Here is a 72,089-nt window from a genome sequence, read left to right as displayed (position 1 = left end):
CCATTTAGGTGGGGAAAATAAGACCACCTGACAGAAATATTTATTGCTCATTAATATGCAAATCAACCTGTTTAGTTCTCACATTTCTAATGGATAATGTCGGTCTACTCTAGATCTAGTAATATCTAATCACTTTTCTACTGCTTTGCATTAAAAGATATAATTGGAATTTTCCAAAAGGTGGTATTATTTACCCCACTCTCCCCTAATATTTGTCTCTTTTATTGTGTGGAAACATTCATGAAACCCCAGTAGTGTAACAAATTGAATTTATTATAAAATAATGAAGGAATTGACTTAATGATTAATTACTTTTCATGATTATTTGTTGTATCTACATGTATATTTCTGATAAAAAGTAACGCATTAAGTTTGCTGGATAAGCTCAACTCCACTATGTTTTTTCCTTTTTGATCTGTCACTCACAACTTTGTCACCATATAAATGATCGAGTTGAGGAGTTGGGCAGAAATGAAAAATCAGTGAGTTTTTATCAATTTTTATTATCTATATTTCTGATAAAAAGTAACACATTAAAATAAATTCATTAAGTTTGCTGGATAGGCTCAACTCCACTATGATCTCCACTTTTGATCTGTCACTCACAACTTTGTCACCATATAAATGATCGAGTTGAGGAGTTGGGCAGAAAGGAAAAATCAGTGAGTTTTTATCCATTTTTATTATCATTTTTTTCAGTAAAACATGCTCTATCGCAGGGATGCCACTTTTTCGTCTTAATACGGAATTCCGTCTTTTTCCCTGTTGTCTGTCTTATTTCCATATTTCCGACTTTTCCTGTTTTCTGTGTATTAAAAAAAGTCGGAAAGTCCTCCTTTTTCCCCCCTCTCTCTCGATTGCGATGCATGTCGATCGACCGAGTGAGAGATATTTCCCCCAGGATATTTGCTTTTATACAGTACATAATTTATAAACATGCGCACTGCCCACTTCGTTCGATGAGTTATGCTTTTATCAAGGCTTTCCGATTGGAATTCTCGATATCCTGGCCAATAGATGCGAGCAACAAGTTCCGTACGCACACACATAGACAAGCGCTAAGCAGCGGCGATATAATAGCGACTGGTACATACGTCTGTACAGATGATGACGTCGTGAATAAAGATGGCAACTTACCATGACCAACGAAAGGATCGAGGGTGACTAAGTTTTGATCATCATTTGAAAGGAATTAGCGGTAACTGCGGTCTAAGGTACGATGTTTCTGAATTTTATATATTTTCTCGTGAATTTGGATGTAATTATTTTTTTATAATGTGACATTTTTATGTACCAAAAACGATCAGAAAATTGGGTTTCCGCCGAATGTTAGATCTAATGTTACTGCTGCATGCTGATACGTAACCCAGGGAGCTCCAGCCCTCGAAGCGGGCCTCCGGAGGCATGTTTCCGTTTTACACCCTGCTGAAGGCAATCTCCGCAAAAATAGCTACAAAGCGACTAGTGAAGAGTCTACACACGTCGCTGGTTTCTCCCCATAGGTCCCACACCACCAGCACCGCATGCAATCTACACGGCCACGGCACTTACATAGAGTATATAGTCATGAATTAAATTCAAACATGCTTTTGCAGTGGCATTTGTATACACAAGGAGGTGAAAACCTAGAATTCGGGCAATAGCCAAAATCAATATAGTAAGCAGTAATAATAATGATAAGACAACAAAACGAAGGAGAATCTACAGCATGTAGAAGTCCAGTTTCCACTTTAATTGTTTCATAGATTCTAAACGATGGATTAAGATATATACAGTACTAGTTAGTAGTAGTATCGGTGGTAGTAGGAGTAGTAGAACTAGCATATATTTTAATCCCGGATTTTAATTCATCGTTTAGAATCATTGAAACAATTATTACTAAGTGAAAACCCAGAGTGGAAACAACTGGACTTCTAATACATGCTGTAGATTCTCCTTCATTTTGTATTATTGAACTTATTCTTGTCTTATCATTATTATTACTGCTTACTAAATGAATTTTGGCTATTGCCCGAATTCTAGGTTTTTCACATCTTGTGTATACAAACACCACTGCAAAAGCATGTTTGGATTTAATTCATGACTGCTCTCTGTACGTACATGAAGTGGGCCGTTTAGCCACTGAACTCTGTGCTGGAGTTCAGTGTTCAGTGGCTGTGTAGATTGAATGCGGTGGTGTGGGGAAAAACCAGCGACGTGTGTAGACTCTTCACAAATCGATTTGTAGCTATTTTTGCGGAGATTGCCTTTGCCAGGGTGTAAAACGGAAGCGCGCGGGCGGGAGCTCCCTGGGTTAGCTGATGCGTTGTCTTTATGTACGGGCCAACAACTCTATGTATTGGTGAGTAGAGCAAACGCGATTCAGCGGAACAACCAAAATACAGAGACTGAAGCTTTTGGTCTAGCGTTCTATTAGAAACACATAACAACTAAACTACCATCAGTTTTTCAAACCTTGACTTCAAAGTCATCGATCACAAGGTAAGAAGCAACTTGGTCCTTCCCCCCCTAAATTTGAGGTGGGGGGACGCCCCCCCCCCTAATTTTTTTTTTTTGGCTTGCTTGCTTGTCCAGTTTTTTACCTGTGTCTATCCCAAAATTTAAGGTGGACCCCCCTAAATTTGTTTGGCCTCCGCCGCTAATGCCCCAATTCACTGTTCTTGGACACTGTCCCTGCCCGCAATAAGTTTCAGTATTTTTGGAGGACACCTAGTGGCATCCCTGCTATTGGGGAGAGTTCCTTTATGCGACAGACATGTATCTAAACTTTACATGTTACCTGTATTGGGCTTGGCGGAAACAGGGCCATTTTACTCATCAATGTATTAAAAAAATTTATCTTAGACTTTGGCAGGCATGGACCAAGCCGGATTAGACACAATGGAATAGGTTTGAGTCATAAAATAATGACTAAGACTATTACTGCAAATACCAAAAAAAAAAAAAATTATGGCCCCTGAAAGTGAAATGGCAAGGCTCAACATTAACTTTTCTTCTCAGTGTCCTGATGATAGGTTCACCAAAATCATTGATTTCTTAATCTTATTCTTGGTGGCCCTAAAACTATTCAAAAAATTACAATTTATCAAAATTTGTGACTTAGAGCCAGCATCGAGTTCCTCACATGTGATGTATACATAATTCGCTGCCAATTTCAAACCATTACATGCACGAGGGTCGGAGCTGCGACCCTCGCGCATGCAATGTTTTTAAATCTGCAGCAAATTATTTTGTGTGAGGACCTCAATGCTGGCTCTAAATCACCAATTTCGAGGCTAACTGGAGGATGGATATGGAGTGAAATTAGGACGAAAAGTACTAAGAAATAAAGCACAAACCTCACTTGAGAAGTTGAGGAAGTACAGTTAGAACTTAGATTACTTAAATGACCTGTCTCAATGACAATGGCATGCCTGATTGCCTCGTTTTTTCTCATCTGCTCATAAATGTAAATCGGCCTCATTCATGCAGTCAATGCATCTGTGCATGCATATTATCAATATCACTCAGCTCAGTTTGACATTAAACATGTTAAATTTTTTCGTCATTGCCATTGGATTCTAACGTTAAATTAAAGGTAATCTGAAAACTAAATTGAAACTAAACTTATTATCACATTACTCTTATCTCATAATATCATAATCTGTTAATCAGACATGACCACTCTTCAGCGCAGCGACACTGAGTCTACAGTACAGTGCACAAACATTCATTCATTCAATTATTTTCAATCATACCGACCTCCATGCCAACTCGCCAACCTTGCATTGCAGAGGCTCCGTACGAAAGTTCCCCGCAAGTCCCGTCATCTGAGATCTTCTCCACGTATGGTTCTGATAAGTAGGCTCCCATTTTGTTCCTGTAAGTCGCCTGACACCTCCTATGTACCTGGAATATTCACAATTTTGATGGTTTCTCCCCTTATGAAGGTCAAATATTGAGCACACAGAGTGCCCCGTGCGTCTTTTCACGTGGGGTATTTGTCGCGGTCGATTTTGGCCATTCAAAAACAACTTTTGTGTGCATAAATCATAGCACACACACGTAGGATAGCTCCACGGTACGGCCACAGTACAGCAGGGTCATTTGAGGTGACCCTATTCATTTCTTTTTCAGAAAGTACCCCATCAACGTTGATAAACACTACAGGCCGACGCTCTACGTCAATGATAAAGATCACCACTAAAAAATGAAGAACAACTTGTCTCTAGAAAAAAAGGCAAGTCCCCTAACCTAACTACCCTAACCTCCCAAAAAGGTCAACACATGATAGATGAAGGTATTTGGGGTTCGTCTCTTTTGTGGCTGTACCCCCCCCCCCCCTCTCCATGGATCCTCGCCTGTTTGGGTTAGACTGTGAGGGACTGTGAGTCAATTCACGTAATGAACTAAACATAACATGGACAAGACTAAACTAAAACATATATTCTAAAAGTTGAGAAAACGTTCACTTATGTGACTGGTTGCCAAATACTAGATTAAATTTACTCAAAACTAAAACCATTTGCCTGAAGTAAACGCAACAATTGAATTAAAGTGAAGTAAACTAAACTAAATAACGTAACTAAATGTGTTCTGAACTCAACTAAATTAGATAACCCGGACAAGAAAAAAAACTAAAAATTACTCTAAAATTTGAGAAATTAGTCAATGTCTGCACCAAATAATAAGAAGACCCCCTCCAACTGACCAAACAAAAAGTCGAATAGTGGGGGGGGGGGGATGTGAAATAGCCCTTTGCTGAGATGTAATTCTCGAACTGTCGGTACAACCCAACAACCCCTACTTCACCTTTTCTATTAAATCATTAATGTAAGTTCATTTTATGGCCATGTTAAAGTAAAAAAAGGAATACTGTTGCATGTTTTCTTTCTCACGCGAGAGGCGAGTGAGAACCACTACACCACAAGATCATATCAACTCATTTATTTTCCCTGTCTCCGTATATGAACATTTTTTTTTATTCCCAATAGACAATTATTTATTAAATTAAGTAAATCAATTTCATAATACTGTAGCGAACCAGTCCGCTACAGGTTTTGGTTATAATGCAGTAAACGTAGATGGCGCTATAGCTTTTGGTGCGTTAGAACTCAATGATCGACTTACGCAACGCACTGCGTAAGGCAGCTCTCGGAGACTATAAATAGCGGAGTTTCGCAGTGATCTCGTCACTTCGACGGCGGCTGAGGTCGGAGTCGGACGACGAACTCTCTGCGCTCCTCTCCAACTGGGCTGAATCAAGAAAAGGTTTGGAAATGAACAATGCTCGCTTAATTTCTACTACTGCAAATACATTTCTGGATAATTGGTGACGGTGTTAATGGTGATAACCTGTACAAATGCTGAACAATGATGTATAATTAAATTATGACCGTTGTCATACACCAAATGTAATCATCGTCTCCAACCTGTGTGATCTATGGAATCCGATTGACTTCTACAGAATAAGCCTTCCCATAGAGATTATACAGCCCCAATAGAAATCCCCTGTTATTTTATATTTCACCGGTTCACACTACCCCTCAACACTCCACCCCCATATATTTTGGGAAAACGGAACACGCCCGGGTCTCTACATTACGCCATATATACAGATATAAGGAAACCGCTCGCATTAAGAATGGCTAGTAATTCATCAACGGATGAAGGTGATAGAGGCAAGGGACAGGCCGGCCCCCCAGCATCCAGGACCCGTTCCAAGAAGGAGGGCCGCCACACAAATGGTGTCAGAAGTGGGATGGAGAACGTGAGGACATCTGGAACAAATGGCAGCAATTCTTCAGGGGATGAATCAGTTTCTACACATTCTGGAATCAAGTTATCTACCAGTAGGAGGAGGAAGCAGAAGACCGAGGCTCTAATGGAGATCGTCGAGATGATGAAACATCAAGCCAAAGCCCAGGAGGAAATGATGAAATACCAATCGAAGGCTCAGGAAGAGATGATGAAAAATCAAGCCAAGCTAGCTCAGGACGAGATAATGAAACAGCAAGCCAATGCCCAGGTTATGATGATGCAACAGGCTAAATCTATGCAAGCACAGATGGAGAAGCTGCTTTTATCATCCTCTAATGAGCAGAGTAAACCTACAAGGCGAAGACGAAGAAAACTGAGCACTCGGGGGAGCACAGATAGGTCTACACAAACAGCATCATCAACTGAGGAGGAGGAAGTTCCATCCAATACTACGTGGCGGAATAGCAGAGGCAATCCTATTAATTCGCCAGTACAAAATGCTGCCAGGAAGACGACATCACCAGCGGTGCAACCAACTGCTGTGCGAGACCCTCCAATTGATGACAGTAGGCTCCAGGCCATAATCCAGCAAGCATTGGAAGATACACTCCAACATGGGCATACGTCAAAACCAAGGTCATCACAGGATGCCCAACAGAAGCCTAGGGGTACCCACTTTATCAAGCCAGACAAATATGATGGATGTTCATCATGGATTGATTACAGCCAACATTTCGACTCATGCCGAGCAGTAAATGGCTGGGATGATGAAGAAGCGGGGAGGATCCTAGCATCATGCTTACGAGGTCAGGCACTAAGGCTGCTACGTGAACAAAGGCAGACAGTAGGCTTCAGTGATCTCAAGAGAATGCTGGCCAATCGGTTCTCAGATAATAAACAGGCTGAGAATCATCTACTGGAGCTGAAACAAAGACAGAGACAGGAGGGCGAGACACTAAAGGAGCTTGCACAAAGCATCAGGGAGCTCACCGCATTGGCCTACCCAGAGCTGGATTTTGATGTCCGTGACAGATTGGCGAAGGGACACTTCATGGACGCCCTTGTGAAACCCAAGCTTAGAGAGGCAGTGTTCAACAACCAATGTAAGACATTGGACGATATGGTACATGCAGCAGTGGTAGCTGAGGCCTTCCATCATTCTGAAGATCAGAGAAGTAGCAGGAAACCCAAGTACAGCAGGGCAATGACAAAAGAGAATGAGGAAGATAAACCAACTTCCGAACCAATCTCAGAAGTGAAAGCTATGGTAGCTACCTTGAACGAAGAACTCTCCAAGCGTAATGCTGAGATGACCACACTGAAGGAAGAATTGGAGGCCATCAGGACCGCATTACGGCAACAACCTCAGACTAATGATCCTAGTGACAAGCAAAAGCAGCAGCAGGGGAATTCAAGTAAATTTGATGGTAGCTGCTACTATTGTGGAAAGAAAGGCCACATGAAGAGGAAGTGCAAAAAGAGGATGAGAGACGAGGCTCAGATTCATCAAGCCGAGCAACAATATCAGAGCTCAACAAACGAAGTAAGGTCGCCCCAGGGGGGCATGGCGCGGCCGTGGAACCTGGAAGCACCAGCCCCTCAATACCAAATGCCACACAGCCAATAGTTACAACCAGGTACAATGGAGAAATCAACAAAGGAATTCTGAAGGGCATGTATGTGCCAGTCACTATCGGTGGGACACAGCTGAGTTTTCTGGTAGACACAGGAGCAACAGATACATACATCTCCAAGTCAGGCTATAGGAAACTACAAGAGAAGCCTACAATTCAAACTACTACAGAGAAGGTTATGCTTGCAGATGGCTCACAACTAGAGGTGGATGGAAATATCCACACAGAAGTGATTATAGGCCAGGGGAAGGCAAGGATCACCCTAATTGTCGCTGATATCTGTAGCGATGGAGTCTTGGGCATGGATAATCTTCTACAGTTAGGAGCAAGGCTTAACTTGGAGACTGCTACAATGGAAACCAAGTGGGGTTCAGTTCAGTGTCGCCATGAAGACAACACTAGAACTTGCTTCCGCATCATAGCTACTGAGATGTACACCATACCGGCAGGCCGAGAAGGCATCATTACAGGAAAAGTACTGGATGGGGTTTCAGATGACGTTACAGGCATGGTCGAAGCATCAAATGATAGACGTCAACTTACACAGAAAGGCATCATCTTGGCCAGGACCCTCGTCAGAACTAGTAATGGAGCAGTCCCAGTTAGAGTATACAACCCTACAGGATCACAACGTGTGATAAAGAAGGGGACAGAGCTAGGATATTTGTCGGCAGTATCAGAACCAGATATCCAAGCATCTCAGCTTTCCAGTGAGGAGATTAATCTACCAGAGTACCTGACTGATTTGTACGAGCGGAGTATACTAGAGGTGCCAGAGCAGTACCATGCACCTATTGCTAAGCTACTGACTACATACCAGGATGTCTTTTCTAAGGGAGACTATGATCTGGGGAAAACCAACCTGGTGAAGCATACAGTTGACACCGGGCAGACCAGACCAATCAAACAGAGGCCACGGAAACATCCATTTGGACAGCGAGATGAAATCAGGAAGCAGGTCAACGATCTTCTGGACAGGGAACTCATCGAGCCTTCAGACAGTCCATGGGCAGCCAACATCGTCTTAGTCAGGAAGAAAGATGGCTCCCAACGCTTCTGTGTTGATTACAGGCAACTAAATAATGTTACCATCAAGGATGCATATCCTCTTCCTCGGATCGACGAGACCCTTGACGCACTCTCTGGAGCCAAATGGTTTTCAACGTTGGACCTTGCTAGTGGGTACTGGCAGGTAGAGCTTGACACGGATGCTAAGAAGAAGTCAGCTTTCCTAGCAGGTGGGGGACTGTATGCCTGGAAGGTCATGCCTTTTGGCATGTGCAACGCCCCAGCAACGTTTGAAAGACTCATGGACCAGGTATTGAGAGGACTGCACTGGGAGACGCTATTGGTCTACTTGGATGACGTGATCGTGTTCGGGAAATCAATTGATGAGGAGATGGCGAGGCTGCAGCAGGTGTTTGAACGTCTAAGACAGACAGGGCTGAAGCTGAAGCCAAAGAAGTGCAACTTGTTCAAGACTTCTGTTTCGTACCTTGGGCACGTCGTCTCTGCAGAAGGCATTTCGACTGAGAAGGACAAAACAGAAACAATCAGGACATGGCCCAGACCCGAGTCAGTGAGGGAGGTCCGTGGATTCTTAGGCCTTGCATCTTATTACCGTCGCTTCGTTGAAGGCTTTGCCAGAATTGCTAGACCTCTGCACCAACTGACAGAAAAAGGACGGAAGTTTGAGTGGAACCAGGACTGCCAAGAAGCCTTCGAGAAACTGAAGCATAGACTAGTCACGGCTCCAATACTGGTATACCCTACCGAGGAGGGAAGGTTCATTCTGGACACAGACGCCAGCAATGATGGTATCGGTGGTGTACTCTCCCAGATGCAGAATGGCCAGGAACTGGTCATTGCCTATGGAAGCCGAGTCCTAAGCAAACCGGAAAGGAACTACTGTGTAACCCGTAAGGAACTACTTGCTGTAGTAGTGTATCTCAAACACTACAAGCAGTATCTGTATGGTCGCCACGTCCAGGTGAGGACTGATCACGGAGCTCTGAGATGGCTGATGAATTTCCGGCAACCTGAAGGTCAGCTGGCAAGATGGCTGGAAGTCATATCAAGCTACGACATTGAGATTATACATAGAGCTGGAAGGATTCACAGCAACGCTGACGCTCTATCACGAAGACCATGCAGGCAGTGTAAGCGAGAAGGAGGCTGCATCTACGGAGGAGACACTAGGAATATCAACGTCATCACGTTGAGGAATGACAACCTAGCTGACATCCAAGAGGCCCAGCAGGAAGATCCTAACATAAATCCAGTCAGGAATGCACTGATGGAAGGAAGGAAGCCATCCCGGGAAGAGGCGACGGCATATCCTTTTAAGGTCAAGGTTCTCCTGGATCACTGGGACCAGCTAGATGTCAAAGATGGAGTTCTCTACAGGAGGTGGGAATCAGGAGATGGACGTGATGTCAGGTGGCGTTATGTACTACCTAAAGCTCTGATACCGGAGGTGCTACAGGACCTACACTCATCTCCCATGGCAGGACATCTTGGTATGACGAAGACTCTACACAAAGTACAGGAACGTTTCTACTGGGTAGGAATGAAGGAAGATGTCAGATCCTTCATTAGGCAATGTCCAGACTGCGCTCGCCGACAGAAGGCAGGACCAGGGAAAAGAGCTCCGCTACAGCAGAGGCAGAGTGGATATCCGATGGAGAGGATCGCCCTGGACATTATGGGACCATTGCCAGTTACTGATGACGGGAACAAGTACATTCTTGTGGTAGCTGACTATTATACCAAGTATGTCGAGGCATATGCAATACCAGATGAAAGAGCTGAAACAGTGGCACGGAAGCTTGTGGACGAATTCATCTGCCGCTATGGAGTTCCTAATGAGATACATAGTGACCAGGGCAGGAACTTCGAGTCCAACATCTTCCAAGAAGTTTGTCAATTACTGGGTGTCAGAAAGACAAGGACGACACCGTACAACCCAAAGAGTGATGGGATGGTTGAAAGGTTCAACCGGACATTGATCAACATTCTTGCTACCCTACTGGATCCAGAGAAGCACCAGCGGGACTGGGACAGGTATATACCCTACGCCACAGCTGCATACAGAAGCTCCACGCACGACACAATCAAGGAGACTCCAAACATGATGATGTTTGGCCGAGAGGTTTCACTGCCTATCGATTTGCAGTTCTCCAAACAGGATGGAAGTGAGTGGACTGACTATGCTCAGCAGCTGAGGGAAAGAATGGAAGAGACGTACCAGAGGGCCCAACAACGTAAGGGTGTTGAACTGCGACGCCAGAAGAGGAACTATGATCGAAAATCAGATGGGAAACTCTATGAAGCTGGACAGTTCGTATGGCTCCGCAACAATGCCAGGAAGAAGGGAGTCAGCCCCAAATTAGCACCCAAATGGGAAGGTCCCTACCAAGTGGTGTCCAGACTTTCCGACGTGACCTATCGTATCCAGAGATTCCCCAGGAGCAAACTGAGAGTGGTCCACTTTGACCGACTGAAGCTCTACAACGGATCTGATGTACCGGAGGCCTGGAGGACTCAGCCAGCCGACCTAACAGACGAGGTGACTACCGATCGTGAACCAGATGTTGTGGATGATGGACAACCTACTCAGGCTTCTACTGAGACTACAGTGGAACCAGGAATTCCATTACCTGATGATTCTAGTGACTCAGACGTCAACCCTTCACGCTATCCAAGAAGGCGGAGAAGACCTCCAGACTATTTCTATTGAACACTCATAACTTTCTATCTGAAGACAGACGTGGAACTGTATTCTAGCTGTTTCTAAAACTGACAAACTGTTCATATAAATCGATCTATGGATCTACTGCGTGGCATAACAGAAGACACAAGGATTCTAACTGTTGAAAATGAACTAATCAGATAGAAGCACTAATCCACACAAACTGTTGAATCGATGTGGAAAACAACCCAATCTATACTGGACTTGTATATATATGTTTCGCCATATTTATGTCGTAGTGTAAGTCATTTATTTGTTTTGTAAAACACCACACCATTATCTTTTCGGATAATATTGTTCAAGGAGGTGTCCTCGACTCACAGATATTTATGAAACTAATTTTGCATAGAAGCACTCGCTGTAATGTTTATATTCAGAGTTAATGTCCACAGAGTGAACACGTTTCATACAGCTAATGAGAATGATGATAATGTTGCTATCAATGAGAGCTCACAGAAATAAGTTATGGAAGATGTAGAGAGATTGATTGTACATAGTATCCATATAAGGAGTGTATATAAAGAGGACATAACTCTAAGTATGATTAATACAGCGATGCATATAATTCAATACATTTTGGTTGCTTTCTCAAATTGTTTGGAATCCCTCTGCAAATGTGAGGGTAAAACAAATGTGAGGACACATTCCTTGAAGAGGGGGGCTGTGTAGCGAACCAGTCCGCTACAGGTTTTGGTTATAATGCAGTAAACGTAGATGGCGCTATAGCTTTTGGTGCGTTAGAACTCAATGATCGACTTACGCAACGCACTGCGTAAGGCAGCTCTCGGAGACTATAAATAGCGGAGTTTCGCAGTGATCTCGTCACTTCGACGGCGGCTGAGGTCGGAGTCGGACGACGAACTCTCTGCGCTCCTCTCCAACTGGGCTGAATCAAGAAAAGGTTTGGAAATGAACAATGCTCGCTTAATTTCTACTACTGCAAATACATTTCTGGATAATTGGTGACGGTGTTAATGGTGATAACCTGTACAAATGCTGAACAATGATGTATAATTAAATTATGACCGTTGTCATACACCAAATGTAATCATCGTCTCCAACCTGTGTGATCTATGGAATCCGATTGACTTCTACAGAATAAGCCTTCCCATAGAGATTATACAGCCCCAATAGAAATCCCCTGTTATTTTATATTTCACCGGTTCACACTACCCCTCAACACTCCACCCCCATATATTTTGGGAAAACGGAACACGCCCGGGTCTCTACATTACGCCATATATACAGATATAAGGAAACCGCTCGCATTAAGAATGGCTAGTAATTCATCAACGGATGAAGGTGATAGAGGCAAGGGACAGGCCGGCCCCCCAGCATCCAGGACCCGTTCCAAGAAGGAGGGCCGCCACAATACATTAAAAAATTTGTTTTCTTTTTTTTTGGGGTAGTTGATATTCTTTATTTTTTAATCAATAATTTGTCTTTATATCTGTTAGTATCACTCAGAAATTTATGACCCTATACAGTGCGTCCCACAAAAAACGAAACCGAGATTTATCGATGATTTATCATAACTTAATCACAAATACAATAGACAAATGACCTACCATTGTAAAGCTTAGAGTCTCCTCTTTCATCTGAAATTACTTAGATTATTTTTCATTCACGCATGGGTGAGCAAAAATAATTTGAAGAGGGGATACCAAAAAGTCATTTGGTGGGCTGTATCTGGGTATCAAAAAGAAAACCACATTTTTAAAAAGTTCAATATCTGCTCTTTAATTTGATACCTCAATTACAGAAAATGTTCAAGAAATAACAAAGTTCTGGTTATAAAATTAAGAGGTTCTACAGGCTAGCGTTCAAACTCACTCGACACTCCGATTTGTTGACGATCAGCCATGCATTACATCTTTTGTTAACCATGCGATAGCTTCTGTGGGAAACCGGTGAAAACACGTTTATTTAATGAAATTATGGAAATACAAGCATTGTTTCGAGGGAACATAAATTTTTACTTCTTGACCATTTTTTGTGATTAAGGTATCAAATAAAAGAGCAGATATTAAACTTTTTAGGCATGTGATTTTCTTTTTGAAATTCAGATACCCCCGCCAAATGAGTTTTTGGTATCTTTTCTTCAAATTGTTTTTGCTCACTCATGCGTGAATGGGGAATAATCTAAGTAATATCAGATGAAAGAGGAGATTCTAAGCTTTATATTGGTAGGTCATTTGTCTATTGTATTTATGATTAAGTTATGATAAATCATCGCTAAATCTCGGTTTCGTTTTTTCTGGGAAGCACTGTATAACTTGAGCAAAACTATTTTGACAGGCCAATGGTACCCCGAATTCAATTTGATTTAACGAAACATGAAAAAAAATTATGGAAATAAAAAAAAGTGTACACGTATATAACGATATTGTGATTGCATGAAGTGTCTCGTTAATGTGATGTCTGTCAAAATTGATATATATATCATTCCTCAAACAAAAAATACAAATCAATAGTCGTTAAAGATATCAACTCTTTCAAGTGCCCATCAAAGTCTGGTGTATTCAACAGTTTAATCAAAATATATATTCCATAGTTCACAATATTCAGCGATATTTATCCTTCTTCTATTAAATGGTATTTATAATAAACAATGTTGGCTACATATATCAAATACAGTAGGTATCTTTGCTATACAGCGCACAGGTCCACCTCTGCATGGTATCCACGTGACACTATGTGACAGTGATTTACATTAGGCATTAGAAACCGACCAGTGTTTCTGCCAAAGAGTCGATAAAACGTACGTTTTTGAACAGCTGTACACGAACAATCGGACATATTAGATATATATAATAAAATTGTAAACGTTTCTACAGATCCGCCCCTGTGTAATTATGCTTTTTTTTTAAATAAATAACCATGTGGACAGGGGAAAACGTGGAATAAAAATATATTCAATAACGTTTTCTCATTTCAAGCAAATAAAAAACAATATGATTGATATTCAACATTTTTTAGATATGATTCATCATTATAAAGTAAAAAAATATATATATTTCATGATTTGCTTTTTTTTATTTAATCATATTTGTGTTTATCCTTTTTTTTAAATCATATTTGTGTATATCTTTTTCTAATCGATAGTATTCACGGCACCTCTGTGGAGGGGCCGAATGGTTTGGCGCCGACTATATAGACATTTGAAAGTCCGGGTTTCGATCCCCATCCACTGCACCTATATGCCCGTGGGCAGTTGATTTATTCGACAATAAATGGAAATTATGTATGCATTCTTGGAAACTCGGTGTGGACTGGTATTGTTTACCATAGGCGCTCGACTACATCGTGAAAGTCCGAGGTTCGATTCTCATCACGGCCCTTGACCAAGGATTTTTTTAAAATTTACATTTCTATCTTATCTTGAAATAAATGAAAACGTTTTTCGCATTATTGATACAAACGTATTCTTAAGTAAACAATTATACATTTTGATATTTCTATCAATATTTCTGCATTAACCTGACGGTCATTCTCTCACGTTGAAACTGAAATATAATTTCGATCAATTCCATTGGTTTGATAGAACATAAAAAAAAACTATTTCCTTTAAAGGGTGCTCCGGGCTGACTATTTATATTTGAATAAATTGAGTAAAATTTGCAAAGCAAAGTGCTAAAAATTTATTGAATTTTAAAACTTTAACAATATCTTATGAAAACAGTTATATGCACGTCCTCATGAATATTCGTTAGGTGGGCTGATAATGTCACATTGCCACACTCCTTTTTCTTATTTTATTACATCAAATCATAATTCCCTATCTGATTTACGAGCGGCCTTCGTCTGTTGGGTGTGAAAGTGCCGTGAAGTGCTGTCAGAGGATTACCGGCACCAGGGGCGGAAATCTCTCCCAAAAGGTAGGGGGGACAAGGGGCTGAGAAAAAAAGTTATTATTACCCCAAATTTCAGATAATTTTGACGAAAATAAATTTGACAAGCAAAAAAAAAAGGTTATCCCAAAAGTAAGGTCACCTCGTCCTAAAATACATGTTTTATTTCGATTTTGAAAGATTAATTTCTTACCATCATAAAAGACCAGAAATAATAGGGGGACATTTGATATTGTATCCCCCCTACTATTTTGAGTAGGGAGGGACACGTCCCCCCTGGGATTTCCGCCCATGACCGGCGCCGAGCATGGAGCCGGGCGTTGGGTACACGAGAGAGTCAGAACCGGGAGTCAGAACTCCATTCGTATTAGCTTCAAACTGTATTCTCCGTATGTAGGCAAACGAAACCGTCGATCGTATCTTGCCCGACCAAAAGTAATTCGGATATTAAACAAATATAGCCGAAAAACAACTATATAAATTGAAAAATATATATTTCTTAGTTATAAAAAAAAAGATATTTTGAAGCGATGAAATCAGTAATGTAAAATCAGTAATTAATTCCCAAAACCCATTTTAAATTTGTTTTTGTCATTTTAACAATTAAAATAAAGCATAAGAAATAATAAGAAGAATATGAAGCTGATTTCTAGCGGTGTTTAAAAAATGTAAATGATTACCTACTTATAAATGAGGAAGTTATAATATAGTTTTTCATAAAGAAAATGAAAAAGAAGAGGAAGGAAGGAGAAGAAGAAGAAGAAGAAGGAGAAGAAGAAGAAGAAGAAGGGCATTCTTATTTATCCAGTGTGATGAAAATTTTGCCCATTCCAAAGCAATTTTAACCTTACTGGACAATATGCTTTCCGCATTGGGTAAAATAACCTACCGCCCAAAATTGGTTAGACACAATAACTATCCTAGTGGTGATAAAAATTTTACCCAGTATTTCTTACATGCAGTGACAAAGACCCGTTGATATAGATATAGGTCTATACAGTGGCCTGTTTCCTACTTCAGGTTCAACTGTTGCCTCACATTTATTTATAACATATAGGCCTTTTAAAACAGTTATTTTAATGAGGGGTATGATATCTGCTCAGCACTGGCAGGAGTTTGAACGGGTAAGGCTGTCCATCATGTCCATTGCAAGTGAGCAGTGTTGCCATTTGGAGATTTCCATCCCCAAATTTTGAAAATGTGGGAATTTTGAGAAGCCTTTTGGGATGAAAAAAAAATTGGGGATTAAAATAAATTTGAAGATTTTTTTATGCGTTTTAGGGGATTTTTGAAGGTATTGATGAAAAGCACTTAGAATCGTTATTTTTCAGTAATATGATGCTAATAATCATAGAATGTACTGTACAGCAGCGCGTTTCCTATACGCAATTCAAGAGATGAATTCCTCACAGAACTTAGATCTCGTTGGTTGTCCGATAAAATGGTAGTGTTGCCAATCTACTTTGCATCAAAACCTAGAAAAAAAAATGCTGGGTATGGTGTGAACAAACAAACACATATTAACTAGTTTGGGGCAATAACCATAAAACATTTCCTCACTTTTTCAGCAATTATTGTGATTTTTAAAATTTGGGGACTTTTCGAGTGCCTTTTGGGGATTTTCTTCAGCTCGGACATGGCAACACTGCAAGTGAGCTCAAATGATTTCATGTCATAGTGTAGTAGGTTTCACGGTACACCATGTATCTTTCTTGGGCATATGTTGGTCCTGAAAAGGACCACCCAATCTCTTTTTTCATGTCAGATGTTCGATGCCGCCAGTCGAGCCAGTGAGTTAGATTGTTTTTTTTTTTTTTTTTTTTTTTTTTTTTTTTTTTTTTGGGGGGGGGGGGGGGGTGCGATTTTGGGAACAAATCGATTATCAAATGAATTTTGCAAACAGGAATTAAAGCATATACGTATTAAAATAGCAATGGCAAAGCCTATTGCATTTTGGGGGTAGATACATAGGCCTAGTACTTGTACCCTGTGGGGGTGTTGTACCCCCTTTTTTTCCACATCATCTTTTGAAAGTGGAAATGACAAATCACCTTTGAACTGAATTATTTTTTTCACTTCTAAAATCCTTGATAAGGCCTTAATGAATGTTGATTCCCACTTGCATAACCAGGAGTTGTTTCTCTTTTTTTTTAATGTACCCCACCCCCCTCCTAGTCTGCTGTGCAAACCCTTCACTCGAGTAAAGGGTCTGAATTGCAGCCTACTCATGCCTTGGGTACTGAAGGCCCTCTCGCTTAGGAACAGCAATATTTGTATGTGCTAGTCTTTGCGTGGAGACACACTTGTTCAAAGTTTCTATCAAGGTCTGTGCCAGACTACCCCCCCCCCCCAGTATACGTAGGCTGTTTTAATGTGTATTTAGCATGCAGCGTTGTTTACATCATAAGCTTGGGTGTAATAGTACAGGTATTGAGTACATTGACTGGTCACGAAGTTGTACCTTGTCGTAAAAAAAATAAGTATACAGGCCTACATAACCTCCGGTTTGCTAGGACAGGAACCAACATTGTTCATTCTTTCCTTTCTTAGGGCTAACAATGCTTTTCATAACAAAGTCCAACATTAAAATTCAAGGTGAAGTAAATGAGAAAATAGTAGAGTTATGTATTCAATCAAGCTACTTTCAAAAGCAGTAATCATTCACCTGTAAATTCGTGGTGACCTGCCTTGAACTATAATAAGGTTTAATTTGTGGCAAAATTTTACGGTAACGCACAAGTCCTTTTTTGACAGAATTCTGTTCCAAATAAAATGCACATTAAAACAAGAAAATAAAGAGTGATTTAACGCCTTTTGGAAACACTCTTCCGTTGATTTTCATCGAGGCAATCACAGTTTTGCTGTTAAATTTTTCGAACTACGAAGATAATTTAATTCTGTTGATCAAACATCTCTGACTTCCAAAGGTAAGTACGATTGTTATGTTCAATCTGCCCACCTAAAAAGAGTTATGATCTCTAAAGGAGTCTTGATAACTTTTTATTTGTCAAAAACTGTTTGTGTGAGATTCCATATTCACTATCATCATGTGCATTGAGGTTCGAAAGGACGCATTTTGCTAAATAAACTTAAAGGGCTAATTCAAGCTGAAAATAATATTGAACAGATAAAGAAAAATCAGACAAACAAAACAAAAACAATTTGATCAAAATCGGACAAAGAGTAACAACGTCATGGCATTTTAAAATTTGCATTTAAAACAGTTCTAGGCATGTCTTCGTGAATATCCAATGAGCAATCTGATGATGTGATATCACACCGTCTTCTTTTGTATTTTATTATATGAAATTAGGTTTATTAAAATAATTTCCTCCGAGATCTAAAAAAAAATGCATTAACAACTGATCTAGTGCATTAGTTATTCATTTTTGGAACTTATTTCCTTGTAAGGGAGACATACATTTTTATGCATGTATGAAAAAATAACGCAATTATGATTTTTCATATAATAACATAAGAAAAAGGAAAGTGAGGATTTGACAACATGGCCCACCTCCTGAATATTCATGACAACGTGAATATAACTGTTAAATAAAATAGTGCTAAACTTTATAGAATTCAATAACTTCATTTGTTTGTTATCAGATTTGATGATATTTTCAGCATTAATTTTTGCCTTGTGAATTTATCTCTATTAATTTAGATATAAACATTTTCAGCCCGGATCATCCCTTTAATAAAAAAGTGCTAAAGTTTAAAATTCAATAACTTCATTGTTTGTTATCAGATTTTGATCAAATTTTCAGCATCTTTTTTGCTCTGTGAATGTTACTCTCTCTATTTATTTAAATATATATATATCATGCATATTTTCAGCCCGGAGTACCCCCTTTACCGCATACTTTGTGGCGGAGATGATATTGGCTATGAAGATGATTATTATTTTGCTCAAGCTGCCAGCGTTTCTAGCAGGTCACCCGGCGGATTACTGATACTCATTTGCCTCACTTTGTTAGGGTTCAGCTCAGTGGATTAATTTTTATCACAATGTTTGGATTCTAACCCCCTATATACCCCTACTTTTAAAAGCCGGAGATCAATCGACTCGGTCACAACACCCCCTCCCAAAATAAAAGGATAATTTTTCTTTGTTTTTGTTTGTTTGTTTGATATCATTGAGTCGAATATTACAAAGTAAAATGTTTAATACAATCTAGTTTGGAGTACGCCCGCACATGTATTGTTTGTTTATACTTTAAACTAAATATTTAATTCTAATAAACAGCAAAGTTAAATTCCTCATAATTATTTAAATGTTGACAATTCGTTGTTCACATTATCAAATAATAGTTTATTGAGTCCTCTCTTTAAAACTGTTATAAAACAACGAAAAGTTTTATGTATTTTTAGTGAAGCAAATTGCATAAAAATGATGGCTGTTGATTAATTTTGTCTTAAATGTGTACGAAGATTTGTTTTTCATTGTCTGGTCCCCTTCGATCGTTCCCTCACATTTCTAGAATGGCGCCTCAAATCGTTCTGATGACCGGTTCTTCTTCTGGAATCGGTCTCGTCATGGCTCAACGTCTCGCTCGAGATCCCGATCACCGATTCATCGTCATTGCCACCGTGATCGCGATGTCGGAGAAGAACGATCTCGAGGCTGCTGTGAAAGACGACATCGAGAAGACAGTTTTCATCAAGGAGTTGGACATCACAAACGATGAACACATTACTGAAGTAGTTGAGGATGTCATCAGTAGTCATGGACGCATCGATGTATTGAGTGAGAAAAAAATAGAAAGACCCCCCCGAAAGATTCTCTGCCTAGTGAATTGACTTTCATGATAAATAAACTTGTTCTTATATGGTGACATAATTATGCAGACTGTTTCTATCTGTAATAAGCCAGTTTAAAAGCAAATTCGAATTTGATAAACGCTATTTAAAAAATCAATGCATTAAAACTTAAAGCTATTGACACCTTCAACTAACTATCAATAAATTTGTCAAATACTATACTTATGCACATTCTTATTTCGAAATAATGACACTAAAATGCCCAGTGACCTTTGCACCGGCCATGTTCCTCTTTTCATTTTCAGTATTATTTGCACCACCCTTCTCTCCCCCTTTGTCCTTTGCCAACTTTTTCCTCCTTATTATAATTTTATAATTGATCATTTAAATCACTTTCTCTTATTTTTGTATTGGCTTATTTGCTTTATTTTATATTTTGTAGATTATTTGTTTTAAGCTCGTCTCTGTCTCCATTATTGTATATAGCTTTGTAAATTAGTATTGAAACTAAGTTTATAGGGACTTGCCTTTCATACAAGCATTGCTTTTCTTGGCAGTTAATTTATCTTCTAAATTTGTTATTAAATTTCATTGAACTGTTTGTATTATTTTTCTGGGGTTGCCACGCAGTCAAGCTTAGCTTATGGTGGCAACCCTGCAACCTTCTAACAATCGATATATATCAATAGAAAATGCAATTATGTTCAATGTTTTGCTTGTCAGTTAAACGTATATTATTACTGTATTTTCTTTGTTAAAGTGTTTATGAAAAAATGTTGCAGAAACCAATTAATGAAAAATGAAATGAAATGAATACGTACTATTCGATTATATTTTGTTATTTTGTTAAACGAAAATCTGATAAATCGAAATCTAAATGCACTATTCATCATAAAATTATTCAAACAAACAACTTGGGCTGCTTATATATTTGTGTTTCTCTCTTTTCTCTCTCACTTAAAAAAAATCACAGTAAATATTGCAGGCATTGCTTTGCCTGCTATAGCAGAGAGGGTGTCTCGGGAAAAGATCGATAAGATTTTCAACGTGAATGTTATCGGGACCATACGACTAACCCAGGCCGTTCTGCCTCACATGAAAGAGCAGCAATCTGGAAAGATCATCACATTCTCTAGTATCACTGGTAAAATAGGTATGCCATTCTTCTTGAATATGAATGGATTAGAAATATATTATTTCATGCTAATCAATTAATTGATTAATTAAAAATTAATTATTGTTGAAATTATTATTATTTTTTTTCATCATTATTTATTATTCATCTATTTATTTATCTACCTTTCAATTTTTATTTATTTATTCATTTATCTATTGATCTATTCATTTATTTATATGTTTTTTTTTTTTTTTTGGGGGGGGGAGTGGAGCTCATAATTTATTAACATATCAAGATACTTATATTCCGAACTCTGTCTGTCCGACCGGCCTACATTATAGTTTTACATTTTATAAATCGTATTTTCTCCACGGCGGCAATCGGGTCTGTTTTAATGAAATCCAAAGTAAGTATAAGGTGCCGATGAATCATTGGAGGCAGGGGGCTGATTTTTTTTTCAATATACGTGTACAAAAACGTAAATATACCATAATTTATGATGGTGTTTTGGCGCATGGCCAGCGTCACCCCCCCCCATACACTGTCAATACATTCCTCTCGGCCCCTGCAAAAGGCCCGGCCGGTCGATAAATCCAGGTTATGTATTCTAACGTGTCGACTCAGTGGCGTAACTACGGGGGGCATGGGGGGCACGTGCCCCTCCAATCGGCTGGCCCCCCCCCCCCAAAAAAAAAAGGGGGAAAAGGAGAAAAAGAGGGAGAAAAGAAAAGTTATAATTATAATTATGTTATGTTATATTACATAAGAAACGTTTTTTTTTCATAACTTTATGAAACATAATTTGCTCAGGGCCTTTGCCTTCATTGTTCCTGGTGCTAGCATTGTCTGTTTAACGAGATACATAATCCTGTTGTACTAACACATCCGGTTTTCAAGTCAATATACACCAAATATATTTCCTCGCACTTCGAGTTATTATTGTTTTATGTAGTGACATAATATGCGTCTTTTTCATGACTAGTTGAATTGATTGCCCTATTTTAAGGTCTTAATATAAAACATTTCCTGTCCGTGTTTACGTTCGCATTACTGGATTGGTGATATACGTCTGTTCTTGATGAATTCCTAAAATCTGTCCTTAAAATGTTCCTTTTTCTAATCTGAATATCAAAAATTTTCATATGGTCTTAGTGAATTCCTACAAACATGCCTTATAATGCACCTCTTCAAGTCTGAAATTCCTAAATTTTCAGCTCGTGCTTTGCACTCGCAATAATTGATTTGTGAGGTGCGTATGTTAATCATGATTACAATTACTACAAGTACTTCATGTGTTTAGATGTAATTCTAACAAAATCAGCAAGCGCTTGGTACTCGCTTTAGAGGACCTTGGTGAGATATGTATGCTCTTAACAGATTCATAAAATAAAGTACTTAAAATGTCCCTCTTTCGGGTTAATATATACACAAATTTGAGCTCGCATTGTTTGTTTAGCGAGACAGTAACGTATCATGATTACAAAAATTTGCTTATAATGTCCCTTTTTAGGTCTGAATATCAAAAATTTTCAGCTCGCGCTTCGCGCTCGCATTATTTGATCAGTGACATCCATATCCGTTTAATGACAGTGTCTTTTAGATGTCTCTATAAGGTCAGTAGTCTTAGCAACAAAAATTTTGCTTGTGCCCCCCCCCCATGCCGTGACCCACGGTACGCAACTGTGTCGACTATATGCTGTGTGAAATTTGATGCACTATGTAATATCTTCGGTTAAATTTCGTTGAACTCTGTTCTGACTCATCGCCCTCTGAATAAGGTTAAGAACGTATTAACTAAACCGCGTCACTAAACCCATCTGTGCACATCTTTTTTTTTCTGATACATTTTTAGTTATTTTGTGTGTGTGTGTTTCGGAGGGGGGGGGGGTTATTTTCAGGATCACGGGTCATAATTCTTGTAACTATTTTTCGTAATGTAATTGATACATGTAGATTCGCAATTGCATACAAGACTAATGTGTACGCTTTTATTGTCAGGTTTTCCGTACTCTGAATTTTACTGTGCATCCAAGTTTGCTCTAGAAGGGTTCTTCGAATCACTGGCAGGAGGTTTGAGGGCATTCAAAATCAGGTACATTCGATTTCTGGTAATGTTTGGGGCAAGTCTGCTAATAATAATTATACCCCCCAAAAAAATAATTTAAATAAATAAATGAATAGATAGATATAAAAAAAAACAAGAAACATAGGCCTACACTTTTGCTTTTCGATCCGAGCATGCTCAGCACTTTAGATAAAGTATCAATGAAAAGTTCTATTTTGCAGGTGTTTACACTGTATATACAGTGGATGTTATAAAGAAAAAAAATCATTTTTTTATTAAGCTTGTTTTTTTTATATTAATTTTACCTAATGATATGAATGGATATTGCTTGGGAGTCTATACAAAATATTAGGAGCAGTAAAATCAAACGTGTTTACCTTAAGGAATTTATAGACGCGATGGCCCGTATTCTGAACTCTGGTTTAAATTAATCATTAGACCCTGGTTTAAATTTGTGGTTTAACTATGGAGAGCCAATTTTAGCACAAATCCCTAACAGTACACATTCAATGTATTAACTCATTATGACACCCAAATTGTTCATAATTGTCTGGGAATGATAACTGAAGTATTATTCTTCATTATAAAAGCAAAAGGAAACAAAATAGTAAACATAAAAAATATACAATACAAACATAATTTTTGAATTTTTGGCTCCCATAATTTTAGCACAGAGTTAGACCATGGTCTAAGTTAAACCTGACTTCAGAATACGGGCCAAAGGGTCTGTTCTAAAACTGAATAAAATATATACTGTGGTGTTACTTCTCTGGTATAAACATGTACAGGTACCGGGCTGGTGTTTCATTAACACTATTATACTAATATGAATTAATTATAACTGTAATTATCAAAATATTTTTTTAAACAGAGTATGTTTGATCGAGCCTACCCAGGTGGAGAGCGCCCTCTGGGATTGGATACTGCATCAGATGGAGTCTTTAGCCAACGACCAAACACTTTCGGAAATCGATCGCCGACAAAATCGCATCACGCATGCTCGCTCCAAAGAAGGAACTCGCATGCCTGCTGACGACGTCGTTGGAGCGGTGATAACGCGTTGTTTAGACGTCGACGAACCTGTTCTGCGTCATCTACTGGCGCCGGGGGAAACCTGCGACGTCCTTCAGAAAACATTGGCAGACTTGACGGGTGAAGCGGGGATTTCTGCTTTCGGATTCTGAAATTAAACTTGGAATTTAGATGATTTTAAGCCCTTACATTTTTTTTTGGGGGGGGGGGGGCGGGGTTGTTAATAGGTTATCTTTGTCCAAAAAGTTCGAAGAAAGAAGGAATATCGACAAAAAATGCAGCAATTTCCCTCTTCACTTCTCCAGCGGATCTCTAGTTTGTACCATGCTAGTTTAAAATATAGATGCTGATACAGCATCAGTTCTTGCTAAGAGTTTATCGACTATCGTTGCCACTGATAATGTTCTACTTTCAATGTATATATAGGCCTATTTGACGATAAGAAATCGTACATTTTTGCTGGGTTGTGTTACATGTTACGTCTGTTTTGGTAAGACGTTTGATGAATATTTAACTGCGCATTAAGGACTTGGGCTGTTCGAAAAAATCTGTTGGTAAAATTACCAGCTATAAATTTACGAATAACAAGTGTATGTAATGATGTGCCTATTAGTGTAGGCCGTAACTTTTGATTTGAGTTTTTTTTTCCAATAAGGTCGACAATGGAGAATGAAAGGTTATCGACTTGAAATAAAGGCCGACATATCCCTCTTCACTTTTCCAGAGCATCTCTAGCTTGGACCACCCTGTAGTTCGAAATCAAGAAGCGAGTTGTTAATGATTTGATAGTAAAGACGTAAATAACTCTTGCTTATGTGTCAAGAAGAAGTCATTAAAGAAATATGTTGCTTGGTTATATTGCATTTTAAGTATGTTTGGTAGGATGTTTGTTGAATATTAATAATATAAAAAAAAACTAATTAAGCGCCACTAAGGACTTCCATTTTATTCATTCAATTTCTGAGAGTTCTTTAAGACCAAGTTTTTGAAGTCCATCTTCTCCTGTTAAATCCGAAGCGGCTTGGGCCAAGTTGGTGTCTGCAATCAGGAGCCGAAGAGCCGGTTCGTCAGCGTTGATACAGTTCAACATTACCCTGTCGACAACGTCGTCAACTTCAAAGACCGGTTCCACACGTACTCGTGGAACTTTGTTCTGGAGCTGGCGTCTATCGATTGCGTGGATCGTATCGTCGTTGGAGTGTGACGTGTATTGTTTAACCGTGAAATCCCAGAGACCTGTCTTCACCGGCCCAGGTTCCACCAGACAAACTCTGTTTATAAAGAATTACATGATAAACGGATTAAGTTGGGATGTTGTTTTTTGTTTAATCGTCTGCATCTGTTACGACCATCGTACGATGGAATTGTTTACGATGTTTTGGTGGCATCGTCGTTAGCTATGGGCTACGATTTTGTGTTTAAGCTTTTGTTTTAAGGGTAATCGTACGATTTTCTGTGTTTGGCATCGTAGAGGACCAAAGAAAAAGCCATACAGAGGACGAACGGAGATCGTCCGATGTCCCTGCGCTGATTGTACGATGCCGGTACAAATGTCTTTGCGCTGATTGTACGATGCTCAAATCATACGATAGCCCTGCACTATACGATGCCCCGACTATGTAATTAAGAGCTACGATCCTACGATTTTGAAATATTTTTAATAACTTCGCGGAAGTTCGCGCTAAACATAATCACAGGGCATAATGATCGTAAATCCGTACGAACATCGCACGATCACCGTTCTCCACCCTACTTGTTGCTATTGCACAATTAGCAGTCTATGATCACCCTACGGTAACCCTCCAATGATCGTAGACCAGTGAGAAAAGTGCATTACTGCTAAAGGATACAGTTTTGACGCATCATCATTTCACTAAGATTTAATATTCTTGATTCAATACTTGTGTTCAATTTCCATTAAAAAAGATGAAATGAAAGAAATATTGTACATAATATTATGTTGCAGTAATTTAGACCAAGGAAAATAAGATCCTATAAAATAAAGCATAATAATGGAAATGCGGGGGTTCAGTAAAATTTTAAAATTAATAGTTGCTGTTTCTTTACTTGATGTGTTCACCACATAACAAAAACCATAATATATTGTGTTGACGCGTTCTCATGGTAACAAAAACCGGAAAATATGTATATTACTTAGATCTTCATGCTGTATCTGACAAAAAACTGTGAACACAGTGCGTTCACACTGTGGGGCACAATGTATTTTTTCATTATTACTCAATTCAATACATACCATGGATATAAGAAACCACCAGACAAGTGCAAACCGATTTTGCTTTTGTAGGCACTTTATGCTGTTGTTTAAATGCCTATCTGGTGTTAGCACAAAATACTGGTGCTGTTTCAAAATTTCAGCTGTTTTCCGCATAGGTACTATAATATTTAGGCTGATGTTAAGCTAACATTGACATTTTTGCAGTGCATCTGATGTTAAGGGCAGTACTGACCTGATGTTAAAGGCACGGACACCAGCTGCCAGAGACTCGAAGAAACCTTCCACAGCAAACTTTGATGCGCAGTACAGTTCAATATATGCAAAGCCTAGAGATAAAATGAATAAAAATACATAAACGATAAATAAAATAGCATGATTCCCGATGGAATTATATACACTTTCCCTTCACTGTAACATCTAGGGTGTTAAAACCTAGAGAAGACCACATCCTGAGGTTTTAAACTATACACTCTAGAGTTGATATAGCACCGACCAAAGGGTGCTAAAGCAACGACAAAGGTGTTGTTGTGTCTTGAACTAACACCATCAATTTAACACCGAAGTTTCAACACATCAACACCTAAGTTCTAATTTGTTTTAGTGATTTTTAAATCAAAGTATTTTGTGCAATCAGACTTTTGAGAGTAAGAAGCAGATTTAACAATACTGTATATTAAACAGAACAAAACTAAAACAAGAAAAAATACTAGTATAGCTATAAATCGATCGATTTATTCGAATGCCATTTCAAAATAAAATCTTGCATGGTCCTGGAAAGCAGGGGTGCTGAACCATCCCCGAGATTTTCCTTGGTGTGTTATTATCCATAGGCAGCACCCCTTGGAGAAATGTAAGCAAAATGACGTACATTTTGTAAGGAAACCCTTTTTATTTTATTTCATTTTTGCTGGTCTAGTTCCTGGGGCCCTAAAAGCTTGCATTATCCTTGGCGATTATAGGCCCTACAGCTGGTTTATGTGTTCGTATAGACAACACCCTCTCCACACATGCACGCACACACATGCACCTACACCCTCGCACACACGTCCGTACACACAGAATACGAATTTATATAGCCTCTTGTCGAGGCACTAACTGTTGGACCAAGGATATATCACTCTCCTTGGTTGGACACATTCATTTACCCAGGTATACCTTCGCTTCACCTGGAATCATAAATAATCAACCAACAAAGAGCAACCACTCGCTAGGACCTCGACAACAGGATAAAAAATCAAAGCTTTAAAAAAAATGGAAGACAGAATATGTCAAGCGCAATAAAAAATGAAAAATTGAATGTATAAAAGTGAACCCTAACATCAAAGAATTATGAAAGTTCTACCGATCCTTCCTGCTACACTGGAGAATGTGATGATCTTTCCTGATTGCTTCTCCTTCATGTGAGGCAGGACGGCCTGTGTTAGTCGTATAGTCCCGATAACGTTCACACTGAAGATCTTATCAACCTGCTCCCGAGAGATGTTTTCGGGAATCCCGATGAGAGAAAGTCCAGCTATGTTAACTGCGATTAAAAAAAGTGATAACGAAAATAATCAGGCTTATTTTTTTCAAAAATGGTCAATATCAAAGAAAAATGATGATGATTAACGTACAGGCTTACATTTTTACATTTGTAATTGATCTTTTATTTTTGATGGGAAAGTGTTTTTTTTGTTTTCATTATTAATTTGAAGGAGTTTCTTTATTTTACACTGAATTTTGGCACACCCCCAACATGCCCCATACCTTTCTACTTCCATGACTTCGATATACCCTTTTTGAATAACCCATCCCCCTTCGTTTCCCCTCGGATTTTCGATAACATTTATTATACTTTACACCTAATATTAACAATTATGTGTGATAATATTTTATGTGAGGCTTGGTTGAAAACCTGCAGCTGATGGCTCAGGCAAATCTGCAAGAGTAAACACTATCAAGAAAGCAATTTGATGGTGAGCAATGATCATAATCTCCTACAGATAAAACAGACAGGTTAAAACAAAAACAAAGCAGACGGAAAATGGGAGGGGGGCGAGGGTGTATAGAAGAAGGAAGAAATATGAGATTGTAGGCCTAAATATATTTCTGCCATAACACCGCTATTAGCAAAAAGGGAGAAGAGGTGCCCCTTAATATTTCCCCAGAAATTTCAATACATTTTATACTTTAAAAAAATTTCAATATGTGCCTGAAAAATTGCCCCATCAGGCGGTCTTCTACCTCGCTTTCGAGTTTCTTTGAAGATATTTTACGCGTCCCGCCCGAACCCCCCCCCCTCGATTCTGCGTACTAGCTGCCATGATAAGGCCTGAACAAATATTAAGATATAGTGTTTAGAGTTTCTTACGCAAAATATCGATTCGACCGTGATCGTTGATGACGCTCTCCACTACAATAGTAATATCTCCGTCTTTCGTGATGTCCATCTCCTTGATGAAAACTGCCTTGTCGATGTAATCCTTGACAGCAGCCTCGAGATCGTTCTTCTCCGACATCGCGATCACGGTAGCGATGATGATGAAACGGTGGTCGGGATCTCGGGCGAGACGTTGAACCATCGCGAGCCCAATTCCAGATGAACAACCAGTTACGAGCACGATTTGAGGCGCCATGTTGATTTTAAGAGCTATATCTGGGCACTCATTGAACTAGACTATGATTTTCTTTGTCATCTCTACTCAGACAATTTCAGTGCATGTGTATAATCACTTACAACAATAGTCACACCAACGGAAACAGACTATGGGCCGATCAAAGATATTACTTTATTTATGATGAAGTATCATGGTTTTGGGTTGAGTGGTACTGGTATATCATAATGACCTTTGGACCTGCGCCATTGATCTCTGGAGTGTCCGGCCGATGCAGGATCCCGTAACACAATACATAGCGATCGATCGAAAGCCTAGTTTATATTATGATTAATTTGCATTGCATATAAATGTCCGATAAATCTTACAATATGAATTATTTACTGTACGTTTTATCGTCATAGCCTGCGGCTTTGGCTAATCTCCCCATTATGACAATATCATGATTATTAAGCGAATATCTCTATTCCCATTCACTAGATGTTATAAATATGTTTACAATATAACATATCATGTTGTGGAGGATCTAAAATGAAAATAATTTTTAAAGCATGACATTATATTGCTAAATTGGTGTACAAAAACGTAAACATGACCATATGATTGCGATTTTTTGCATGGTCAGCCCCCCCACTTTGAATACCGTTCCGCGGCCCCTGCAGTAGTCTCATTCATTAATTTATTTTACGAATGTATATACACCCTAATACAATTAAGATATGGAGGATATGAAAATATGTTTCAAAGTATAAATTTTGAGATTGTAAGTATAAAAAAAAGAATATGCCTAAATAAACGTAGTACTGCGGCAATTGACCCGCGCGAAATTTGTAAAATGAGGAAATGTCTGAATAGGAAAACAACAGAAAATGTAGTTCATGCCTTCATCTGAAGTCACGTATAGTTATCTACGAATCATAATAGAGCACTTTCAGCAAAATCAAATAACCAAACTTCGTCGTGAAAAAAATGAAAAAGAGAAAACTGCATATTATTTTATCATATCGTTATTTATTGATTCTTCGTCTAAACACGGTTCATTCATTCATTCATATATATTCAAATATAATAGGAAATTACAATATTATTTAAGGGGCATTTCAGGGAATCCACATAACTACGCGCATGCATCGGCAATGTCTGCACAGAAACGTTGATAGCGTTAAATGGGTTCAGCCTATGTGGCATCGGGCCATGGCCCTTTGGAAGCGGAGTTGCTGAAGCACCCCCAATATTTTCGTGGGGAGGGGGAAGGGGGGGGGGGGGGGTGGGGGTGCTGCGTGTGTTATTCTCCACAGGCAGCACCCCTTGAATTCTGTAAGGTGTACCAAAGTCGAGAAATATAACGAAAGAGATTAAACCCCCACCCCCTTTTTTTGCTCGTTTTAGAGGGAGCAATATTAACTTTATTTCGTAGTGACCTCATTCCTTTCGATTTTTATTTTATTTTATTTATTTATTTATTTAATTTTTTTTTCTCGGGGGGGGGGGGGCAATTTAAATCAGCACCATCTGTAAAAAATCGTTCACAGGACCCGGTCTGCGTTTGTGCTATCTGAAAAGTAAGCCAATTGTTTTTAGACAAACCAAACTTAAACCGTATATACGTGTCCTTTTAACATGTTTAAGTTGGCGCAAAACTCGCTGACCAGCATACCTGACTTGATTGAAATATTGTTGAAAATTAATTACATGTACTTTGAACTTGGCAAAGTTTGTGATCTTTGTATTGCTGCTCAGTTGGTCCCCTCTTTTCCGGGTTTGTCGATATTTTGAACCTCGGACCCCCCCCCAAAAAAAAAAAAAATGATTGTCCCTTTCTCCTTTTGATTACTCGCTATGGTAAACATGGTAAACGTGTTTTATTTCGCTTTCAGTGATCCCATTTCCTAGAATAATCTTCCCTTATATGATTATCTGTCTAGTCCACCTCTCTTGACTCCTTCACTGTACATCTCTCCTGACTAAAAACACATCTCTTCCTGTCCTAATTCATCAAGTAATAATTGCAATTATTCTTCATTTCTGTTATTACCGTTTCTTGACTCAATTCTTGTTACCATTAATGTACGTGTTCAGTAATTTGTATTATGATGTTGTGTTAATTCCTATGTAAGAAGACTTAGAAACACTCGTTAAAACGCTATATAAATGCAACGTATTATCATCCATCGATTGTTCATTATAATTGTTGTCTAAGGATTTTGTATACTGTTCTTTTGGAAATGAGAAAATAAAACTGAAACTGGATATTATTCAGGGGGCGTTAACAGCCTCAAACCCAAAAATGGCAAGGGTGGATTCGCCGGTCAGGTCTCCCAAGGTCTTCGGCAAGATCTCAGCCAGCCTCCCACCTAGGAAATGTCGGAAGACGGGTTTCTCAACATCTATGCACCGGGTGATCACTGCGTCGACGATGTCCTCTCGAGTTAGGGGCGGTGCGCCTGCCTCCATGCGAGCGAGCATCTTTCGAAGCTGCCGGCGATCGATGTCGAAGGCGGACTCGTCCTCGGCGGATGCTTTAAGCCCGGCCGTTAGCCCATCAAGGAGTTCGGTCTGAACTTGTCGTGGTTCTATTAGACACACCCTGTAAATGCATGACGTGATATCGATAAAATACGGAATCGGGCGAGGTGCCGTGGCCAAGTGGTTTAATAAGGCGGCTGTCTTCACCGGCACCGTGGAAATCCGGGGCTCGATTCCTGGCATGGCTTGTATTGAGTAAAAATAATCCTCAATGCGTTATCCCAAACTTTTCGCATCTACTACGGGGAAACTCTCTACAACGCACCGATTCCTTCGAAAATGCAAGTTGAATCACAATGGAGAGCTGAGAGGCTTTTGTCGAAAGTTGGTCGACCGGAGCAGCTGCATCGGAATCTCTTGACTCAGGACGACATATCTGCAATTGTTCGTCCGTTGCAAATCTTCGGATGATCTGCCGTCCCAGTCCAACAACTTTCTACAAAAGCCTCTCAGCTCCCCAACGCGATTTTGATTGCATTTTCAAAGGAATCGATGCATTGTAGAGAGTTTCCCCATAGTAAATGCGAAAACTACCTATTGATACAAAGAGGTTTACGTGTTCAAAAATTAATAATCATAGAACTTTAGCGCCATGTCGAAATCTGGCTACTATATATATGTCTTGGTCTTTTATTATCCTCCTATGCAAAGCTACTCGGCCGTTGATGGCGTGCCGGAGAATGTCTTTGAGGGCGCATGCAGGTGCGGTAGCGGTGGGAACAGACTGTGGTGCCACTGCGAGTAATATGCCTATGCATGGGGGTCGTGGACCGGCTGTTACAAGGCTGTAAACTAAACATGGTTATAATACTTCTTTCTTACTTTTCTTTCTGTTTTACAGCGTTCCTCTCAAGTTTAAAAGGACTCTTTCTTGCCCCCCCCCACAAAAGGGTGGGGGGGGGGGGGCGGGGCCGGCTCCCCCTGGATCCCCTAAGCACCCTAAACAAGTAGCCTATTTTCCCTATTCTGAAAATGCACCCCTTAACAAAATATATTGGCGTGTGAAATCCTATCCTCTTTTAGAAACAAAATGGTACTTTTGACAAGTAGGCCTACTTTATTCTTGACCCTTTTACAAGTAGAGCGTTATTTTAATTATGTGAGTTTACAGTGTAGACTTATGTGAACATGCAATTCATACAGTATATACAAAATACTTTCAATGTGCTCATAGTTTTGACCATGACAATTAAATTTGCACAGGCGGATAATGAGGTAGTCCAATTCAAACAATTACACCTGTTTTATTATTCATAGAGAAAAAACATTAAATTAATGAATAAATGAATACATAAATAAACAAACAAACAAAAACAGGGAAAGCATTTATCAAGCTTAATTGTGTAATAAGAGGTCAAATTCGACTTACCGGATATTGAATGCCCTTAAGCCTGCGGCTAAGCCTTCAAAGAAGCCCTCTACGGCGAACTTCGAAGAAGAGTAAAGTTCATTGTATGGAACTCCTGTGACGTGAGATAACATTTTGTAACAAGGTTTCGAAAATATCAGACAAAATAATGACGTTATCGGATCTACAATAAATACTCAGGGGCCGTGGAGCGGTTTTCAGAGTGGGGGGGGGGGGGGCTGAGTCCCTACTAATTTCTATGTTTTTTGTACACAGTTTTGGAAAAAAGCGGCCCCTGGTACTTACACTAGAGGACTATGAACTATTATACTTTGTTCTCCCGGGGATCAAGACAATCTTACTTGGCACGCTTAGTGAAAGTGCTGCGTGTAGGGTGGAGCTCGACATAAACATTTTTTCTTATGTTTTTTTTTTTTATTTTGTCTACAATGTTTCTACTCCGACATGACTTGGCGAGATACGCTTTCTCGCCAAAAAAAGTGAACGAAGAGATTTTATTCTCTAAATATATCCAAAGCGTGCACACACAACATCCAGGAGGAAACGAAACCAATCTGCTGCGCGTGGTTGCATGGCTAAAAATCAACATCTTATGCGACGACGTATAACTATTTATATGTTTATTGTCGACTTGGCGAGATGACCCCGTGTTGACATACAACTTTTCGTATGTCGACTTGCAAAGATAACGTACCAGGAACTTGGCAGCAGGGGTGGATCCAGGATTTTTTTTAAAGGGGGGGGGGGGCATATTTTCCGACGAAAAATTTGTCAAAGAAAAAAGGAAAAAAGAAAGGTTTTTAACCAAAAATTGAGAATATTGCATCCCCGAAAAAAATTGCGTCTTCTAAAAAGATTAACAGCAAAGAAAAAAAAAGGGTGGCACACTTCCCCCCTGGATCCGCCAGTGCTTGGCAGGACAGCTTTTTGATGATAAATATAACGCCAAGCTGGTATACAACCAAAATCAATCACATAGGAAACGTTACGTATATACGTGAATCAGGTATAATAATGGCGGATGTATAAAGAAATTACTCTCGGGCAGAAGGGGGGGGGGGGTGCTATGCACTCACAACCCTAACGATCACGATTAATGCTCTAACCACCAAGTCCATACGACCTATGTGCTTGACTTAATCTTCTATGGGCCCGTTATCGTGTAAAATCTCCAAGATTACAAAACAATTTTAATTCAATAATTTAAAGGGCTTCTAGAGTGTCAAGGGAAATATATAACGAAAATTAGGCCTATATAACGATAAATAACACATACATTACCACATCAACCAAATTCATCCAAAAGTATGCATATTCTGCTTTTAAACAAATAACATGACTAAACAAAATTCAATAATTCCATTATGAAAATAAATTCAATTCAATTCAATTACAGTCCTAATTGACATCTGAATGATCTGATTTTTATAAAGCTTTCAAGGTTTTGGTGGCTTGATATGATAAAAACAGCTTGATGTCTTGTGCCAGAGATTCTCAAATGTCATTTCAGTCACAAGATCTGGTGCAGAACGGTCTGAACTAGTGTTATAACTGGTTTGTTGTATAGAAAGTCACTATAATCACTAAAACACATTTAAATTGTGTGGTTTTGGCATTTAATTTCTTCTGTTGATAGTAATGAGAGCCCCCCCCCCCCCCGCCACGGGAAGTAAAAAGTTCCCCTGGACCGCGGACCCCCCCCCCAAAAAAAAAAAAAAAATCAAAAATCAAAAATCAAAAATAAAATAAAATAATACTTGCTCGTTCGCGTGTTGGATAGTAAAGCATTTCACATTCCCAACAAGGTATCTGGAGCTCCAACCGAAGTGTCTGAGGGTGCCAGGAACTTACCTATTCTGCCGACTATGCTGGAAAATGTGATGATCTTTCCCGACTGCTTCTCCTTCATGTGCGGCAGGACGGCCTGGGTTAGTCGTATAGTCCCGATTACATTCACATTGAAGGTCTTATCGATCTGTTCCCGCGTTAATCTTTCGGGAATCCCGACGATTGCGAGACCAGCGATGTTGACTTTAAGAACAGGAAGGGAAGAAGGTGGTTAAATAATTCGTACAACGTATAAAGACAAAAAAACTTGAAGGAATATGTTAAATGAGGAAGCTTCGACTAAAATGAAATTAAGTATTTATTTCTAACTTTTTTCAGTGCCATATAGAGGGGGGGGGGGGGGCTTCGAAATAGGTATTTCCTTTCCGCTTGCTTGCATCGCTCACTCATACATTTTTATTAAAAAGTTTGCAAATTCGTCATATTTTAGGCCTATCACCTCGAAATATTTGGCTCATTAAGTCGGCATGCTTATTTTTCACGGCATTTTACACTAAAATATTATGAATGAAAGAAATATAGAGGAAATAAAGAGGAGGAATAATGCGCAGAAGGGGAAAGGGGGAAGAGTTGAACATTCCTTACAAGCTAAAGGGGAATTCTTGGCTAAGAAGTGTTATATCTAAATAGCTATAAATGTTGTTTATCATGACTTTATTCAAGTTCAAGTTCAAAGACAATGATATAATATATACATAAAGAGGCCAGGTCCACGGTTCCCGTTCCAAACAAGAGGCAGGTCAAAACATGGATATAAAAAAGAGCGAAAAAATTCGACAAGCAAAATGCTGATATTCCCATCAAATTCTGATAAAATATGTTAATCAAGTTATGGAATTTGTTATATCAGTGATTGTATTATTCATTGTACTCTGTATCTATTGACTTTTGATTGCCAATAAAATCCATGTCGAGGGAAAAAAGAAAAAAAAAACAGTTATGGAATTTGAAGTTAAGCGGTATTTGTTAAAACACGTTATATTATAGAGCAATCACGAATTGGTGGGCTGATTACAATGATATCCCAATCACTCCGTATATTATCAAAATTTCGTCTGATATGTCACCCTTTATGCATAATAAATTGCAGAAACGGTAATCTTACACATTTAATTATTTGTCAATCCATTCTTTAGTTTGGAAACAAAAAGTGGAAATATGTCATGTTCAGCTGCGAACCTTTTTCCAAAACCGTGTACAAAAAATGACCATCTGATTATGATTTTTGCACGGTTACCCCCTCCCAATGTTTGGCTCAGCCCAACCCCCTCCCCACTTTCAAAACCGTTCCGCGGCCCCTGTATTCCTCAAGTCAAGCGCATAACCGTTTCCCGAAATAATGACAAATTTTAAAATGTCATAACTTTGTTGTTCCTTGTCATAACAGTCAGATTTTGATGAAATTTCCTCGTATGATTTTACTTCATCTGTTATCATATTATTTTCAGCCTCGGGTACCCCTTTAAACGAAATTTGTAACAAGTTTTTCTTACGCAAGATATCGATGCGACCATGATCGTTAATGACATTCTCAACGACTTCGGTGATGTTGTCATCTTTTGTGATGTCCAATTCCTTGATGAAAACTGTCTTGTCAATGTCGTCCTTGACAGCTGCCTCGAGGTCGGTCTTCTCCGACATAGCGATCACAGTGGCAATGATGATGAATCGGTGGTCGGGATCTCGGGCGAGACGTTGAACCAACGCGAGACCCATTCCAGTTGAGCAACCAGTCATTAGGACGATTTGAGGCGCCATGTTGACAAAATAAACTATTTTAATGAAATTAAAGCAAATTCTTCAGGTAACACTGCAAGGCCAAGGGTACTAAATATTCCTTTCGTTGATTTATTTCAATTCTTTACAATCTCAAATTTATAAATCAAAATACAAACCAATGAACACAAACGATAAACATAGTTATAGGCAAATGCAGCTAAAGCACACAAATTCTTCTTTTATTGCTCAAAAATATTAATCAAATGTTCTAGTTGTATGGTTGATTGAGTATTCACAAAATTTTGACCAGACGCTTTGCATTGAAAAGATACTGCGTCCAGCCATACCCCAATGTGACGTTACTTATAGTTGCAGATGATAGTCAAACTCAAACTATACAAAATTCTAGCGAGAGACCGAACGTTGTACATAAAGGTTTTATTGGTATAGGCCTACTTACTTTGGAAATTGAAGAGCAATGGTTGGCACACTATTGAGAATATCACTACCGATAGTAAATGACGAAAACACTGTTCCATGCACTTTGCAACAATGATCATGATAATTATAGTATACATAAGGGCGGAGCTAAAGTGCGGGGGCGGGGCGCGAAATTATTTTTCCCACCGAGTTCTGGACCGACATATGAATATTCATGACTTGCGTCTTCGGATTGAGAGTACGCATGCGCGTGGACTTACCTCGACCAGTGCCGATCGTAAGCATTCACGTTGCTCAGAATGAATTAGCATCGTCAAATTACCGGTAGGGGGCCTACCCTTACATAGTTACATAGGCCTCATAGGCTTAGATCTATATATACATCCAATTCTTAAACACTCTCAAACTAGCTGCCATTAATGGCAAGACATGTGCTAGGGTAGGGCTAGCTTAGGCTAGCGCATTAACTTTACCTCGAATCTGGACCTTTCTAATGCCTAATACTAATAGGAATAGCCGACTAATGCCATGGTTAACTTCGAACTTGTTAATTCCGAACTTTACGTTTGATTAGGTTTGGACCAATATTAGCTTATTTACTGGTTTAATATGTCTAGTCCGTATACAGAACCAGTCCTAGATCTAAAAAAAAAATATCTTAGTTCTAGTCTAGTCTCTAGATCTAGACTCTGATCTACGCGCTATCAGCATGGAACCACTAGTGTACCAAAGGGGGGGGGGGGGGCAGACTGCCCCCCTGACGAGTCACAACTGATCCAGGGGACGTGCCCCCCTTGAGAAGCCAAATTAATAATTTGTAATGTCAAAATGCAACGAAAAAAGACGTATATGTCCCCTCTTTTGAACGTGAAGATCTTTTTTTTTTTTCTTGTCAAATTTTTTTCAGCTACGAAATCCTTAATTTTGGGTGAAGACGGGGATCAAGATCACTGACGTTAATTTGTGCCTGACGTTAGAATACGTTCCATGCACGCACTGGTGTACCTAGGATTTTCCAAAAGGGGGGCAAATTTTTTAGAGGATATTTCGTCCGCGAAAAAATGTGACAAGCCCCCCCCCCCAAAAAAAAAGGGTCTTCACCCCAAATTATGGATTTCTTAGCTGAAAAAAAAATTGACAAGCAAAAAAAAAAAAAAGATCTTCACGTTAAAAAAAGGGGACATACGTCTTTTTCATTGCATTTTTACATTACAAATTATTAATTTGGCTTCTCAAAAGGGGCACGTCCCCTGAATCAGTTGTGACTCGTCAGAGGGACAGTCTCCCCCCCCCCCTTGGTACACTAGTGGTTCCATGCTGATACAGCGTAGATCAGAGTCTAGATATAGAGACTAGACTAGAACTAAGATAATTTTTTTTTTAGATCTAGGACTAGTTTTGTATACGGACTAGACATATTAAACCATGGCAAATAAGCTAATATTTGTCTAAACCTAATTAAACGTGAAGTTCAGGAATCAACCAGTTCGAAGTTAACCATGGCATTAGTCGGCTATTCAGTGTTGTAGTCAAGGCTCAAACCTCCAAGGCCAAGGCCAAGGCTTTAATACCAAAGGCCTAGGCATGGAAACCCAAGACCAAGGCCTGAAAACCTCAAGGCCAAGGCATTTCAAACTTACGATATACAGAACAATGAACTAAAAATACTTAGGCGGCAGACATCACACATGGTAAAATGTATGTGAGCGAGGGGACTGAGCGAGAAAAAAAAATTAACCTTTGTACATTTAAAACAAAAATAATTTCATGATAGAGACATATTAAAATAATGATATAGTTACCAGTGTACACATAATCCATAATTTTTCTATAGGCGATTTACATTGCAATAATTATTATTACCACGGTCATCTGATCCTGGCATTCTCAACGTATGTTTTCTCCACTCCCTGGGACAGGGGCAGCAGAAAATTATTATGGGGGGGGGGGGGGTCAACGCCAAAAAGACACCCATTTTTCAAAATGAGTTTTTTTGTGCAAACAGATACATGTATTTTCAAAATGAGATTATGAACTGCGTGAAGTAATTGTGTGTTTTATAGAAATTAAGTTGAGCAAATGCTTTCTAAAGTGATTTTTAATTATAAGATAGCGAGCAAGCGGTTTTGAAAAAAAAAATTCTGAAGTTGTAAAACTTGATTTATGGTCAATTATGGGGCTAATCATTGTTGAAATTTCCTTGCGCGATGTTGCCAGCGCGAATCACCAGCTCAAACTTCTTGACATGTCGTGTAATAAGACATGGAAATTATTTTATTCTGAGCTGGTTTTGTAATCATGAAAAAGATGTGTATCTAACTAAAAAATAACTTTGCGCTCGCTAATTCTTTTTATATACTGACCAGTAAAGGAAGCAGTTAATTAAGCAGTTAATTACTGCATTTTAAATAAGATACATAACTCACCAATAAAAAAATAATGCGAGCGCAAAGCGCGAGCTCAAAAATTTGTGATATTCCAACCTGAAAACTGGACATTCTAAGCATTTTTTTGTGAACGGGAAGAGAACGAGTACAATAATTGATGCGAGTGCAGGAAGCGAGCCAAATATTTGTGATATTTCAACCATAAAGCAACATTCTATACATTTTTGTAACCATTAGCAGTACTGTACTAAACAATAATTGATTCAAGCACGATTCAAAATCTGTGATTTTCGAACCTTTGGGGGGGGGGGGCAAGAGAGCACAAAGCGCAAGCTAATATTTTCAAATGCTTAAACTGAAAATTAGTCATTTTTAGGACTCTTGTCAGTTTTCATATTTTTTCTGCTTACAACCACTTTTATTTAACAGTTAATTAATCATTAATTATTAATACTTATTGATAATATTAATAATTATTAATTATTAAATTTTTTTTTAATTATTATTTCTTGAAACCATATTGACACAAAAACAAATACGTTGTTTATTTCCTTGAAACTGTAGAGAAATGAGATTCAATGTTGAACGATATATGATTAAAAAGAAGTGAACATTTTTTCCCCTTTGTTTTGTCTATCTGACCCAAAACAAATATAAAATTTAGAAGAGAGATGGAGAGAGAAGGAGAAGTCCCACCACCAAGAATAAACTTAGACAAGGGGAAAGGGAAAGGAAAAGATGGAGTAAATGTGATATTATTTTTTAAACAATCTATTGCAAAATTAGCTTTTCTTATAGAAAGAGCGGGACAGGTTTTGTTCACTCGCTCGCTTCAATCGCTTTCTTCTTTTTTTTGACATAAATTTTGCTCTATATATGCCATGCTTGGCCTCTCAAAGTTTCTGGCTCATCATGCCATTGACATAACCCATTTGGATATGACAAAATTGGAGACTGCATGTGTTCAAGTTTACCAAATCTTTTCAGAATATCATTAACACTTAAAACATTCTTGTTGGCCAAAGAAAATAATACAAGGAAAATCCTAATGGAATAGAAATCAACCTTGTTATCGTTCTTTAGAGTTACCTATGTTTAAAGTATGAAAATTGTTGTCAAAATTGCAGTCAGATGTAAAAATTATTCTTGTCATCAAAGCACTATTATCTTGATCATGACCATTATTATTTGCTGTCATTATCATCATATGATTACAACACATTACCAATACATAACGCTATTTTTCATAACTAATGTATTCTTTGTTTGAATTTCTTGATAATGGTGACAATTACAATTGATGACACTGCTAGTACACTTACTACTGCTGCTGCTATATACTGTTACTGGTGATTGGTAGTATTGACCATTAGTGTTATTAAATATATATAAAAAAAACAATTGAAACATTTATAATTACTTATTTAAAACAAATGAAAGTACAAAATACAAAATGCCTTGAAAAAGCCTTAAAATTTCAAGGCTCTAAATCCTCAAGGCCAAGGCTTTGAAAAAGTAGCTAGGCATTAAGGCGCCTTATTAAGGCCAAGGCCGAGCATCAAGGCACTACAACACTGATTAGTACTAGGAATTAATTAGACAGGTCCAGATTTGAGGTAAAGTTAATGCAGCTAGTTTATTAAGTGTTTAAGAATTGGATATATATATATATATATATAGATCTAAGCCTATAAGACCTATGTAACTATGTAAGGGTACCGGTAATTTGACGATGCTAATTCATTCTGAGCAACGTGAATGCTTACGATCGGCACTTGTCGAGGCGAAGTCCACGCGCATGCGTACTCTCAATCCGAAGACGCAAGTCATGAATATTCATATGTTGGTCCAGAACTCGGTGGGAAAAATAATTTCGCGGGCGGGGCGGGGGTAGGCCAGGGGCCGGTAAATCTATAGTAAAAAGGGAAGAGTAAAGACCCAAAAAAAAGAAATAAGGAAAAGGACAGAAAGAAGAAAGGATAATAATCAAACAGAAAGATCCGAGTGGTGTCATTAACTCCAGATTACCGTAATCTAGACTGTAATGAAAATGAGGTGTTAGATTTGACACCAGTTCGTGTTTTTAGAGGACCACCCACCGAGGTGTTGAAATTACACCCTATAGATTGAAACCAGAGTGCTAAACTAACAACCAACGGTGTTGTAATAACACACACATATGTGGTGAACTAACTGTGTAAAATTAACACCGGAATAAATAATAAAATAAATGGTGTCAGTGGTGCCACTAGCGTACCTACGGGGGGGGGGGGGGCAGAGGGGCAGTCTGCCCCCCCCCCCTGACGAGCCACCACCCATGCATGTATCCCTGCCCCCCTGACGAGCTTGAAAGACCTTTTTGCCCCCCCCCCCTGACGAAAATCCTGGAAAATCCTAGGTACGCCACTGAGTGGTGCTCTATGTTTACACCGGTACAACACCACATTTTTTGCTGTGTATATATGTCGACTTGGTTCCTCTCCCATATAGGAACCCTGGCACCGCCTCCTGTTATGAAGGTCAATGCCACTGTACAATGACCAAAGGAATTGACCCTATCATGTTGTCACTTCGCTGAAAACGATTGCGTTGATATATTCACCTTATTTGTACAAAGACCAGGGCAAAGTTATCGAAAATTTTTATTTAAACCTACTTTTCGTGTTCATAATGATAACATTATCATGTTAAGCATGCAGGGCCCGCTGGGGGAATAGTTTTCCGAGTTGAAGTGGCTATCCTGGATAAAACATGACGTTATAATTGTTGTTTTTATTATGTTATTTATTATTATCATCATCATTGTTATCAATATTATTATTACTATCATTATTATTATTAGCGTTAGAAAGTCAAAAGGGGCGTAAGCTTTCGATCCTTGCAGAATCTTCGTCGGAGGCATTAAATTATTAGCATTAAATTATTTTGCTACTGGACAATAAACTGCATTTGGACTTTGTGCAGGAAATTACAGGATGTACCGGCACAAGTTTGTCAGCCACCCTTTGGCTTAACAACTTGGAAATTGTGCTTTAATAGGACAACTTAAATGCTTCTTCATAATCATTTCATAATTCTTTCCACGGTTTTCAAAACCCAGAACAGGCGGAGGGGCGGGGGGGGGGGGGGGGTGGGGGCAAATATCCCTTCTACCACTCGCTGGTGCCACCAGGGTCTCTTGAAAATGATTTTTTACGTTTCGAAAATATATTTGTGTTCAAGGGGTTAAGATGAACTTTTTTTGTTTTTGTGTTGAAGGGGTTAAGATGAATTTTTTTTTTGTATATTGTTTTATTGTATTGAATCAAAATCGAACTTTATACATGTATATGTTAATGACGTTGAGCAGTTGAGTAAAGTTCGATATTTGAACACGATAGTCGCGTAGAGTGGATATTAACAAAACAATTTAAGTCGATGTGCATGCTATGACAGAAGGACCTATGATTCAGTTATATTTATGTGTTTACAATGAGTGCTTAAAGTCTACCCAAATACAGCTTATGGCGTAGTCTACGATTTCGCCTACGATGGCCGTACGGCGAGTCGAAAACAGCCATTTAAAAAAATAATTTTTGTTCTTCCTTCAGGGTGCGTGTGGTTCGTTTAGCAGGTGCGGCTCCAGCTTTCATCAATGGGGGGGGGGGGGGGCGAAAAAAATTGTACCCATATTTTCCAGGATCGGCCGCTCAAAGTTGATTGTTGTTTGTTTCTTTGAAGGGGTAGTCCTAAGAGTCACTTCTTAGCTATATTATTCTTACAAAACACAAATAATATAATTTCCTATAAGCCCTATATTTGAATAGTGCGAGCGCAAAGCGCGAGCTTTTTTGTTGATGAAATTTCATGTGTTTTGTCCTGAAAATTGAACATTGTGAGCAATGTTTGTGATCGTGAACAAGATGTAATTAAATAATTACTGCGACTGCGAATCGTGAGCAGAAATTTTAAATATACGTTCTGGGGGCCGTTTCATAAAGCTGTTCGTAAGTTAAGAGCGACTTCAAGAACGACTGGTGAACCTTTCTTGTGGTAAATGGTATACACCGAAACGTTCATTCGCAAGGGTTTTGCGCATAAAGAAGGACCACCAGTCGTTCTTAAAGTCGCTCTTAACTTACGAACAGCTTTATGAAACACCCACCTGGTCTGATTGAAAAGGGATCTGTTGGAACTGCTTGAAGCTACCCAACAAAACGATACATATTTCAACAATCAAATAATGCGAGCGCAAAGCTGAAAATATTTGGCATTCTGACCTAAAAACTTGTCATTCTAAGCACTTTTTTCACAATAATGAACAGGATAGGTATATAACTAAACAATTAAAGCGAGCGCGAAGAGCGAGCGGAAAAAATAAAATTTAGACATACAAACTGGACACTCTATTCATGTTTTGTAAATCGTGAAACGAATTGTAATTGGGTATCTTCCTATAATGCGCGCGAAGAAAATTTGTGATATTCAGATCTGAAACTGGTTAATTTAAGCAGGTTTTGAATAACGAACAAGCTGCGTATCTCAAACATGTGTACGCGTGTTTTTTTAAATTGAGACCTAGAATCTGGGCATTCTAAATACATTTTTTGTAACAAATGATGCGAGCGCGAAGCGCGAGTCGATTTTTTATATTCTTATTTACACCTAGCACCGGGGTATTTTCAAGATATTTTGTCATCATATGAAGATTTTGACTATCTGTATATGTATCATTCTGAAGTAACTTTGGGGAGAAAATTACATCTTAGTCATTTTTCGTTTCTTATGCATTGAGATAGGTGCTGATCCAGAATTTCGCAAGGGGGGGTTTTTATACAGAAAAAATAATAACCCCCCCCCAAAAAAAAAAAGGTCTGCACTCTCAATCATTGGTGATTTATGGCAAAAAAAATTTGAAAAGCAAAAAAAAAAAAAAAAAAAGAAAAAAGGGGGGTCTTAATTCATTTGCGTATACACGACATATTATCATAACACATATTTTTAATATCTATATATCTATAGGGGAGCGAGCGCGGGCCGGATGTGCCCCTACCTGGATATGCCACTGTATTGAAGTAAATCATATATATATATTTATATATATATACATTATTTACTTCAATACATTGGCATATCCAGGTATATATATGCATATATAAAATCATGTTTTAGAATGTTGTTCTATCATTGGAAATTAAAGGAGAATGAAACCCTTGAAACTAGCTGAATCCATATCAAAGAGAAAAATCAAAGAAACATATTGTTGAAAGTTTGAGGAAGATTGAATGAATAATAAGAAAGTTATGAGCATTTGAATATTGAGATCACTAGTGCCATGTAGATCCTCTCATCGGCAATGCGACCAAGATCTGTGATATCACACACGTACAACTCCCTCATTACTTTAGTACTTATTTCACTTTTATTCTCACTTTTATAGAGTCTATCACAAGGTTAGGTGTTTTCTTTATGAGATGACAAGTACAGAGGTTTCACAACATTATATCATTGATGAATCGTTTGTCATATGATTAGAATGAGCAAAAAGAGATGTTTTGGGGTATATTTTCAGTGTCCGAATGGGAGAGTTGTACGTGTGTGACATCACAGATCTTGGTCGCATTGCCGATGGGAGGATCTACATGGCACTAGTGATCTCAATATTCAAATGCTCATAACTCTTTTATTGCTAGTCCTATTTTACTCAAAGTTTTGTTGATCTTATTCTTTGATTTTTCTGCTTTCACAAAAGCTAACTTGCTCCAAGAGTTTCATTCTCCTTTAAACGATTCAACTCGGTTTGTTCACCTTGTTGATTGCCGCCCTCAACGATGCTTTGAGGTCACTGATTTCCACATACGTAAGAATAATGAATAAAAGAAATGAAAATGAAATCCTGTTCACTCATATTGAAGCAAAAAATCTTAATCAACGCTTCCGAAGTAAAATTCAGATAGAAGTACTATTTCCCCAATTTTTAAACACATGTTTTTGATATCTTATCCAACATTTTCTTTTGACCACCGATATGAGTGTTTTTTTTTGTTTAGGGGATATTTTGAATTCTTGTCACTTTTTATAAACCAGGTGCTGGGTGTTTTATAAAGCCGTAAGTTACGAAGTTACGAGTTACTGTACGACGACTGGTGGTCCTTTCTTATGGTAAATGGTGTACTAGACAAGTTTCTGTTTATGGTAATACCTTGGTCACATTTGCTCTACGGCGGCCGTATGGCAAGTGGAAAACAGCCGTTTTATAAATTTTAATTCAAACCACCTATATGTAGTTGGTAAAAAAAAAATGTTAAAACGGCTGTTTTCAACTCGCCGTACGGCCGCCGTAGAGCAAATGTGACCAAGGTATAACTCCCGTAGGAGCTCGGCAGGACAGCGTTTTGTTCTCATTGGTGCTAATTAAAAGGAAGGATCACTAATCGTTCGTAAAAATAAGTCGCTCGTAACTTACGAACACCCCATGTGTACCTCCTTTTCAAAAAGTGTGTTCCTAGTTCCCTACAAAAGGCCCCTGGGTCGGAAGGTAGATGAAACGTAATTCAAAGACTTCCAAATATGTGACCTGCCACCCCAAAACCAACAATAAGTCGACCAAAATGAATATTGAGATTTTTATTTAGATTGAAAATTCATTTCTTAAGCTTTAAAATGATATATAATATGTTAAAATTGACCAACAATAATCATTGCAAGTACTTGATTGAATGCAGATGAAATTCAGTAGGACCTTAACAAATAATGAGAAAACAAGGTTTGAAGTTTGAGGTTCACTCAAGCATGAGATGTGCATACTGTGTAATCTCAGTGAAACTTCCAAGCAGTCCTAAAAAGTAGGGTCCAAGAAACTCTTGTATCTTTTCTTTTATTCAACTTCACAACTTCAAATTTTTAACAGTATGAAGAAGAAGAATTGGTCTTTTAGAAAAGCTATTTTTAAAGCTATATTAAAGACTAAATTGCTATTTTGGCAATTTACAGAGAACCTTACCTGGCGACTTATTGGTGGTTTTGGGAGTGGTAGATCACATATGTTAATTTTCAACAATTTATATTTGATTTCGAAGCTTATTACTTTTTTTGTGTAGTTACTAATGTAACAAAAAAAAAATTCATTTGGTGATTTTTAAAAATAGATTTTGAACTATAGGTATACATCTAGATATAGTGATAATGACAAAAAAACTGCCCCTAGTTACTTTACTAACATGGGACCCATTTCATAAAATATGTTATAATAACACATTTCCGACAACAGTAAAAAGCTACTGAAATCATTCGGTTTGATTGGCCGATAGTGAATTTGTTATAGAAAAGTGCGTTTTTTATTACAACAAGTCATTACGCAAATTAGTCCTGATTTTCTTGCCATAAAGTTGTGTTTTGAAGTTAAGTAGGGAACGAGCTGGGTTAAAGAATATGCGTTTGTGTGGAATTAGTCAAAGAATTACCATGGCAACGGAAATTACGTTAATAGTGGCGAGATAATTATGTACGGTTTCTGCCAGACTTGTAGCAGGTGAGTTCAGTTTGGTCCTCTTCCAAAGTTGAGGAAGTCGAACGGAGTAGATCTACATTGTCAACAAATACATGTACTGCTCTCCTCAGAAGGGCAGGGTCGTAGCCGGGGGGGGGGGGGGGGGGGTCCCTGGATTCCGCGGGACCCCCGCCGCTTGCCAACATAATAAAATATATAAAGAGAAGAAAAAAGGGGGAAAGTCGTTCATTTTAGCTTGGTGGATGGAAAGTTCGAGGGTTTCAAATGCCTCTCCCCAACCCGTCCACAATGAGTAGAGTCCAACTAAAATGTGCAGGCATATCGGGAAAAGGTTATCACGTTCGTTTAATTCAGACCCCCCCCACACTCACAATAATTCCTGGCTACGGCCCTGCAGGGTTTCAATGGGTAGCGAATGCAAATAAAGTGTCGGGGCTCACTGGATCAGTCTCCGGACTTTGAACCACAAGGTCAGTGGATTCAAGTCCCGCTGCAGCACTCACGCCCTTTGGCAAGGACTCAAAGGAGTCTACATTTGCCTCTCTTCGTTATAAATAAGAATTCCTTGACTGCATGATCACCCGATCGGGTTAGTCGTGTAATATAGTTTCGCGAGTTATGCACTATTCCAAAGAAAGTTGGTAGAAAGTGAAACAATTAGAGACCCCATATCGACAAAAAAAAGGGAGTGAGAAAAAAATGCCGAAGGTAGAAGGAGTTTGCAAAATAAAAATCAATCTAAAAAGTTATTGAAATGGCTTATTATATTCACTCGCGTTCGTAATCACTCGCGTCGCGTTGGTAATCACACGCGTTTTTTATTTTTGGCGATTTTTTTTTCATTTCGGTGCGATTTTTTTTCTAACGGTGTCTTCAATGGGACAAACACGCTGGGAAAATAAAATGAAATTGAAATTCGAGTTTCGTTTTAAGCCGGCAAGTGCCTTAAATAAGATGTACTCGACTACTGTTTTAACATAACAAACAAGCAAATCAGCCATGTGGCTCAACTAACTTAGAATAGATCCGGACTTCTACTGTGTCTTATACGAGGACTCCGAGTCGGAACTTGCCATATCTGCCACATCGATATTACATCGTATCATTCCCATATGCAGACATGCCTGCATGCAATGGCCCCAAGGCGGCCGGACCCGGCCGCGGTCAGACACGACGTGCATCGGTAGCATGGAGCAAGCTAACGTGAGTCGAGCTGAGTTAGCTCCCACGTTACATAGGAGGCGCCGATTGTACCAATATTATATAGAACAATTATTTGTAACATAATCATTATTCATTAAATAATAACTATTATTTATATATAATTTACATTCTATTTGTAAATAATTACTATTATATAAAATAACATTTCTAATTATTTATATATAATTCCAAGTAATACTTCATTATTTGTAAATAATAATAGTTCGACATTCTATTATTTATAAATAATGATTATTTGTTTTTCATTATTTATAAATAATGATTATTTGTTTTTCATTATTTATAAATAATGATTATTTGTTTTTCATTATTTATAAATAATGATTATTTGTTTTTCATTATTTATAAATAATGGTTATTTGTATATAAATAACGATTATTTGTATATAATGGCAAACTGTAAAAATCGTTTATAAATAATGATTATTTATAAATAATGGGATATTCAAACAAAAATGTTATTTATAAATAATGAAACACGATGAATTTTCATTATTTTTAAATAATGGGAAACTCAACAAATTATTTATAAATAAAGAAATGTGCACTGGCGTTGTTAATAGATAATTATCATTTACAAATAATAGAAAACTCGACAAACTTATTTATAAATAATAAAAAACGAATTGCAATTATTCATAAATAATGAAGTATGCAGTGTCATTATTTATAAATAATGAACACACAAAAATTATTATTTATAGATAATGAAAAACAAATAATCATTATTTATAAATAATGGAATGTCGAACTATTATTATTTACAAGTAATAAAGTATGACTTGGTATTATATATAAATAATTAGAAATTTTATTTTATATAATAGTTATTATTTACAAATAGAATGTAAATTATATATAAATAATAGTTATTATTTAATGAATAATGATTATATAACAAATAATTGTTCTATATAATATTGGTACAATCGGCGCCTCATATATAACGTGGGATCTAACTCGGCTCGACTCACGTTAGCTTGCTCCATGCTACCGATGCACGTCGTGTCCGACCGCGGCCGGGTCCGCAGGCCGCCTTGGGGCCATTGCATGCAGGCATGTCCGCATACGGGAATGATACGATGTAATATCGATGTGGCAGATATGGCAAGTTCCGACTCGGAGTCCTCGTATAAGACACAGTAGAAGTCCGGATCCATTCTAAGTTAGTTGAGCCACATGGCTGATTTGCTTGTTTGTTATGTTAAAACAGTAGTCGAGTACATTTTATTTTAAGGCACTTAATTGCCGGCTTAAAACGAAACTCGAATTTCAATTTCATTTCATTTTCCCTGCATGTCTGTCCCATTGAAGACACCGTTAAAAAAAATCGCACCGAAAAAAAAAAAAAAAAAATCGCCAAAAATTCAAAACGCGAGTGATTACGAACCCGCACGCGACGCGAGTGATTATAAACTGCCATTGAAATTACCTAGGCAGAGATTGTCAAAAACGAACTTGTATTCAAATACAATGTACAATGCAGAGCTAATATGAATATTGGCAAGCAGGTTTGTGTAATTTATCATTCAATAGAAGTGAATATAATTGAATTAAGAGTAGACACCTTCATGCTCTATCCAAATGATTGAAATTATTGGCCCTCAAAACCAAGTTCGGTTCACGATTGAACTTGATACGCCCTGTCAGGCAGAGGTGGATCCAGGCGTTCATGAAAGAAGAGGTGGGGGAGGGGGGAGGGGGGGGTGGCGACTAACTCGTATTTCCCCCGCTACTTTCTTCCAAGCAATTAGCAAAAGAACAAGCAAATTATGTAACTTCATACTTCAGAATGGCAGTGAAGGAACATTATCAGAAAATGGGCATGCATGCTATTTGCTCTCATTTTTTTTTTTTTTTTGGGGGGGGGGGGAAGGAGGGGGGGGGGGGCATGAGCACCTGGTCCTTCCCGACGAGCTGCACCTGATGGGATGGCATGGTCACTTCGGAACACTTCCGACAGAATGATGATTTTTCTCAGGAAGATGGAAATTATCCAAATTTGACGAAGAAAGGGAAGAGGCTGACTTCCAATTAGCTCAAATGAAACAGCCCATGAGCTAAGGGCAGTCTTCGACATGGCACAGCGCGCGTTGTTACGCGCGGGAACACACGAATCGCGGATCACTCGGATTATGCACATCATGATTAGATGACATGAGATATGTTTCGGGAAACTCATTTTCCGTCATGGCCTTTCATCTAAATATGCGGAAAATAGTCAGATTCCTCTTTCAAACTGTTATTGTCATCTCAGCGTTTGAAGCAGTTCGGACCCAAGTTTCGTGTGGTATGTAAAGTAGGCTTATATAAAATATTTCCATTTTTGTTTCGATGTTGTTGTTGTCGTTTTTTTCCTGAAGGGATACAGGGGTGAGGGGTCTATGGTTCTATAGTCAATCCTTGAAAATGAAGAATAATTTGTTTTCATAACGAATATTTATAAATTATTTTGTTTTGTTGAACCATATAACTGTATAATGTTTAGATTAATTTAGTACTGGTAATAAATATATAAAATCTCGTTTTAGTGCTGGTACTTGTGGAGATAACGTGGTATACTCAGTGGCGTAACTACGGGGGGGGGGCATGGGGGGGCACGTGCCCCCCCCCCCCCCCCAATCGGCTGGCAAAAAAAAAAAAAAAAAAAAAAAGGGGAAAAGGAGAAAAAGAGTGAGAAAGGAAGAGAAACGTAGTGGGGAAAGAAGAAATTATGTTCATTATAAATGTTATATTATATTATAATTATGTTATATGGGTACCGGTAGGAAGTAATTCCTTAAAAAGCTGTGTGCGCTATGAACGCCTAGCTTAGCCGGGTAATATAGGAGCGCCTTACTTGAGCACCTAACAAGGTGGATATGTGCGCAATATAAATACCCTATATTATTATTATTATTATTATATTACATAAGAAGCATTTTTTCATAACTTTATGAAACATTATTTGCTCAGGGCCTATGTCTTTATTGTTCCTGGTGCTCGCATAGACTGTTTAACGAGATATATATTCATGTTGTACTAAAACCTCCCGTTTTCAAATCAATATACTGTACACCAAATATATTTCCTCGCAATTCGAGTTATTATTATTTCAAGTAGTGACATTTGCTTCTTTTTCATGACTACTTAAAGTGATCTGCTCTTCAAGAATTCCTAAAATCAGTCCTTAAAATGCCAATTTTTCTGATCTCATTATCACAAATTTTCAGCTCGCGCTTCGCGTTCGCATCATTTGGTAAGTGAAATACGTACGGTCTTAGTGAATTCCTGCAAACAAGCCTTAGAATGCCCCTCTTCAGGTCTGAATTTCCTAAATTTTCAGCTCGCGCTTCGCGATCGCAGTATTTGATCAGTGAGATGCGTATAGTAATCATGATTACCATGTCTACAAAAAGTGCTAAATGTGTTTAGATGTAATTCTAACAAAATCAGCAAAGGATGGCACTAGCATTAGATGACTATGCTGAGATATATATACTCTTAATGGATTCCTAAAATACAAAAATTCCCTGTTTGGGGTCAATATATACAAAAATTTCAGCTCGCGCTTCGCGCTCGCATTATTTGTTTAGCGAGGCAGGTACGTATCATGATTACAAAAAATTTGCTTACAATGTCCCTTTTTAGGTCTGAATTTCAAAAATTTTCAGCTCGCGCTTCGCGCTCGCATTAAATCAGTGAGATACATATCCGTTTAATGGCACTGCATGTCCTTAAAATGTCTCTATTAGGTCAGTATACCTGGCAACTGAGCACGCTTCGCGCGCTCCCTTAATGACTCGAAATTTTTGCTGGTGCCCCCCCAATGCCGTGACCCACGGTACGCCACTGGGTATACTATTAGTAGTTCAGTCGATTGACTCTTGACCCAAGGGTCGAGGTTTCGAATCCCATTTTTTTTGGTACCCGACATGACCCTTAGAAGCAGGGGGTGCTGAACCACACTCTCTCCAATAATAATCTTGGGGTATTTTTTTGCGTATGTTATAAACTAAAGAGAGCACCCCCTGGAATTCAGACTTGGTACGCTACATCGTATAAATTTTATTTGAATCAAAAGGTAATTCTGACCTTGAACAGACTAAAACAATTTGCTTAATGATACAAAAATAACATATATTTGGGCCAGGATCGCAAATCCACTACGTGCTAACTCAGCATTCCTATGTGTGTGTGTGTGTTTGGGAGGGATGGTGACGTCACATACTTTCTCGCTTGAATCATAGGGGCATTGTATAGAGTTATCATTTGTACATTTTTATACTCGTCTTCCTTTAGTTACTTCTTCCATTTTCTTTTATCATATTTTTTCTGTTTTTTTTTCAAAATTTGACAAAAAAATAACAAGGGGGTGGCGCCGCCAGTGTCTTCATTCATCTAGGAAAAAAATGAGACGCAGAGTCCCAGAATCATGCAGAGAATACAACTTTCATCACATTATGTTGAATGTTTAAAATGGTCTACGCCATAATACGGTCATTTTCGATATTCGTATCCTGAACTATAGCCGAAGAATACATTTAAAAAGTTAATTAGAAAACAAACAAAAAAGAAAAAACAAAAACAAAAAAACGAATGAATTCGTTTTGAGAAAGTATCATTAAACGGCAGTAGGCCTGTATGACAGGATGTGTAGCTACATAGGCCTCCCCGAGATATATGTCCAAGATAGCAGATAGCAATCCGTCTTGGGCGTCCAGTGTTTCCAAGGGGGGTCAATAAGACTAAAACAGCTGTTTGAAATGGAGCGTTAAAACAGTTGGCATTGTCTTCGATGACTGATCATGACTTTATTTACTGTATTCTTTTCATATACTAGATAGCCAAAGTCTATAAGATTATATAGATTCCTTTACATGATTCGCCCATTGTTATACATGAATCTTATAATCTTCATTTTACTGTCAAATTATATTTTTCAATTGTTTAATTTGATATTTTCTTATTGAAAAATATGTATTCCTTCTTTTCAGACAAGGCAATAATATATATACGTTTTTTCTTTACTCCTGTACAAATCAGGCCTCCGTGAACTTTTATGTATAACATTACGGGCCCTTGTTTAAATAACGGTTCACGGAGGCCTCCTATGTAAACGTTTTCGCCTGTTAACACAATCATTTTGCTGAATATATCTGTATCAGTTGCATGACATATACCCATTTCTGCCCACCCTCTAAGTTTTCGCATTTCTTTTCAATATTGAAAGGGTATAGTTTGTGTAAAGATAGTAGTAAACATGTTTCTTATTTATTTTTTAGGTGGTGGTGGTGGTGGGGAGGGGGGGGGGGCCGGGGGGGGGGGGGTGCTGTGCATTATTTGTGTTTGAGAATCTGTTTCCAACAACCCCTAGTGTGGTTTTGCATGATAAGATAATATGACTACCTGCAATTGCAGGAAAGGTCAAGTCAATCTCGGAAAAAATGTTGATTTGAATAAGTAGAGAAAAATCAAACAAGCATTATGCTAAAAATTTCATCAAAATCGGATGTAAAATAAGAAAGTAATGACATTTTAAAGTTTTGCTTATTTTTTTTACAAAGCAGTGATATGCACAACTCAGTGACATGGAAATGAGAAAGTCAAATGGGGTCCCTCACTCACTATTTCTTTTGTTTTTTATTGTTTGAATTATACAATATTTCATTTTTTACAGATATGACAATAAGGACCAACTTGATTCAACCATATAGTATCAAACAATGCTAATTCCACATGTTCAGGGAGGAATTAATCTTTGTTTCACAAGACAACAGGGAGAAAATAAGGATATTTCATTTTTCATGTAATAAATTGAAATGGTGACGTCATCAGTCCCATCGTTTGCATGCCGACCAGAATATGAATAGAACTGTTTTGTTAAATTAATCGAAACTTAAAAATGTCATAACTTTTTTTATTTTACATCCGATTTTGATGAAATTTTCAGTGTTATGCTTGTTGGATTTTTCTCTTTTTATTAGAATCAACTTTTTGTTGGGATGGACTTGTCCTTTAAGTTCAATTTTTCAAGTACGGTGCCCAGGCGTGGGGGGACCTTGCTCCCTTCATATTTCTCATTCATATTTTCTCGTCAAATTCCCAATCTTGGATCGGCCCCTGCTTATAGCCTAATTGATGTAGGTGCGATCGACCCTAATTAGCCCCAATTTCCCATGCCCCCACCCCAATCCAAGCAAATGACACTTTTTTACCCACCCACTACTTCTCACTCACTCTCTCTGATATTCATTTGTAAAAATAGTACTTGGTGTGTGCTACGTCTTTAATTTGCTACCGCAATTTCACGTGCCTATGAAATGAATTAATACAAGAAACGTGTTTTCAATCATAGCATTTGCTTAGTCTGCAAGCACATACTCATTGACACTTTAACCAGAGAGTTCAACTCCCAGCTCTAACCAATAGGTCTGGAGTAAAGGCCAGAGGCTCTGTCTGCCCTTGGTAGAGCCAGCCACAGTACATAGTGAGTCTAGTCTCACTGCTTCAGACTCTACTCTAGGCACTATGCGAATTGCTAAAAAAAAAGCCGAGGGTCTGTGCCTGCAGACTAGCATTTACTGACATCGGTTTTTCAATTACTGGTTTAGGGGAAATCATAAACACAACACAGTCAAACAATAATTAACCTGGCTAATTCTCATATTTTCAGCTTATGATATGCAAGGATGTTTAAAAAGAGTGGAGACAAATATTTTATAAATTTAAACAGAAATGGTGAACGTTTAAGGATGGACCACAACAAATAAGAAATACAAAAAAAAAAAAAAAAAAATGTCACGATGAAAAAAATACAGAAACATGTACTTCATGACTTCTCCTTATTTATGAAGAAAGGGAGGGGTCACTCGAATAATTTAGGGGGTAATTTGATAAAGTCGGAGACTAGATTAAACTTCAAAGCGTAACACGCGTAATAAGATGATTTGAAGAAATAATTACTTACTGCCTGGCACGTGGGGCTACATCCGGGAATCACCTAATTAACGCTTAACGCGCTGTCTTTCAGGGTCTGTTAAGTTTCATTAAAAACACCTTTGTTTTGTCTGAGAGCTATCGAGTGACCAAGTATTTTGTACCTGCAGAATGTTTTCACCTTTAGAATGTTTTCACCCTGAGCTCAGGGTTTGTTTTATACAGCAGGTGGGTGTTTCATAAAGCTGTTCGTAAGTTAAGAGCGACTTTAAGAACGACTGGTGATCCTTTCTTCTGGTAAATGGTATATTCATTGGCGATGGTTTAGCGCGTAAGAAAGGATCACCAGTCGTTCTTAGAGTCGCTCTTAACTTACGAACAGCTTTATGAAACGGCCGTTTCATAAAGCTGTCGTTTCATAAAGCTGTTCGTAAGTTAAGAGCGACAGGAGTATGAATATTTTTGTTGTTAATTGTCACATAGTGAGTAGGCATAAAAAGCTTGACCCCACTAGTATTCTTTTTCATTGTACAAACCCTTTTAATTTACGATTTGAATTTCATTGATCAAAGATATACTTTAATCAACTATTTATTGCAGGGAACCCATACTATGAAGCTTTGCTTTCCAGTGAGTTCCCCTTTTTTCATTTCTGTATATTGTATTTGTGTGTGTTGCCTTACATTGTAACTTTTGTTGAATTTTGGAATGAAAAAGAATAGATGCAATAAATCAATCAATCAATCAATCAATTCATTCTGAGGGGTTGATACAATCAAATGATCTTTTGCGCAGTAAAAACTGTGTTTAAAAGTTTATACAACGCTTTTGAATCTTTAAGTAGTTGTTTATCAGTTAAAACAACCGTGCTTGATCACTGAGAATTACTTGTTTAAACGATTTAATCAACCACTGTAACGTTTATATAGTAAAGAGCGTAGTATAAAGGTTTTAACAGCTTTTTTGCTGTGTGGTATGATCTTTAAATCATATTTTTTGTTGTTATAAAACGTTATTTTTTTTATATGTTAACGGGGAAGTGTGAGGGAAAGCTGCAGTCATTGTGAGTTTTCCTAGTTCTTTTCATGCCATTAAGGAAGAATATTGTAATGCTCAATACAAATGATTAGTAATGCTCACTGGCGGATCCTTTGAGAAGCAAAATAAAACTTTGTAATGTAAAAATTATGTTACAACAGAAGTGTCCCCCCTTTGAAAGTGAATACTTTTTTTTTGCCTGTCAATTTTTTCGGGGACGAAATATCCTTAATTTTTGGTTAAAAACCTTTTTTTAAATTTATTTTTTTGCTTGTCAATTTTTCCTCGTAAAAATGTGCCCCCCCCCTTTGGAAAATCCTGGATCCGCCCCTGTAATGCTCAATACAAAATTAGTCTATTCGGACATTCTCAACTAATCAATCTTTTTACCAACCCTTACCTTGATATGGGCCGTTCATGGCAAAATAAAATCACGTTGTTTAGTTCCGTTACTCCAGTTATGCCAGACATGGCATATCGATTTTTGGTACCTTTTTAATACTTTTGTAACAGGTTTTAACATATTTAGAAAATGATATAATATGCATTCATTCATTTTCTTTCCTTTACCCCCCCCCCCCTTCTTGGTCGTAAAACAATTCGGGGTCTATGTCCCCAAGCCCCCCCCCCCCATCTGTACGCCAATTTTGCCTAGGGATAAGCACCCCCCCAAAAAAGTTGTTTTATGTAAATTTTGTCAGTCAGTTGGTAAGAAAATGACCAACATGAAGTAAGCTGAGCACTAATGGGTTTATCTTTACCGTTATATAGGCAGAAATTACTCGGGGGGGGGGGGGGGGGGTTAAAACGTACAATGTGTTGCCCACTTACACTACAACATTTACCCCAAAAAAATCACGCGTGTAATCTACGTTAACATTCAAAATGTAACCCCCTCTCCAGAAAAAAAAAACATTCTGAAATGTTTCAGGGTTGAATATGTTACAGTCCCATATGCAATATAGACCAAGTGATGCGTTTCAGTAAATTCTAACCTACAATGCATTACCCACGAAATCTGGCAATTTTATTCAAGAGTGCAATATACATTATAAATATGACCCCCCCCCAAAAAAAAAACATCATGAAATGTTTAGGGTGCACTATTATAATGCAATTACACAATGTGTTTCGGTGAGCAGGACATGCCAGGTATATCTCTTGAAACTGAGACTTAATTTCAAATCATTTTGCTGTCTCCAACATCGCACAGCATTCAACATAATTACATATATATATCTATTCTCATCACTTATCGTCTCCATGCAATAAACTATCAGATTATCAGCTTCACATGATATATATCAGACACATTTTAGGGTATTGTTAAAGAACAATGCGAACACGATAACAAAAATTGTTATCTGTTCATAAAATCGCAATATCATCCCCATGGCTCTATTTTTGTCATTTCCGGTTATTATCATCAGAGAGTCTTCGTATACATCTGTACATTGTCATTTGATACACGAGAGGGGAAGAGAAGAGGGAAAGGGGGAGGGGGAGCCAGATAGAAAGGGGAGGGGGAGCCATATAGAAAGGGGAGTGGGCAATTTTTGGCCTACTTCGCTATTTTGTCTGTCCAAAACTCAACAACCCCCACCCTGAAAGCAAAAGTTTAATTTTAGAATATGCCTCATGGCATATATTTATGAAATTTATTCATTCGTAGTTTTCAAAATGAAATATAATCATTTTAATGATATATTTTATGTACGTTTGCTTTAATTTCATAAGAGGCAACGTAGCAAAAACTAATGAGGAGATCGTTTGACGATGAATGAAAATACCGTTTCGTTCTAATCTAATCGTGAAAAGTGAATTAATATTACTAGATATAACATAAACATTTGTGTATATTTGACTGTTTATCAATTTATCATCTTGTTATTTGTAGAAAGTAAATTTAATATATAGGTGCTTGCATCAGGTCTATGATTAAATGGTGGGATAACATGAAATGTGATTATTTCACAAAAGCAAAGATTTATAACACAATCATGGAAATACATGATGTATGTTACTTTTCTATTGTGTATCTGAAAATTTTGCCATATACTGTATATAGTACACACATTTTCCCCCCAAAAAGGCTGATACGTGACGTATGCGTTAAACAATAAATGAACAGTAATTAGCCCCCAAAACAATGACTCGAATTTAACAATGTTGCTTTGATTTCATTTTCATAGTTTAAAGTGAATGACTTTTTTCGAAATATGTTCTCGACTTCTTTTCCTGTTCCCATGTAGATTATGACGGGATTAACACTTTAGGTTTAACTCCAGTGACTTGTGGCGCTATGCAAGGATTTGCTGATGGAAATCTCGATCGGAATTATGGGCTGATCATTATCATTGTTAACGTCCCGTTCTGAAATGATTGTTGGATAAAAGATAATCTCTCTCCTTGGTGCAAAATTATTTTTTTCTTTTCAACGATTTTTCCAGCATTGTCAGCGTTGTAACACTACGGGAACTATTTTTTTCTTTGAAGACATAGCTATAAATGAAACGGGTAACCGACCCAATCAATCAAATATTTATTATTTATCTATTTAATTACTTATTTATTTATACTCATTCTTTCATTCATTTAAATAAATATATTCATTCATTCATTTAAATAATTAAATTTATTTATTTATTTCGTTAGTTATCTATTTAGTTAGTTATTATACGTTTTCTTTAAAAAGACTATAGGTTGTTCCGTTCACGCCAGAGTGGTCTGCTATACAAGAAGGCATTTCGAATAAACAGATATATAAATATGATATATCCCTCGATCCCTCCCTTCCATTATATATTTTTTTCTCTCTCTCTTGACCTCTTGCACCTATATCTATTTTCTAGCCATAATTGTTGTACACAGAATTGATTGATGGGTTAAATGTAACTAAATACATCACCTGTCTAAATCTATACATACACCAAAAAAAGATGGGATGTAGACTATGATAACTTTGAATTCGGAATTTTGGAATTAGGCCTAAATTATTGCATTTCTTGTTCGTATATCAATTCATGTAGCTTTTCATTCGTCTGTTCAATAAGAGTTGATTCATTTACTCATGTAATCATTCATCTATTATTCTTTATTTATTCATTAATGGCACCATTCATTTGTCAATCTATTCATCTATTTTTTTCATCAATTGATTTGCATATTCATTATTCTTGCAGTAATATATTCACCTATGATATTGGTATTTCTTCTTTAGATGCTTTCATTAAATATACATCGATCAATTATCTATAAACGATTACTGAATAGATGGCAACTCACCAAATCAATTGACTTAATAATTGAATGAATAATTCATCATTCCATTCGAATGAATGACTCAATTATTTATTCATTCAAACTTATATTATTTATTTCACATGTGATGTACTAACTTCGTTGTAGTTAATTCGTAGCCATAACGTTTCATTCATTGATTTATTCATACATCCATTCCACATGTTCAATCATTTATTCATACATTCATTCGTTTGTCAATTCTTATACCTCCATCATTCATTTATTATTTATTGATTCATGTATCATGGATTAAATCATTAATTAACCACTTTATTAATTAATTCTTATATTTATTTATTTGATTTGATTTGATTTATTGTTTTCTTCTGCATCCATAACATTCGTATAATACATTTTTCCTAACATAATAAACATAATATGCTAGCATTTTTGGCATGAATCATGAATAAAGAGTATTAAAAAGATAATTTCAGACAAAAATGATTAACTATATGATATTTACAATTTGCAGGAGAAGGATTGTCATCATAAGCAGATTGCTTGAAAAAATGACAATCCCAAACTTATACTTATTGAATTAATTAATACATTTATAAAGCAGAATGGGCATACATTTTCAAATACGAAACATTAATTCATGCAATATTATAGTATGAAGATGAAGATTCGTTTATTCATTCATTTATTTATTCATCCATTCATTCATTCATTTATTTATTTATTCATTCATTCATTCATCTATTTATTCATAGATCTATACCTTCATGCATTCATCCCCTGTGGCGTAATGAGCCAAACATTCTGATGGGGTTAGATATTGCTTATCAGGCAAATCTAATCTTTGAAAAGTTGCGAGCGAGCGAAGCGAACAAGCCAAAAATTTGATGTTTTTATTACAAACATCCAATTTTGTGAGAGATTTTGCCATAATCATTATAATATTACTTTATTAATTAAATTCATTCAATCAAAAAAATCAATCAATCAATCAATCAATCAATCAATCAATCAATCAATCAATCAATCAATCAATCAATCAATCAATCAATCAATCAATCAATCAATCAATCAATCAATCAATCAATCATTCATCCATCCATTCATCCATCCATCCATCCATCAACCCATCCACCCATCCATCCAACCATCCATCCATCCATCCATCCATCCATCCATCCATCCATCCATCCATCCATCCATCCATCCATCCATCCATCCATCCATCCACCCATCCATCCATCCATCCACCCATCCATCCAACCATCCATCCACCCATCCATCCATCCACCCATCCATCCAACCATCCATCCATCCATCCATCCATCCACCCATCCATCCAACCATCCATCCACCCATCCATCCACCCATCCATCCACCCACCCATCCATCCACCCATCCATCCATCCATCCATCCAACCATCCATCCATCCATCCACCCATCCATTCATCCATCCATCCACCCATCCATCCATCCAACCATCCATCCATCCATCCATCCATCCACCCATCCATCCATCCACCCATCCATCCATCCATCCACCCATCCATCCACCCATCCATCCATCCAACCATCCATCCATCCACCCATCCATCCATCCATCCATCCATCCACCCATCCATCCACCCATCCATCCATCCACCCATCCATCCATCTATCCATCCATCCTCCATTGCTGTTTCAATAACAACATATTTCAACACTCAGTATTGTTCTCAATAGAGCGTGCATGATCACCATTGTTAAGATCACTGAAAGATCAAGTGAGATTTAAAAACAAATCTTCCCCCGCTCCCATCCCCAGGCCAGGAAATGCATAATGTATGCTGAATGTTTTCATGATATGATATCAATGGATGTGTTCTTACTTGAAAAATTGTCACCGATTCTGCAGTAAAACAAAATTAAACAACTTGCATAAGTTTGATTAAACCCGGGAAGCAATCATTTTAAGCAAATATGATTTCTACTATTGAAATCATTTCATCCGCTTCGATGATATAACATCATCAGTGAAAATCGTTTTCCATGAAACCCCCTTACTATTTAACATATTGATTTGAGCTCGTTTGTTACTGTTTAAACTTTCAATACTTACTTACTTAAAAGAGAAACGAACAATCAGCCTTAATGGCGCCACCTCATGTCCTCATCTACTCATACAGCATAATACAACATTCTGAGCTGTATAGTCTTGTAAAATAGGCCCACTGGAATAAAAAAAAACATTAATCCGCCACTCAATACATTCATACCACACTAGATATGTTTCCAAATAGCAAAATAAGTACTTTCTCCTCAAAAACATTTTAGTGTCTCTGTATGAATGAACGTACGGGCAAATTCATTTGTGTATTATTGATGGTTATCTCAAAATGTATATTTCAAGACTAGTCATTTATAACACACAGTCAATGAAATACCACATAAAGTGTTGGTCTGGATTCTTCTGAACGCAGTCTTATAAGACTCTGTATTCAGCGCCAAATACTGTCTCCTCTTTAGGTTGGCCGGTGATGTCCTGGTGGGTCAGCGTCACACTTGAACTTCACTGGTTTACGTCTCCAAAAACTTATACGGTCCATTCGCAAAGCTGTGGACACTGGATGCATTTATCGATTCATTGCTCAGACTATTCCAATGTTTCCTCATTCGTATGTAAAAAAATAATTCTTACGTTTCTCAGTGACTAATCAAACATATATATACAGTATATATATATACTTATAAAACTACAGATATTTACGAAAAAAAAGCTGTTTCGGTGTCATATTGCAAGATTCACTGATGATTTTTTTTTAACCGGGTTATATTAAAACGTGAATAATGGATTTGTTATAATAGGGCCTATATCAAGGCTTATAAACAAATAATTAATGAATAAAAAACATACATGAATAAATAAGTATAACATGTAGGCCTAATAACAGTAGTAAGTCAATGGTAAAAATGTCAGCATTCTCTCTCTCTATCCTTTAAAAATAGAAAAATATATATCATTTTTGTTAATAATGTTCATGGTAATGGTTTATTGAAAATTCGTTCGCAGCCAAAGGCTGAATTGCAGAACATTTTACAAAACAAGTACAAGAATATTGTCATATATTATTGGGAAGAAGGGGGTCATCCCCTTACAATATTTAATCAAAACAGAATGACAATATATATTATATATATAATATAATATACGCTCATTATCATGACATAGAGTTAGAAGTCAGTGCCCATGAAATTGATTACTTCGTTTTAATATGCCGAATCTGTACATAGGATGTTAGTTTATATCAAAACTACTTTTTTTCATATCTATAAACAATATCTTTCCTTAGGATTATACTCTATTTTGTTTTGCTCTAAATTGCTCTGTTGGCACTCTTCGTCTCCACGTAGCGTTTCAACATTTTGGCAGTTTTCAACGTATCGAAATTACCAGGACTGAAAAAGAAAAAATGTGAACACGGCCTCAGACACCCCTTGTATCAAATTAGTCACGAGCTATAAGTGTTAGGAGCCTCTTTGGCTATAAGGGGAATGTGATGTAGTGACTGGGGGAGAAGGGGGCCGTCCCCTTACAATATTTAATTAAAACAGAATGACAATAACTTATCGCGTCAATCATTCTTTTAAGGCTCAGCCCACCTGACAGAAAAGTAATTGGGAAAAGATCAAAACAAGCAAAGAACTAAAAATTTCATGGAATTCGGATAAACGTATAAAAAAATAGAAATGTAAAGAATTCAAGAATTTTGCTATAACTGCACAAACCACGACGTGCATTACACGGGCACTATGCAAATATAGGCTCGACAGCACTCGTAATTTGCTTTATATTTTCGTAATTATATTTTGGTATTTCAATTTAAAAGAAAAAAAATAAGTCTATGTCATCATCGGATCTTAATACATATTGAATCTTCATGTTGTGCATGCGGTTGTCTTTTTTTGAATGAAACTTGTATCAAGATTCTCAGTATATCCACGACATTTCCCATAGTGCACATACACACTTAAAGTGTTGGGCAACATACTGTCCACTGTGTTGAGTAATGTATGTTCATAATTGGTAAAAAATGTATATTTTGGGCAATTATTACCAAATTTGAGCAAATTTATTACCCAATTATTAGTTCTTATTACCCAAGTTGGACATATTTTAACCAATAGTTATGTGGACAGTATGTTGCCCCGTGATGGTTAGAAGTTGGGCCTTTTTTGCCCAACCTTTTTAAGAGTGTAAATAAGTTACTTATTTTACATCGAATTCCGATTCTATTACTCTGTATTGATTCAAATCGACTTTCTGTTTGGCTGAAGTGATCTTTAGTTCGCTTTCAACTCCACCATCATGTATGTTCATTTATAACTGGCGTTTGATTGACAGTGCAAACCAATACCTCGGTCACATTTGCTCTACGGCGGCCGTACGGCGAGTCGATAACAGTCGTTTTAACATTTTTTGTATCAGCTACATTATAGGTGGTTTGAATAAAAAGGAATAAAACGGCTGGTTTCGACTCGCCGTACGGCCGCCGTAGAGCAAATGTGACAGAGGTATAAATCGGAATATTGTCTGTTAGACGAGGGTTCATAGGTGCTGATGACCTCACGATGAAAATGGAATTAGATACGCATACAAATCAAAAATACATACTCATTGACCCGGGGGGGGGGGGTACTCACGAAATAATGCATACGGGGATGTGCCGCTGGAATGGGTCGCTTTTTTGGAAGAAATTCCTGAACATTAGGTTTGGTTTTATACTGGAAAATCCCTAAACATGGCCCCATTTTTAGATACTGGACTTAAAAATGGGTCCGTGGCCCCAATTTTAGATACTGGCCTTAAACATGGGTCCATATTCTCCTCCAATTTTTGGTGATAATCTTTTTTTTCTTTTTTGTTTTTTGCTTTTCAAATTTTGATAGATTCTTAATAAAGACCCGTAAATATGGGTATGGGTTTTGAACCTTTTGAACCGCCGCACACCCCCAAACCAAATCTAAGTACCCCCCCCGAGCTTATTGATATGAATGTAGGATGTTTCTTTCCGTTTCATGTTATTTATTTCTCTATGTAATAAACAATGAATTGAAGCGAATGTAATTGGAGGGGTTTTATGCAAATAAGAACAAGTGGAAGTGGACAATTATGCCAGAGAAAATTATAAATGATTAATGTTTTAAACCCTCAATTCTAGCTACCCGTCGCTGTAAAATTCAACTCCAAGACGGTGAGTCACAAGAAGTCAGTTTCCCAGGGAGCGTTGAATCCGTGATCGGCATCCTTGATGAGGTACGATGGACGATCACGGCATCAAACCAACAAACGCGAATTGTCTTCGTCATCGAGGAAATCAACTGGCCGAAGACCGACCTCAAATTCGAAGATCAGAATCCGAACCAGGTTGCGATCCGGCACGAAGGAAATGTTTTTCCGATCTTTCCCGAATACAACTCGCATGTGATCAAATCGGGGATCTTTCTCTCCGGAACGCACTCGATTAGGATGGAAATGGATATGCCGATTATTGCCGAGCTCCCGAGTATACCCTCGTTCAGAATGAAGTTTACAGCATACACAGTCCAAGGTATGATTTCTGCATATTAAAAGAAAAAAGAAAACGATTTTTGTTACAGTCTCTTGGTAAATTTAGTTGGTTTTAAAGGCAGTTAGGCTTACTAATGTTGTCATGGGTCCCGTAACACAACGGTTAGCGATTAATCATACGCTTGATTTTCACGATTGAATGGACGTCGTAGTCATTGCAATCAATCGTAGAAAAATGTTCTACGACCATTGCTAAGCATTTTGATACGGGCTCCAGGATTCGAAGTCAAACTTAATTAAGCAGCTGCTGCTAATTGGCCAGTTCTTTTCAGCCCAAGTGACCATTTCTTCATCAAGATGTTTACGATTCCACAACAAGGACACCGCCATACTGTCAGTTTATTCTTCCATAGAAATTTTATAGATTTTTCTATCAAAAAGGTATATTTCGCTGGATTTTCCTACAGGCATCGTCGCCTTAATGTGTCGCATAGTGATACCGCTGCGCAGGGCCACCCAATCGATCTGCCTGATGGGTGCTCTAATGCAAACGTCTGTCATCTTTCTCCTCTTAAGACAAATTTTTGCCTTCCATTCCGAATTGATATTATGGGATACATCTCATTTTATCACAAGCAACTCCCAACAACATTAATTCGTCCCAATGCAAAGCTATGAAGATGAGAAAGATTTGTTTTCTCTCTTCTTCTCTTTCATGAAGAGTAAAGGTAAGCAAGCGAAAGAAGAGGGGAAGATGATCTCTATTGGCCTTAAAATACACAACAGGCCTTCTTCATTCGCGTTCATTCACCATTGTAACTTTGTCTAAGCATATTGCGCGAAGCGCAGAGTTATGTACAATTAGGGTGAAATTCATAAGTGGCTCTGAAAATGATAAGGGTCACGCATTAGACGTATTATCCACACTCATTTGCCTTCCTTCATTCTCTCTTTGTTGCTTTTCGCACTAAGGCGGACACTAAGGCCACATTTTCCTATAATTATTACTTACGTTTTTGTTTTCTGGTATTCTACCACAGAGATATTCCGTTGCAAGCTAAGTACTACATCATGTGACATGGAATCTACTTTACACTGGAAGCGAAAATCAGGTAAACCAGATTTTTTTAACATACAGAAACACCACCACCATAATATACCAACGTATTGGGAGCTTTTTTTGCAACGTTATTGTCGCTATCTTCATCATTACTTTTACCTCAACCATTTTAAGACTATTGCCATCACAACCAACACCACCACTACCACCATCATCATCATCACCACCACCATCATCATCATCATAAAATTGATGGAGATCATCATCATCTTCACCATCATCATCGTCATCATCATCATCATCATCATCATCATCACCTCCTTCATCATCATCATCATCGTCGTCATCATCATCATCATAAAATTGATGGAGATTATCATCATCATCATCTTCACCACCATCATCATCATCGTCATTATCATCATCATCATTATCATCATCATCATCATCATCATCATTAATAATTTTTTTATCCTTATTTAACCTAAAAAGATACATTTTAATCATTATTGATTTTCACTTATTTCGAATTTTAATATCAGATTTTTTGGAAGTATATTTTTAGCATTATAAAATATTGCCCCTAGCCAACCCCCCCTCCAAGTTAAGAGCAAACAATCGGGCGGGTGAATCATAATATAGAGAAATAAAACTAGGGCCTAGGCCCTACACTCTAGAAGATAACGTGTTTACCTTGTGACAATTTGTCGAATCTGCCAACTTTCCATGACTTTTGATGACTGTCTGAGAAGCACAGGTCTCTACCTGTTACTTTGGTTACTGATGGTTGAATCATCTCTGACAAAACGCCAGACACCTAGGCACCTTATGAAACGCTCCCTATATACACATTGGTGACACTTACAGTCCGTTTCATAAACTTGTAATGATCAGATAATAACAAATTTGGAATACCATACGGAAGCTATTGAAATCCTTAATTCAATCTGATTGGCTGATAATAAACTTGTTATAAAATGGTGCATATGTTATTATCATAGAACATTTTATGAAACATGACAGCTGTTTATACCTTTCCAATCCCAGATGGTTACGTTTACAAGGGCAGCACGACCACCGATGAGGGCGCGCTCACAGTTCACTTACCCAAAGGAACCCAGCTTGCGGGGAAAGGATACGCTTCCTTCGGTTACGTGTTCGACTACCAGGGTATCATGGGGACCAGCGGGGGCCAGTCCAAGGATGAGGAGGGGAGGGTCACCGTGGAATGCCCAGGAAGAAGGAATTTCGGGATTTCGGAAGATGGGGTGACCCAGTTGGTCGTTGACTGCGACGTCGATGATTTGTCGGTAGGCATCCTGTTGTTTTCATTGACTTTATCCTTTTCCAACCCCTCCCCAACTGAAGGCATTTCTCTCTCTTTCTATTCCATTATCACTCTCTCTCCTTCATCCAGAGCTCTACCTGACCCAACTTTCTACTCCCCGTTTATATATATTCTTTTCACACCCCTCATAAGTTTTCTACGTCTATTTTTGTATTTCACGAGCAAAAAAGAAAAAAGATAAAAAAAAGATAAAAACACAACAACAAAGTACACAAACAACTAAAACAGACAAAAACATTAATCATTGTAATGTGTAATTTATTCTTGGGACAAAAAATGTCTTTAAATCAATTTTCTTTTTTGGCCTGGTATTTATCTTCCTTCTAAGAACTCCAAATGCACTTCCCTTTCCAATTTTATGACCCAAGTTATTACCAATCTAAAGGACCGACATAATGACTAGTTGCCTTTCCTTGAAAAAGAAATACTATGACGGTCATGATTATCTGCTGATCAAGAAGTGAATAAAAATAAACAGTTTGACATGTAATCGTGTAAAGAGAACGTACAGACACATGCGGGCATATTACAGTTCAAGCAAGGAAGTGGTGGCAATCCCTTCTTAAAGATTTTTATTCCCACACTATTTTATGATAGATAACATTCACAGCCCACGGGAGTTTACGACTCGTCATCGCTGACGTCGACTTACACGATGCCAAGATCTCTATGAACGCCGGCGATCCAGGTAAGATCAAGCCCTACCGTCACACTAATGAAACCGATTCCGAACCAACCGATGTTGTTTGTTTTTTGTAAGTTATATAATATCTTTCAGGACTATAAAAGTCCGGTGTTAGATTCCCGACACGGCCCTTCACCAAGGCAATTTATCAATATTGCCCTTTTTTCTTGCACCAAATAAATTCTTTATGTATTATTGATACCAACGTGTGCAAGTGTTAAAAAAAAAGAGAAAAAAAAAATTGTCGGTTTGGATTCTAATTTGCCGGTATGACTGAAATTTATTCAGTTCAATCAGTCTCGACGTCAAGTTGGGTTAAACTGTTTCATACGTTTAGATGTATGGTTAATGTGTGGTAAATCATAAAGGGCCCCTTTCCAATTTGGTTACAAGGAGGACGACTACTCCCTTGATCTCCCGCTTCCGTCGCCTGTGATCATGGTGATACTAAAACCTTTTACCCTTGCGGGGGTTTTGTTTTCAGAGCCCTCTTCAGATTCATCAGCGCTTCCTGTCATTGCTGGCATCTCGGTCTTCATTGGTCTGGTGGTGGTCTCCGTTCTTCTGATTGCTATCTTCCGCCGAAAGAGGTAAGAAGAATAAAAAAAATTGTTTGACAATACAATGAAAAAAAAATTAAAGTATTTGATATTTCACCTAATGAAATATAAAGAAATAGTGGGTGGGTGATTTCATCAGTCCCCTCATTTGCCATATAAAGCTTTGCATACCGGGCAGGATGTGTATATAACCATGATAACTGTTCTGGGAAATTTTAAAATGTAATATTTCTCTTAAAGACAGGTTTTATAATTTCTTTCTTCAAGTTTTTGTTCACTAATCCTTACAACCCCTCCCCCGTAGCATGTATTAAAACACAACGTGAAACTATCTGTTTCTTTATTTTAATTCAAAGATACGAGTCGCTACAACTATGCTTTTAGTGAATGTGTGTTTTTACTAGCTATTGTGGCAAATGATGTATTGCCGAAAGATTATATAAATAGAACGGTATCGTTGGTTTTTTCAACAAATGAACAGGTCACAAGTCGCAGAAAAGTCACAGGAAAGAAATTCTAAGCCAACGCTCGACAAAGGCCATGATAACACCGGATTTCAACTCGGGAACATCAGGACCATTGAAGATCCCGATGAAGGTACTTATCACTACCCGAGCTTTCCTCTAAGTCCTCCCCCAAAGGATGGAGACACCATCTATCAAGAGATCGAGAAGAAAGACAAGAAAGGTCATTCGCCATCTCCAAACGCCAAAGACAATCGCGAAGTCGGAAAGAATGCCTATGACCTTCTGGAACTACCTAAGGAAGGAAGTCTGGATTCCAACAAGAAGGTGTCCCGATCTACGGAGAAGTTGCCAGTGTCAGGTTCCCCAATGTTGTCCAGGTGTATGAGCCGAGGCATGGGATACGAGACCTTAGATGGCACCAGCGAGCCAACATCCAGCAAAGACACGGTGCCACCTTTCACGAAGGACAAGGGTGTCTCTGAAAAGGAGACCCAGCGTCCGAAACCGTCTCCAGGCGAGTGTGACTATCTGGAGATCCTATCATCAGAAGAAATCGAGTCCTTAAAACTGCAGGACAAGAATGGACAACCTGTCCTGGCTCACCAGGATCTCTATCAGCATCTCAAGCGTCATGATATTCCATTCCACGCATCGGGACAGGGTCAGGCAGCAAAAGACGTGTCCTCTGAAGATCCGGGTGTCAGCGAGGAGAACTACGGAAAGCTTGACATTGCCATAGACAACCATCCTCCACCTCCTGACTACTTTGTCATCGAGGCAAATACTGATTGTTAACAGTGTTAAGGGGCAAACCTGTGGTATAACGATGATCAGAGGCTGATTTACGGCTAGGTTTTCTAAAAGACATTTTAGCGTCATTTTCCCCCCTTTTTTAGAATTTAATAAGTATCGAATGTTTAACAAACTGTAAACTTTAATGTTCATGAAATATATTGGAATCCGGTTGGACGACCAATAAAAGTCATAAAATTGCTATTTTTAATGCTTTACCTCATCTGTGGCTCAAGGAAAGAAATTATAATTAGGTTAGCTCCGAATGTGTCATAAAGACCTATATGGGTATTTAATTTGGAGGGATTTCAAATACTTTTCACAAAATCTGGTGCCCTTAAATTTAAATTTATTTTGTAAGGAAATTTTATGTAAATGAAGTCTGACACATTGTAGTAAAAGTGAATACTAATAATACAGCATTTGAGAAGCACCGATTACAGACACCTAATGACAATACGGGTATTTCGCTCAGCGAAATGAATCCCACAATGCAACAAGTCAAATCAAAAGGAAGTCTTTGTCGAGGGTCGGCGAATAGGAACAGCAGTTTCGTCCGACGTTTCACAGCTGACGAAAATAAATCGCAAATATGTCGTGTGTCCAGGGTCACAGACGAAACTCCTGTTACGACTCACAGACTTTCGACAAAGGTTTAACTGTCATGACGGGCATTTGAAGATGGGTTCTCTACGTTACAAAAAGCGTCTGCATAGCTGTTGCGAAAACACCGTAAAGGGTGTTGCAAGAAAGTATTTGCAATCAATTGCAAATGTTTTGTTGCAATATTACAACTGATAGATCAACGTTAGTTGTAGCAAATCAGATTACACCCCTTCTTTCCGGGAGTAGATTAGCAATTAATCATAAATTTGCAATTGAGTGCAAGACATTTGAGGGATTTAGGGACCAAAAATTGACTTGCAATTGATCGTAAGTTTCTTGTAACGCCCTATTAGAGTCCTGTTAGTGTTTCTCGTTCTGCTCATATTTATGACGATAATGCCTAGGCTACTTAACTAGGTTCGAACGCTGAACTTTGATGTTCGAAATTATTTTAAAAGTAGTTATTGCAATTATCAGGTAAAACATATTCATTGCGCTCAGAGAATATTCCAGAACCCTGGAGTATGGGGAAAATATTATAAATTATTTTCCTTTCATTCATGATTATTGGTGATGCAGATAATTAGGTATTTTTCCAAATTATTTCTTTTGTATTGTTATGTTTAATGTTTTGTCGGATAATTATGTTTGAAAGCTGAATAAATGATTGTAAATGCATTTGGAAGGAGGCGAAAGGTATATTGTTTTTTTTTTTATGGAGTGAGTCTTTTGTGTAAAGAAGCCAATATATTCTTGTTATTTTCTGAAACCTAATATCATTTTTCGAGATTTTACACGGATAATTAGAGTCTTGGGGCTTAGAATACGAAATGTAATAAAATGATATTTAAGTTTATCAGTATTTTTACAAGCTATTACGAACGCGTTCTGTGTCCCTTTCACCTGAAAATTAACCATCTCATTGTGTTAACGAGTGCCCCTTAAAGTGCGCGCCTCGTCTAAGGGCGTTGTGGCGTGCGCCTTTAATCCAAGCTGTGGGGAAGTTACAAATTGATGCAGAGGTTCGAGGTTCGAGCCCTGGTCACGTCTTTCGGATGGTGACGTTAAAGGTCGGTCCCAGACGTAAATAATCATATCTGATTGATACACGTCTGACAAAACTCAAATACACACTTAGGCCCGTATTCTGAAGTCAGGTTTAACTCAAACCATGGTCGAACTCTGTGCTAGAATTATGGAAAGCCAAAAGTGTCAAAATGTTTATTAAGTTGTACGTTTCCTACGTTAACTGTGCTCTTTCCTGATTCATCGATGATGAAGACAATAATCTATTTATACTTACTAGACAATTATGAATGATTTGATAGCCAAATGAGCTGAAATATGATATCTTTACTGTCAGTTAGTGATTTATGTAACAATTGGCTATCCATACTTGAACCAGAACTTTAAACCTGAGTTTAAGTTAAACCTGACTTCAGATTACGAGCCTTATAGACCGTGTGCTTGCAAACATACGATTTTCGTCATTGCCTTGACTGGCGGGCATCAAGCGAGAAGTTTCTCCCCACATGCATGACATGTCCTAGAAAAACATATACCAACAATGGTGTTGGATGAAAAGGAGGGGCGTGCTGCCGAATGCGAAATGGATGGAGGAGGGTGGGGGGGGGGGGGGGGCGACACCAACATTATTGAGAGAATGAGCAGCGAAAAAAAAAGAATAAATCAGCCGTTTCTGTTTCCATCATACATTTACGTCCAAAAAAAAGAAGATAATGGGTAAATTAATTCATTTGTTCATATTTCCTTTTTCTTCCTGCTCTTTCAAAAAGGTTGACGAAGGAGACGAAGAAAAAAAGACCAAAGTGATAATGTAAGGAAAACATATATCAACTACTTAAAATGAAGAAAGGAAAGAAGGGGCATTTCATGTAGCCAAAAAACCTACAACACCCGGCATGCCTGGTGCCTGTAATACTAGCGCTTTTTACTGTGCTTTAGGAATCGCAGGAATATGCACATGTTGGACAGTGTATTATTGATATGGGGAAAAACCCA

At 38.0% G+C, this 72,089-nt stretch overlaps 5 protein-coding genes across 10 annotated transcripts in view; 2 read left to right on the top strand and 3 right to left on the bottom strand.

Annotated features, from left to right (window-relative positions):
• Positions 1-4,084, bottom strand: part of LOC129281024 (uncharacterized) — a 22,040-nt gene extending 17,956 nt beyond the window's left edge. For all 6 annotated transcript variants that reach the window (XM_064112695.1, XM_064112696.1, XM_064112692.1 and 3 more), the window contains exon 1: positions 3,742-4,084. In XM_064112695.1, coding sequence (XP_063968765.1) covers positions 3,742-3,852 — 111 coding nt within the window. In that variant the 5' untranslated portion in view covers positions 3,853-4,084. The remainder of the gene's footprint in view (positions 1-3,741) is intronic.
• A 13,505-nt stretch (positions 4,085-17,589) lies between these two features.
• LOC129280686 (retinol dehydrogenase 8-like) lies at positions 17,590-25,991 on the top strand. Its single transcript, XM_054916702.2, has 5 exons — positions 17,590-17,902; positions 19,457-19,722; positions 20,710-20,889; positions 22,852-22,945; positions 23,790-25,991. The coding sequence occupies exons 2-5, from the start codon at positions 19,458-19,460 to the stop codon at positions 24,100-24,102; spliced, it is 852 nt and encodes a 283-aa protein (XP_054772677.2). The 5' UTR covers positions 17,590-17,902; position 19,457; the 3' UTR covers positions 24,103-25,991.
• On the bottom strand, positions 24,598-28,803 carry LOC129280782 (retinol dehydrogenase 8-like). The gene is made up of 4 exons (XM_054916787.2): positions 28,537-28,803; positions 27,529-27,708; positions 26,419-26,512; positions 24,598-25,221 (listed from the first exon to the last, which is right to left on the bottom strand). Exons 1-4 carry the CDS (start codon positions 28,799-28,801, stop codon positions 24,900-24,902), a joined length of 861 nt encoding a protein of 286 aa, XP_054772762.2. The 5' UTR covers positions 28,802-28,803; the 3' UTR covers positions 24,598-24,899.
• Positions 28,804-30,261: 1,458 nt separating this feature from the next.
• Positions 30,262-36,790, bottom strand: LOC129280775 (retinol dehydrogenase 8-like). Its single transcript, XM_054916782.2, has 5 exons — positions 36,703-36,790; positions 36,017-36,295; positions 34,527-34,706; positions 32,676-32,769; positions 30,262-31,367 (listed from the first exon to the last, which is right to left on the bottom strand). Exons 1-5 carry the CDS (start codon positions 36,779-36,781, stop codon positions 31,037-31,039), a joined length of 963 nt encoding a protein of 320 aa, XP_054772757.2. The 5' UTR covers positions 36,782-36,790; the 3' UTR covers positions 30,262-31,036.
• A 27,160-nt stretch (positions 36,791-63,950) lies between these two features.
• LOC135157356 (uncharacterized) lies at positions 63,951-70,941 on the top strand. The gene is made up of 7 exons (XM_064112594.1): positions 63,951-63,954; positions 64,200-64,589; positions 65,590-65,661; positions 66,657-66,919; positions 67,555-67,645; positions 68,127-68,232; positions 68,684-70,941. The coding sequence occupies exons 1-7, from the start codon at positions 63,951-63,953 to the stop codon at positions 69,462-69,464; spliced, it is 1,707 nt and encodes a 568-aa protein (XP_063968664.1). The 3' UTR covers positions 69,465-70,941.
• The last annotated feature ends 1,148 nt before the right edge of the window (positions 70,942-72,089 follow it).

This window comes from Lytechinus pictus, chromosome 17, assembly GCF_037042905.1.
Source record: "Lytechinus pictus isolate F3 Inbred chromosome 17, Lp3.0, whole genome shotgun sequence".
In the NCBI taxonomy this organism is placed as follows: domain Eukaryota; kingdom Metazoa; phylum Echinodermata; class Echinoidea; order Temnopleuroida; family Toxopneustidae; genus Lytechinus; species Lytechinus pictus.
Note: the sequence above shows the minus strand (reverse complement) of the source record. Positions and strands in the feature narration are given on the sequence as shown.

What these genes read in the sequence shown, in the direction of transcription:
- LOC129280686 (XM_054916702.2), top strand. Translation starts at nt 19,458, where the DNA reads ATGGCGCCTCAAATCGTTCTGATGACCGGTTCTTCTTCTGGAATCGGT. An exon ending in TGGACGCATCGATGTATTGA is followed by an intron (nt 19,723 to 20,709) that starts GTGAGAAAAAAA and finishes AAAAAATCACAG; the next exon opens with TAAATATTGCAGGCATTGCT. An exon ending in TTGAGGGCATTCAAAATCAG is followed by an intron (nt 22,946 to 23,789) that starts GTACATTCGATT and finishes TTTTTTAAACAG; the next exon opens with AGTATGTTTGATCGAGCCTA.
- LOC129280782 (XM_054916787.2), bottom strand. Translation starts at nt 28,801, where the DNA reads ATGGCGCCTCAAATCGTGCTCGTAACTGGTTGTTCATCTGGAATTGGG. An exon ending in CGGTCGAATCGATATTTTGC is followed by an intron (nt 27,709 to 28,536) that starts GTAAGAAACTCT and finishes TTTTAATCGCAG; the next exon opens with TTAACATAGCTGGACTTTCT. An exon ending in GTCCGTGCCTTTAACATCAG is followed by an intron (nt 25,222 to 26,418) that starts GTCAGTACTGCC and finishes CTTTATAAACAG; the next exon opens with AGTTTGTCTGGTGGAACCTG.
- LOC129280775 (XM_054916782.2), bottom strand. Translation starts at nt 36,781, where the DNA reads ATGGAACAGTGTTTTCGTCATTTACTATCGGTAGTGATATTCTCAATA. An exon ending in ATTGCTCTTCAATTTCCAAA is followed by an intron (nt 36,296 to 36,702) that starts GTAAGTAGGCCT and finishes TCATTAAAATAG; the next exon opens with TTTATTTTGTCAACATGGCG. An exon ending in CAGCATAGTCGGCAGAATAG is followed by an intron (nt 32,770 to 34,526) that starts GTAAGTTCCTGG and finishes CTCACGTCACAG; the next exon opens with GAGTTCCATACAATGAACTT.
- LOC135157356 (XM_064112594.1), top strand. An exon ending in ACACTGGAAGCGAAAATCAG is followed by an intron (nt 65,662 to 66,656) that starts GTAAACCAGATT and finishes TTCCAATCCCAG; the next exon opens with ATGGTTACGTTTACAAGGGC. An exon ending in GCGACGTCGATGATTTGTCG is followed by an intron (nt 66,920 to 67,554) that starts GTAGGCATCCTG and finishes ATTTTATGATAG; the next exon opens with ATAACATTCACAGCCCACGG.